Below are 67,703 nucleotides of genomic sequence, written 5' to 3'. Positions count from 1 at the left end.
TCTGTGAAACCTGAGATCTTCCTTCTCAACAGCAACTTTGGCTTGAGAATGGCCACCATTGGACTAATAAGCACACCTTTCTTAGAACTGCCATATGCTACAAGTGCCCAATCCTTTCCTGCATCATCTCCTTCAATGGCTTTTTCTGACCCCACCACCACCCATTTTTTGGCACACTGTTTTTTGGCAGGTTTCTTAGGGAACCCAAATACAATTAAAAACTGTAAAAGGGACTGAGTTTGACCAACTCCAAGTTTCTTGTTGATATTTTCAGTGGAATGTCAAGACAATGGTTAATAAAAGGACTAGCTAGCTGCTACTCCAACAAATTTCTACAGCCACCATACTACAAACTGATGCTTTGGTTCAAACTTGTATTTCAACAATTCAGAGATTTAAAATATCCTGCAGCCCTAGTTTAGTTTCCTTTTGTCTTATGCTCACATATCTCAATCCTCCACTTTACTACACTGAAACATGGAACCAAGGAAAGCTACACCATCGAGGCAATAACCACCACCCCCCAAAAACCTTCCTAAGGCATGTGTTGCTATTTTGATATTGTTAACTTACACCTTACCAGTCAAGCGTTATACACTGGAATGTTTTATCTAGTCACAGATCCAAAGGATATCTCATCCCTGCCGTGCTGCCAAATACCATCAAAATAATCTTCAGGTTCTCCCAACTACCATTAAGTCATAAGTTTCCCAACCAATCTATCTTGAACAACTACATACATCATAAGGTAATTTAGAAGGCCATCAAAAATAATTTTAAGTTTCTTTCATGGACTCTCAATCTAACGAGGAAGGCAGTTAGCTGTATGTAATAAATGCAGTACCAAAGGTGAAATAAACTGTTATGGGCAAGAGTTATAGGCCCATTTTATAGGCTTCCAGTGGAAGCCTGGAAAAGTGTCACAGTATATATTTGTACTGGCTAATATTTGTGTCTTCTGTCCTTCCTGGAATACCCTATGCTCCAGCACTTTACACCTTCAAGATACTCCTTCCCAATGCCTCTGATCAAAGCTTACTCTGCCCCCCTCCCTGACCATGTAAGGCCTTGTATGAAGATACTCATATCCTATCCTCATTAAAACCCTATTGTCTAAATCTCTGTAATTGCCATCACATAGAACTCCCTAGCTTCCTTGTACTCTGAAAATGCTGGATAACTGCCACCATTTAAATAGCAACCGAATTTAGGAAAAAGAAAATTTTAAGCTATTTAACAAAAATACAAGAGAACAAATCTACACCTTTATTTATTTACTTTTCAGTTAGTTTAAATCCTTGAGGGGTACAGCATCTAGGAAAAAAAAAGAAAACACGGTGTTCATTAGATGCATGTAATATAAAAATTTATAAAAGTTATGAGTACAATAATATGGATAAATCTCCCATTGTCCCATTACTCATCTCTAAAACAGATCCAATGACTTATATTCTAGTGGGAACAGAACTAAGTTTTTTTTTTTTTTTAAGAACTAAGTTTTTATAGTGATCTAGATGAACACTTTGTACTGGGAGCACTGAAAAGCCATTCAATTTTGCTTCTTAAGTTTATTTATTTTGAGAAAGTGCAAGTGGGGGAGGGGCAGAGAGAGAGAGAGGGAATGAAAATCCCAAGGAGGCTCTGTACTGTTAAATCTGATCCAATGCAGGGATCAATGTGGGGCTTGAACTCATGAACCACGAGATCATGACCAAAGCCAAAGTCGGACACTTAACAGACCAGCTGAGTCACCCGGGTGCCCCCAATTTTGCTGCTTCTAGTAAGATTAAAAAACTTCCTGAAGAGAAATCTCAAGGTTCAGCAGGGTTCAAAAGTAACTTTCTGACCCCAAGAATATTCCCATGTCTACTCAAAATGAACACTAAAGAAAAGAGGAACTACTTTAGAAAATCACAGCATCCAAGGGTGGCTGGATGGCTCAGTTGGTTAAGCGTCAAACTCTTAACCCCCATGTTGGGCTCTGCATGGATAGCATGGAGCCTGCTTGGGATTCTCTCTCCCCCACTCACATTCTCAAATAAAAAAAGGTCTCTCAAAATAAAAAAAGGGAGGGAGGGATGCCCAGGTGACTCAGTCATTAAGCATCTGACTCTTGATCTTGGCTCAGGTCATGATATCCCAGTTCATGAGTTTGAGCCTGTGGGGCTTTAACGGGGAGTCTGCTTGGGATTCTGTCCTTCCCTCTCTCTGCCTCTCCCCTGCTTGTGCTCTCTCAAAATAAATAACTTATAAGAATTTCCTTAATAACAGGAAAGGGGAGGGAGGGAGGGAGGGAGGGAGGGAGGAAGGAAGGAAGGACGGAAGGACGGAAGGACGGACCACAGCATCTGGACTCCAAGACTTGAACCGAAGGCCTGGGACCTAGAAACATAAGCATTGGTTTTCTTCTGTAAGTATTAACACCTATTTTATACAATTTTTTGTTTATTTTTGAGAGAGAGAGAGACAGAGCAAAAGCAGGAGAGGAGCAGAGAGAGAGGGAGACAGGGAATCCAAAGTAGGCCCCAGGCTCTGCTCTGAGCTGTCAGCACAGAGCCCGACAGAGGGCTCAAACAGCGAGGTCATGACCTGAGCTAAAGTCAGACGCTTAACTGAGCCACCCAGGCACCCCAGTAACACCTATTCTACCAAGACTGTCATATGAGCGTCTACTTTCTACTATAAAATAAGAATAGTAACACCTATTCTAACAAGACTGTCCTTATAAAGAGATGGGAATATTATGAATTATGCCAGGAAAAGGTAGTCTTCTAACAACTACTTGTATCCAATAAATCTTTGCTAGAAAATTGTTTATATAAATACTATCCCACCCCCTACAGCTTTGGCAAAAATCTGAAACCTAGATGTAATCCATTTGAACACTCTGCTTTCACTTTCCTTCTGATGCCAAGAAATCTGATGTTTCTTAATACATCCACACAGTAGCTACTGATTTTGCAGCACAATCCATTGGTAACACTTTAAAATCACATTAGTCTTTAGAGGTCAGAGCCCTACCCTAAGCTTAGCTGGACTCATGTGTCATATTGCTAATAATTGTACTTACCACACGGATTCTGTGGCCAATGGCTTTAGCAGGAAGGTTGCTTCGGAATTTGGCACGAACCATGCCACTGTTTCCATGAGCACGAGTTACTTTTCCCCAGATTACTCTAGTTTTATTCGGTTTGCCACCAGGAGTCACTGTGTTGCTAATTTTAAAAGGGGAGAAGAGACATGAGAAATGAGGCAACCAGTCAAATGTAATACAAATTCAAGATGACCTCTACACCAGTGGCTCACAAAAGCAGTTAACCACTAAGTCACCTGAGAAACTAAAAAAGCCTGGGGCATCATTCATGCAACAAGTAATTGAGTACTTACTATATGCCAGATGCTTTTATAAAATCCCTTTCAAATAATGAGGTAATAACATGTAAAATATGTCAGCCTGTTAATAATTGCAATATTTACAAAAAAAAAAAAAAAAAGCCAAAGGGGACTAGTGTGAATATATTTGTGTGTCTGAAGAGGGGGAAATTTCTTTGCTAATTTTAAACAGCCAGGAAAGGCCTTACTGAGAAAGTAACACTTGAACAAAAACTGTAAGAACAGCCTGTGTTAAAACCTGAGAAAGCTGTGTTCCCTGGTTTGTGGAAAAGCGAAGGAATGGAATGAATCCTAGCTAGGTTAAGAGTAGAACTAGGGAGTCCTGAATGCCTCCTTCATGACCTTTGCTTTTACTAAATGACACGGAAAGTTGGAATCTGAGCAATGTACAGATGATCTGAATTATAATTTTAAAGGATCAATCTCGTTGCAGGAAGAAAGGGAGGGCAAAGATGAAAGCCATGTCCCCAGACTTCAATTGGTGTGAAACAAGTTTAAGAACCAAAGCTCTAGACACATTATAAACATGTACATAACATAAATTCAAGAAATCAACAAAAGTAATTAAGGTACACGGAAAACTGTTCTCTAACACCTTAAAAAGAGCCTAATATAAGAGGCTGGTTCCTTCCTTGAAACAATTAACAGTTGTAATTTTTCTAAATGTAGAAGATACCTAAATCCAATACTACCTGGACAATAACATCCTTCTATAACCTCCAGCGAAGCTACTTAAAGATCCAAAGTAGAAAAAACAGTACCAACTACTTTACCAACATTTTTTTTATTACTCTTCTTCGAACAGGAAAACAAGACAAACCTTAACGAAAAACTTAAAAGGTATTAATACTATAAACTTACTTCTTTGCTTTGTACACATAAGCACATCTCTTGCCTAGATAGAATTCAGTTTCATCTCGAGCATAAACACCTTCAATTTTAAGAAGAGCTGTGTGCTCCCTCTGGTTCCGGAGACCCCGCTTATAGCCAGCAAAAATGGCTTTGGACCACAGCCTAAGACAAAATAGAGAGTAATAAGTGATTAAAAGGTCTCACATTTCACTTCACCTGTAAGATCTGACTTGTAAGGAGCCCTACTTAAAATCTATTAGCAAACATCTAGTTTTTTTCCCATTAGTTTTAAGCTCACGTTTATGTTCATGCCTAATAGACAAAACACTACAAATACAAAGCAATTAAATTTAAAACTTGTACCTTCCAGACATATTTGTCGTTTCAGGAGTCCTGTTCCCAGCAGGCCTTAAACAAACAAAAAAACAGTTTAAAACCTTGCAACGCACGTTTTCCACCCAGTCCCCTCTCCTTTCTTAAACCGGTCAAATTCCTTTTTGCACAGCTTATCACGTGAAGAGTATGGGGTAACGTAATGATACCATGAACTCTACTAGAAGCACAGTCGGGCAAGACTTACCAGCCTGAGAATGCCTGATAACGGAGCAAACTCCAAAATGAGGACTAAAACGAAAATGCCAAGACTGTACAGTGAAAGAAATAGATCCCGGAAACTCCAAAAGGAAGCCCTAAAAAAATTCATGCCACGATCAGTAGGAAAAAAAAATAATGAAGCTCGAGAAAGCAGAGAAGCACACAGGAAATAAGATTAAAGCCTCGCATGGGAAAGAAAAGCTGAGGAAGAAAGGGAGACTGTAGACAACACCAGGTTTGGAGTGGGAACACAGAAAAAGAACGCATACTAAAGGAGCCACTGCCTCAAACGGGGGACCGCATATGGACAAAATGCATCTATTACTCCGCTGAGGCCCAGGAAGCAACACAGATTACGGGAAAGCGCGTTCTCCGGGCGCCCGGGGACCAATACCATCAGCCCCGCATCTCCTCAATCCTGTCCTCTCTGTTGCTGGAATCCACAGAAATCACTAGCTGGCAGAGTCTCCGAGGGGCACCAGTGCCTTGCCGAGGCATACCGTTGAGCTCACCCCCGCTTATTTGCCCCCAAAGTTCGGCAGCAGAACTCGCTCACCTCCACAGGTTCCAAGATGGCGGAAAGAGAGAGGGGAGGTCCCACCGCGTGGCCTTATGGGATAAACACCTCTCCGCCCCGCCCTCAGTTAGGCATCTTCCGCGACCGCCAAAAAAAAAAAAAAAAAAAAAAAGGCTTCAGTTGCCTTCGGACTGAAACAAACCACATTCAGAAGCACTCTTACAGTTCCCTCCGTCTTTTCATCTTTGTAAGCTGCAACATTTATTATTTTGAAACAGAGTAAGGCAAGATGGTAGCCAGCTGGAGGAGGAGAAGAAAAGGTCCCCCAAAGTTGAGCGTTGCCAGGGAAACACTATAGCTTGGTTCCATAGGTGGAAAAAGTGAAGCCGGTCTGGAGAATATCTCCCCTCCTCTGGTACCCCAGATTGTTACGCCACCATGGGGTATCTTTCCCGCTTACCGTAGAGGAGTAGGGAAACAGCCTCTCGGATCCTAGCGTGGAAGAGAAAGGCAAGGAACACGAAGGCAGGAACTCTTCTCTTTATGTTTTTCCCCCTTACTCCTTTCCTCCTACTCCTTTATCTCTTTGAAGAAATGACCTAAGTTTTTAACCTGCATCCTTCGTTTTGACTACAGAGTGAGTAGGACTGCCCTGAAAAGGCCTTATTGCATTTTAGGGAGAACTCATTCAGCTGCCAAACTCGTGGGGCGCGCAGCACCGTGCCCACACGAATGGGGTCTTCAGTAAATACCTGCAGACGAGAATGAGATAGATTAGTGGATATCACAGATTTACACTGCCTAATTATTGCACATTTACTTGGATTTCCCTATGGATGCATTCGTTTATTCAGTAGTTTATTGAATGGCTACTTTTCACCAAGCTTTGTTCTTGCCTCGGAGGACACTGCAGTAAACAAAACTACACAAGTCTCTGCCCTCATAGACCTTACATCCTAGAAGAGAGAGCAAGACAATAAGCAAGTAAAATATATGGCACATTAGAAGGCAATGTGAGAAAAATTTTCTCTACGGAGAAAAAAATTAAACAGGGAGGCCATTGTAAAGAAGGCTTTTACTCTGAGAAGAGAAACCATTGAGGGCTCTATAATGAGTGACTCAATTTGACTTACATTTTTTTTTTATTTTTTTTTAACGTTTATTTATGTTTGAGACAGAGAGAGACGGAGCATGAACAGGGGAGGGGCAGAGAGAGAGGGAGACACAGAATCTGAAACGGGCTCCAGGCTCTGAGCTGTCAGCACAGAGCCCGACGCGGGGCTCCAACTCGCGGACAGTGAGATCATGACCTGAGCCGAAGTCGGTGCTTAACCGACTGAGCCACCCAGGCGCCCCTGACTTACATTTTAACAGGGTCACTCTGTTGAGACTGAAGGGAGCAAGGGCACCAGCAGGGAGAACAACTAGGATTGTAATGATTCTGATATATTATGGCATGTAGACAGGGGTCATAAGTACTGGAATTCTGAATATGTTTTAAATGTAACACTGACAGGATTTGCTGATGGGTAAGAAATGAGAGAGAACAGTAAAGGATGACTCCAAAGTTTTGTAAAATAGATATCTGTAAATCATGTTTAAAATCAGATTCTCTCTTGGGGCGCCTGGGTGGCTCAGTCGGTTGAGCGTCCGACTTCGGCTTAGGTCACAATGTCGCGGTCCGTGAGTTCGGGCCCCACGTCGGGCTCTGTGCTGACAGCTCAGAGCCTGGAGCCTGCTTCGGATTCTGTGTCTCCCTCTCTCTCTGCCCCTCCCCTGTTCATGCTCTGTCTCTCTCTGTCTCAAAAACAAATAAAACATTAAAAAATTTTAAAAAAAAAATAAAATCAGATTCTCTCTTAAATACATCAAGATAGGGTGTAGGTACCTTATAATTCACTTCCTCCATCCAGTTTTATCTGTCCCAGAAATCTACTAAAATCCCGCTATTAACGTACTAGAAATCTAAAGGAAAATAGTCCTAGGAGGAATAACACATTAAATGTGAGTTTCATTTCTTTGTTCATTCATTCACTCTGCAAATACTTATTAGGCTAATAGTGAGTGTCCTTGCCCTGGTTCCTGCTTTCAGGACACTTAACAGTCCAGTGGGGGGAAATGACAACATTACAAAATGTGAAGAGAGCTCTGCAGGAAAATAAGAGTGCAGTGAGCACTTAAACAAGGGAATCCTGATCCAGGCTGATGAGTCAGGGAAAGTGTCACGTGCAGAAGGCATTTTTCAAACTGCATGTGATGGCCGAGTAGTAGATTGTGATTATAATACTTTTTAGGCAGGGGTGCCTGGTTGGCTCAGTCAGTAAAACACGTGACTTTTAAAATGTTTATTTTGTTTTTGAGAGAGAGAGAGAGCTCACGCACACTTGCATGAGCGGGGGAGGAGCAGAGAGAGAGACACAGAATCCAAAACAGGCTCCAGGCTCTGAGCTGTCAGCACAGAGCTTGATGCAGGGCTTGAACTCATGAACTTGTGAGATCATGACCTGAGCCAAAGTCAGACGCTTAACTGACTGAACCACCCAGGCATCCCTAGACATTGTAACTCTTTTTTGTTTTATTTTATTTTTTATTTTTTTTTAATTTACATCCAAATTAGTTAGCATATAGTGCAACAGTGATTTCAGGAGTAGATTCCTTAGTGCCCTGTACCTATTTAGCCCATCCCCCCTCCCACACCTCCTCCTGTAACCCTCTGTTTGTTCTCTGTATTTATGAGTCTCTTCTGTTTTGTCCCCCTTCCTGTTTTTATATTATTTTTGTTTCCCTTCCCTTATGTTCATCTGTTTTGTATCTTAAAGTCCTCATATCAGTGAAGTCATATGACTTTTGTCTTTCTCTGACTAATTTCACTTAGCATAATACCCTCCAGTTCCATCCACGTAGTTGCAAATGGCAAGATTTCATTCTTTTTGATTGCCAAGTAATACTCCATTGTATATATATACCACATCTTCTTTATCCATTCATCCATCAATGGACATTTGGGCTCTTTCCATACTTTGGCTATTGTTGATAGTGCTGCTATAAACATGGGGGTGCATGTGTCCCTTCTAAACAGCACACCTGTATCCCGTAGATAAATGCCTAGTAGTGCAATTACTGGGTGGTAGGGTAGTTCTATTTTTAGTTTTTTGAGGAACCTCCATACTGTTTTCCAGAGTGGCTGCACCAGCTTGCATTCCCACCAACAATGCAAAAGAGATCCTCTTTTTCCATGTCCTTGCCAACATCTGTTGTTGCCTGAGTTGTTAATGTTAGCCATTCTGACAAGTGTGAGGTGGTATCTCATTGTGGTTTTGATTTGTGTTTCCCTGATAATGAGTGATGTTGAGCATTTTTTCATGTGTCAATTGGCCATCTGGATGTCTTCTTTGGAGAAGTGTCTCTTCATGTCTTTTGCCCATCTCAAGGTTGTGAGTTCAAGCCTCATCTTGGGTATATAGATTACTTAAAAATAAGTAAATAAATAAAATACTTTTTAGGCAAAATATGACAGAATCAAAAGTATCAGAATGTATAACACATGTTAATGGTTTGTTTTTATGAAATTGTTTTATGAAACTTGTTTCATATTTGCACACATATATATATTTTATATATTTGTGTGTGTGTATATGTAATATATTAAAAAATCTATGTACATAGGTCATAGCATCAGTCAGTATTGCCCTGGATGGAAACAGTGATAGAGTTCAGAATTTAATAAAAGGTCTGCTTGCAAAAATGTTGGCAGAAGTGAAACTATAAGGGATGATGCAGCCCCCAGGGACATAGGGCAGAAATATTTACCTAAGCCCCCAAGAGAGGGCAGGGAGATGATTGCCTGACAGGTGCCATGGTCTCTGATAGAGAAACAGCCAGCCAATGGTGATCCATCAGGGAGGGAGCTAGGAAGATAAAAACACTTGATCTCACCTAAAAATTGTGTACTGCAGATTCAGGCATGGATTCCGTGAAGGAACAACATCTAAACCCAAGAGGGCAGCTGTTGCAGCATCCAGTTCATCTCAAGAATTTCAGCGATTAGTCACAACATAAATGTTCTGGTTAGAAAAAAAAAGGGGGGGAGGGGTGGGCAGTGCCAAGTAAATATCTGAACAGGAACAGAGCAGGGCCAGATCATGCAGGCCTTATGGGCCAAGTTTAGCATTCTAGCTTTTATCCTAAGGCAATGGGAAACCGTGGAAGGGTTCTAAGGAGAAACATGATCAGATTTTCAATTTTAAAAAATTGACTTTGGGGCGCCTGGGTGGCGCAGTCGGTTAAGCGTCCGACTTCAGCCAGGTCACGATCTCGCGGTCCGTGAGTTCGAGCCCCGCGTCGGGCTCTGGGCTGATGGCTCAGAGCCTGGAGCCTGTTTCCGATTCTGTGTCTCCCTCTCTCTCTGCCCCTCGCCCGTTCATGCTCTGTCTCTCTCTGTCCCAAAAATAAATAAACGTTGAAAAAAAAATTAAAAAAAAAATTGACTTTAATTTTTTAGATTTTCAGTTTTTCATTTAAAAAATATTGCTTCCAGTTTGGGGGCTGTTGGAGTTGTTCAGGCAAGAAACAACAGCCATGTCCAGCATAGTGTTGGGGGATACAGAAAAAGAAGAAAGAATCCACAGGACTTTGTGATGGCTTGGATTGGGAAATGCTGGTGTCAAGATGAACGAGGAAGCAGGAATGACTCCTAGATTTCTAGCATTGAGGAATGAAAAGCCAGAACAGCATGAACACACTGACTACTGCATTAGCATAGTCCTATCTTACTTGCATGAAGCACATTTACCTATGGCCCAAACCTAAAAGAGGAAAAATAAAGAAACAACAACAACACAAAAGAAGAGCCAAATCTCCTTAACACCATGATACTTTCTCCTAAGAATGCCCTTGTACCAGAAAATTTGGCTAGTTTGGAGTATCCTGTTTTCAGTTTACATAAAGATTCTATTTTACGTTTTCATTTTTGCATATGAGACTTCTGTTGTGTGAGACATACTTGTATCATCCTTGTAAAAAATCATATTGGAAACTTACCATTCACTATTCATTCAGCATAGAGCAAAATTCTCCATGGGATGTTCTTATTGTAAAGCTCATTTAAGCGGAAAGGATTTTGGCTTATGGAATGGTAACATCTTGATAGTAATAGTAAACTACTTTTAGGATTTTCAGGATTAATGCAGCTTTTCTAAATACAATCTCAAGTATTCTAAGTCCAGGTGCAATAAATTTTGTTGTCTGACAGATCGGAAATTAAATGATCTAATTAAACATTTCAGTAAGCAGAATAACATAAATCTATTCTACAAATATTGCCAATTAAAATCAGAATATAATAAAATATGAAAACCATGTTGTATATTAATTTACCATAAGAACAAACTCAAAGATTTCATTTATCAGTAATTTCATTTGTCAATAATTAAACTGACTACTTAGTAGTCCTGCATCCCATGATGTCAGCGGTTTTTCCATTGCTAGGACTGCTCTGATAAGCAAAAAGAGGGGATATGTCACAGCTCTCATAATTCTTTAATTTTCTCTTAATGAAAGGATGGAAATAATTTAAATGTCATTCAACACTCCCTTAAACTAATCTCAATGTTTTCTTCCCATTTTAGGTGACTGCATTTCTTGTGAGATTGTAAATGTACCATGGAAGTTAAAAGTAGCTTTAGAAGAATGGAAAAGTACGTTCAAAATTCCAGTTTGTGTGTGTGTGTGTGTGTGTGAATTATGCCTTATGCTAAATTTATCTATTGCTGTGTAACAAATTACCCCAGAGCTTAGTAACTTAAAATATAAACTTTTATTATTTCACATAGTTTCTGTGGGTCAGGAAATTTGGGAGCAGCTTAGCTGAATGGTGCTGGCTTGGGTCTGTTTTAAGGTTGAAATTGCCCAGGGCTGTAGTCATCTGAAAATTTGACTGGGGCTGCAAGATCCACTCCCACACAGCTGGGGAGTTGATGCTGGCTGTTGGTAAGAGGCCTTAGTTCCTCACCCTCACAAACTTCTCCAAAGGGCTGCTCAAGTGTCCTCATGACAAGGCAGCTGGGTTCTCACAGAGTGAAAGATATGAGACAGTAAGGGAGAAGCTGCAATGTCTTTTATCACCTAACCTTGGAACCCACAACATCCTCCTGGTTACATAGCTTAGTTAGTCCTATTAATATGAGGGACAAAGGGCATGAATACGAGAAGGTAAGACTCATATGGACCCACTTTGGAGACTGGTTACTACATTTTGGTTTTGGTTTTGTTTTTAATGTTATTTTTTTAATGTATTTTTTTAAGTAAGCTGTGTACCAATCTGGGGCGCAAACTCACACCCCAAGATCAAGAGTCACATGCTCCACAGACTGAGCCGGACAGGTGCTCCTGCCACATTCCGTTTTTCATTAATCATGAGACACTTTTGGTTAGCATCTAAAGATATTGCTAGGAAAAAAAGTTAATTTGGGTTCAAATTCAAATTGGTTAAGCACAGTCAAATAGTATGGGTTACACAGAGTTGTTAAACAGTAAGTGGCGTGCCTTTGGTTGGTCAGAATGTCACAGAGAGATATTTATTTAGCAGACCCACGTGTAAACTCCTACTTTTGTTCTGTATTTTGGTTATATTATATGACAATATGGACTTCACAGGAGCCAATCTACATGCTGCCTATGCTTTTGAGTTTGTGCAATTTTTAAACATTTGGTGGCTGACTTATTTTTTTTCTTTATTTTTTTTCTTTAGAGGCCAATTAGAAGCCTCAAATCTTCCATCAGAAGTCTGGCATTCTGAGGTGACAGTGTCAGTGACAGGCGAGCCACCTGGTGCTGTAGAAGAAGAAGAAGAAACAGCTGAAGAAACAAACATAGAAATCATCCCGGAAATCATAGAACCACTCTCCATTCTAGATGTGCTGAGGATCTCCGCAGTTCTGGAGGATACCACAGATCAGCTGTCTATTCTAAACTATATCATGCCAGTTCAGTATGAAAGAAGACAAAGTGTCAACATGGTATATACACTCACCACTATTTAATTTTTGTTTTCTTTCCTTTTTATTTTTCTATCATGTACCGTACTTATGCCATTAAATTTAACACGGGAGATAGCACCTTTATCTGAGATAAAAAGGGTTATAATAATTACCTGAGATACATACCCTGAATTGATGGGGTGAAATAACAATAGTTCAACAGACATTGCCAGTCAGAATATCCTTTTCTTCCAATATGTTGGCATTATTCAAAAAAGCCTACAGTTAAATCAGTAGACAGTGTATGTACTGAGAGTAGCCAAATTACTGAATTGCCCCACCTGTCTTGTATTTCTTGGCTGCTGAAAGCTAACTGAACAGTAGTGGGAAGAAATTCAGTTGGACCTTCTTAATGTTTCTTTATTCTAAAATGACTTTGTTGTTTTGTTGAATCTGTTGCAACCTGCCTTTGTGGATATCCAGCTACATCATTATGTCACCCATTATATTTTCAGTGGTGATAAGGACTCCTCCTTAAAGGGCTATTGAATTGTCAAAAAACTCAACTTGGTAGTGAGAACATTTTCATAAATTCTTAAGCTCTTATAAATTTTAATAACTTAGGTTGTAGTATAAAATGGAAAGAATTTATAAATACACATTTATTAAGTTCAGCAAAATTACTTTATATAATTTGTACAGAATATACAATTCTGATTCTATTATAGATGAAAATTGCTACATAAACAACAGAGTAAATTGCTTTCCATGTCTAATGGAAGAGAAGTCCATATTTATTGTGACTAGATACTAATTTCACCTTAAAATTTTTAAATAATAATAATTATTATCATTATACGTATAGTCTGGGTTTATTAAACTTTTATTGAAGTTTGAAAGTTATACAAAATTTTAATAGAATACTGGATTTGGAGGGGCATCTAGGTCGCTCAGTTGGTTAAGTGTCTGACTCTTGGTTTTGGCTCAGATCATGGTCTCATGGTCCGTGAGTTCAAGCCCCACATCGGGCTTTGCACTGATGGTGTGGAGACTGCTTGGGATTCTCTCTCTCCCTCCCTCTCTGCCCCTCCCCTGCTCATTCTCTCTCTCTTTCTCTCTCTCAAAAAACTTGGTAAAAATTACTTTAAAGAATACTGGATTTGGAGTCAGGAGCTCTTTGCAGTTTAGTTGTGTACTATCAGTTCATTTCACTTTCTTGGTCTTCATATTCCCATTTGTAAAATGTGATGGAGTTTTTGTGTGTGTATTTTTTTTCAATTTTATTTTTAAGTAATCTCCACACCCAATGTGGGACTTGAACTCATAGCCACAAGATCAAGAGTTGCATGCTCTGCTGACTGAGTTAGCCAGGTGTCCCTAAAGTATAATAGAGTTTTAACTAAATGATCCACATAGTCCCTTCTAGTGCTAACATTCTATGAATTTCAGGGTGGTTTTAAAACAACACTAACAGGCTTAGCTATGGAGAACACTGAGGGTTGATGGAGGGAGGTGGGCGGGGATGGGCTAAATGGGTAATGGGTATTAAGGAGGGCACTTTTTGTGGTGAGCACTGTGTTATATGTAAGTGATGAATCACTGAATTATACACCTGAAACCAATTTTACCATATGTTAACTGACTAGAATTTAAGTAAAAACTTGGGGAAAAAATTACATTAATGGGTATATCAGGGAATTTTGTAACAAATTAATTTTTCTTATCAATTTATGAAAGGCAAAGAGACTGAAAACCCAAGAACTAAGCCTTTCAATGCGTTTAAAATAAGAGTCTAATTCATACATTAAGCTAGGTAATAAATAGTAAAGAGTCTGAGGTTTCCTTCCTATCTATTGTCTCCTTCAGTAAGAATCAAAAATAAAAAGATATTTAGTTAGTTAACAAGATAAAGTTTTATGAGACTTGTCAATGATACTGTCAGGCTAAAAAAAGGTAATTTGCCTTCATAGAAACTCAAGAGAGAATGAAAAACCCAAATTTCTAAACAATTCAGCAGCAGTCACTACTTCAGTAAATTAAAGAACAAAATTTTTGCACTATTTTATTCTGGTTTATGTAGGGATCTTCACCCACAAAATTTTCTGACTTAACAGAGACCCTGCTTGTAATTTTATAGTAGTAGTGTATATAATAAAGCCTTATACTCTTATCTTGATTAATAGAAGCTTAACAGCTCTTTTCTCAATATAAGTTAGTTCCACAACTTTACAAAACTATGAATCTTTTAAAATATTTTTTTTGCTTCATAATACTACTTCTAGCTCATTAATTTTACAATGTCATTGCCCTGTAAGGGCATAGGATTATATTTTAAATCCTTTGTCTTATTGTTTAGCCTTTAGAACAACTTTGGGATGAAAGGTTAATTAGCATTATCCCTCTTTTATAGCCATTTTTATAGCTAAGGACATCTCCAAATAGATTTTCATTTGTAAAATCATGGAGTGGCATGATGAAAAATATACTAATGTATCAGATTCTACCAGAAGTGGGAGTTAAGTGGACCAAAATTTGGGAAGAGCTTCCCTGCAGGGATACTGTTTCTCTTACCTTTTGTCTCAAGAGTCTAATACCCTCTCTTGTACATAGTGTGTGTGTGATATAAATATTTTTTAGTAAATGAACTAAAACATTTAGCTAGTCTACTTAAATTCTCTCTTTTAAAAATTCATATTTATTTGTAGTAATCAGTAAATCAGGCTGCTTGACACAGTTGCTTCCATTTCCAGATGCCCAAGCATAAAGGTAGAGGAAAAACAGGGAAATGGAAAAACAGAGCCTCCTAGGCCTTACACTTTCCCCTTCCCTACGTAGATAAAATCTAAAATAAAAACCACCCTTAAGGTTTTCCTTACATCTAGGTAAGTTTCAGTTCAGTTGTTGAAATGCTACACTTCTATTCTTGTTGTAGCCAAATTAATTTTAATTTAAAAGAAAAAAATTAAATTTAGTTCTTATTTAAGGCAGCATTTTGTTTTGTACTTGCCTATAGATGTTTTCTTTAGATCTGAATCTTTGCTTATTGTTGATGTAAAGAAAAATACAGTTGACCCTGTGTTTATTAACCATTCATGGATAGTTTTTAACATTTCTGGGCTAGTTGAAGTTTAGCTAAGGAAGACCTAGGCTTTGTGTATCAGTGTGCAGATAAATTTTTCTTCTGTGCATAAGACAGCACAAGAATTTAAGTAATCATAACAAGTGTAGAACTCACAAAGTTCTGTGTACTGTTCTAAATGCTTTATGTATATTAATTTATTTAATCCTTTTAATAACCCTATGAGGGGAGGTACTATTATCCCTATTTTACCAATGGGAAAATGGAGGCATAGAGATATTAAATAGTTTTCTTAAGGCAATATGGTTTACTGAGAAATACAGCCAGGATTCAAATAAGGAAGTTTGGTTTCAGAGTCTTTAGGTATAATGACTATGTTGTATGGCCTCTCAATAGCTAAAGCTTTTAGCCACAGATTAAATAGGAATCATCAGTTAAAAGACATATGCTGTTCCTATGGTTGATGCCTACCCCTTAGTGTTCAATTTGGGTCTGAAAAATAAATTATTTTGGCCTTTCCCCACATGACCTTCAAAATCTATACCACACTACTAATTATACCAATTTATGCTCTTCGATATGACTTTCCTTTCATTCTTTATATTTAAAATTCATGTGTTCAATGAGCATTTTGAGTCTCCTATACCCTAGGCATTGTTCTAGACAATGAAACTATAAAGATGGCCACATTTATTATCCAGTCTAATTCCCAAAAGAATTTATTTTATTTTATTTTTTAATTATTTACTTTAGAGACAGAGAGCGCGTGCATGAGTGGTGGAGGGGCAGCAAGAGAGGGAGAGAGATAATCTCAGATTGGCTCCTTGCTGTTAGTACAGAGCCCGACGTGGGGCTCAATCTCACAAACAGTGAGATCATGACCTGAATCAAAATCAACAGTCGGATGCTTAACGGACTGAGCCACTCAGGTTCCCCTGTTTCAAAAAGAATTTGCAGGGAACCAAGATCTCTAAGAACTGTCCCTTCCTTCATAGAATTTACAATCTGATGGAGACAATTATACAATTGTATACAATTTATACAAGAATTACAATATGGTAAATGTCTGCTAATAAAGGTGTTTCACAAATAACTTTTCCTTTGATCAAAATCTTAAAGTTTACCTGGTGGTACACTGAGGAAAGACAGAAAAGGAATGTTGTCTAGGGGCAGGAAGGAACAAAATAGCGGGACATGGTTTATGTGGCTGAAGAAAAGGGTAATTTTCTTGTGTGTCAAGTACAAGTGGCAGAAGATGAGGTTGAAAAATGTAGGCAGAGGCCCTTGTATAGCATTGTTTCTTTACTCTTAAAATCTGTATTACATAAAACATTATTTCTTGTTTTTAGAAGAAAAATAAAGAAATCAATTTTGAAGGAAAGACCTTAGAAAAACTTTCAGATGACCCAAAAACTTCAAAAATAACCAGTCCATTCTTACCTAAAGAAGAAACCAAGTTGCCAGAAATCAGACAAGGAAGCCAGTTGGCCAACGGATTTAACAAAACGCAAGATCTTGTCTTCAAAAAACCTATAAGACAGACCATAATGTCTACAGAGACACTGAAGAAAATTCAGGTAGATAGGTAAGGAAGGAGAGCATATTTGGAATGTAGTAGTATATTTATTATGGATGAAAAATGGGTGCAAGGGTGGTCGACTGCTGTCTTCTCTTATGGATTGGTCATTATATGGAAAGCTACTGCTGATAATAGGATCAGCTAAAGACTGCCTAGAGGAAGTGTGGTACAATTGGAAGTATGGTGGCTATATGATCATGGGCAAGTTGTTGAGCCTTTGTTTCCAGTTATTTATTCATTTATTCATTTATTTGTTATTTTTTATTTGTAGAGAAAGAGAGCGGGAGTGGGGGAGAGGGACAGAGGGAGAGAGAGAATCTTAAGCAGTCTCTCCACTCTGAGCGGAGCCCAACTCAGGGCTCAGTCTCATAACTGTGATATCATAACCTGAGCTGAAATCAAGAGTGGGACACTTAGCCAAGTGGGGCACTCAGGTGCCCTGAGAATTTCTGAAAGGCAGTCTCAGTTTCCATTGTCTCAGTATTCAGTTTTTTGTTGTCAGCTGGCTTGCTGACAAAGAAACCTGTTAAGTTTAATAGAGGATGTAATATGGGGTGCTTGGGTGGCTTAGTCTGTTGAGCGTCCGACTTTGGCTCAGGTCATGATCTCATGGTTCGTGAGTTCGAGCCTCGTGTTGGGCTCTGTGCTGACAGCTCAGAGCCTGGAGCCTGCTTTGGATTCTGGGTTTCCCTCTCTCTGCCCCTCCCCTGCTTGTGCTCTGTCTCTCTCTCTCTCAAAAATAAACATTTAAAAAATTTTAAAAATAAAATAAAAAATAAAAGAGGATGTAATATGATGGTAAGGACTGTTGGTAAATGAATGCTTAGAACAATTACCCAGGGCCACCAGCCAAATGCAGCCTGTGGTCTGTTTTTGAAAATAAATTTTATTGGAATACAGCATTGCTCATTTGGTTACATATTGTCTCTTGCTGCTTTCATGCTACAACAACAGAGTTGAGGAGTTGCAACAGAGAATTTATGGCCTGCAAAGCCAAAACATTTACCATTTGTCCCTTTATAGGAAAAATTTTCCAATCCCTGCATCAGAGGGGTAATGTTTCTTGTTAAAATCAATCTGGCTCAGATTTGCATGCATGACAGAAAGGTATCCAGCTTATAAACACCCAATCTAGCTAATGTCCTTTTCTGTCTCCATGTGATGGCTAATATCTTTTCAATTGTTTTTTTTTACTTTGGTATACTTAACTTTTCTCTTAATATAGGTTTTGAATCTTTTTCTTTGAACTGTTGTTAATAGATTATTATGTAAAATAGTGTAATTCTTGCCGACTCTATATCAAAACATTAAAAAGCAGTTTTTAAAATTCTCTACCCACCAGAATATTATAGAAACCAATGGACTAGGAGTCAGGAAGTATGAATTATATGGTTATACATCTTTCTCAAATTAGTTATGTGATTAGGCAGGTCGTTTAAACTTCCTGAGCCTGGGTTTACTCATCTCTAAAATGTGAGGGTTTTATTAGCTCTTTAAAAAAAAAATTTTTTTTAATGTTTTATTTATTTTTGAGAGAGAGCGAGAGAGACAGAGCATGAGTGGAGGAAGGGCAGAGAGAGAGGGAGACACAGAATCCGAAGCAGGCTCTAGGCTCTGAGATGTCAGCACAAAGCCCGAAGCAGGGCTTGAACCCACAAACTGTGAGATCATGACCTGAGCTTTTAACTGACTGAGCCACCCAGGCGCCCCTCTTTTTAAAAATTCTTAAAAGGTTTAACTTTTGCAAAATTATGAAATATTTTTTATTATTAAAAAAATTTTTTTAATGTTTATTTATTTTTGAGAGAGAGAGCACAAGCAGGGGAGAGGCAGAAAGAAAGGGGGACACAGAATCCGAAGCAGGCACCAAGCTCTGAGCTGTCAGCACAGAGCCCAATGCAGGGCTGGAACTCATAAACCATGAGATCATGACCTGAGCCAGAGTCAGACACTCAACCCACTGAGCCACGTAGGTGCCCCTCAAATATTTTTTAAATGCAGAAAAATATAATTTTTCAGGGGAGAGAGAGAGGGAAAGAGCAAGCAGGGAAGGGGCAGAGAGTCGGGGACAAAGGATCCAAAGTGAGCTCTGTGCTGACAGGCTGACAGCAGTGAGCTGGACTTAGAGCTGGAATTCACAAACTGTGAGATCATGACCTTAGCCAAAGTTGGATGTTCAACCCACTGAGCCACCCGAGCACCCCAAAATGCAGAAAAATATAAATAATGAAATAATGAATACTTAAATGTGTGTAAGCACCAAATCTTAACATTTTACCATAATTGCTTTAGAGGTTTTTTTTTTAATGAATTCATTTTATTTTATTTTACAGGTTTATTTTTGAGAGGGAGTGTGAGAGAGAGAGAGAGAGAGAGCAAGCATGCACAAGAGGGGTAGAGAGAGAGGGGGACAGAAGATTGAAAGCAGGCTCTGGGCAGACAGCAAGCCCAATGTGAGGGTTGAACTCACGTACTGCAGGATCTTGACCTTAGCTGAAGATGAGCGTTCAACGGACCAAGCCACCCAGGCACCCCTGTTTTGTTTTGTTTTTTTTATTTTTTTAGTACTGCAGGATCTTGACCTTAGCTGAAGATGAGCGTTCAACGGACCAAGCCACCCAGGCACCCCTGTTTTGTTTTGTTTTTTTTATTTTTTTTTTTTAATTTTTTTTTCAACGTTTATTTATTTTTGGGACAGAGAGAGACAGAGCATGAACGGGGGAGGGGCAGAGAGAGAGGGAGACACAGAATCGGAAACAGGCTCCAGGCTCTGAGCCATCAGCCCAGAGCCTGACGCAGGGCTCGAACTCACGGACCGCGAGATCGTGACCTGGCTGAAGTCGGTCGCTTAACCGACTGCGCCACCCAGGCGCCCCTGTTTTGTTTTGTTTTTAAATGAAATACTACAGATACAATTGAAGCCTCAGATGCTAGTCCCCCTCACTCTTCCCCCAAAGATGAACTCTATTCTGAATATGGTATTTATTATTCTCTTACATGTTGTGATACTTTTATTAGGTATGTATGTGTTTTATTTAAACAGTACATACAGTTTTACATGTTTTTTAAAAATTTTTTTGGGGGGGGGTGGGTAGGAGCAGGGAGAGGAGGACAGAGGATCCTAAGCGGGCTCCATGTTGTCAGCTCAGGCCCCACATGAACTTGTGAACAGAGATCATGACCCGAGCTGAAGTTGAATGCTTAACAGACTGAACCACCCAGGCGCCCCTAGTTTTACATGTTTTTAAATATTGTGTACATAATATTATACTGTACATTCAATGTTTGTTAGTACTTGGTATGTAAACTTTGTCAGGTTAAGGAAGATCTATTTTATTTCTAGTTTGCGAAGTTTTTGTTGTTTATTTTTAAACCAATGAGTATTGAGTTTTGCCAAATGCCTTTTCTGACATCTGTTGTGATGGTCTTATGGTTTTTCCTCCTTTTGCCTTTGTTAATGTGATGAATTCTATTAATAGACTTTCTTTTTTTTTTTAATTTATTTTTGAGAGAAAGCGTGGGTGGGTGAGGGGCAGAGGGAGAGGGAGAGAGAGAGAGTCCTAAGCAGGCTCCACATTGTTAGCCTGGAGCCCGACACAGAGCTCAACGTGGGGTTTGAACCCACGAACTATGAGATCATGACCTTAGCCGAAGTTGGATGCTTGACTGACTAAGCCACCCAGTCGCCCCTCTATTAATAGACTTCCTAATGTTAAATTATTCTTGCATTCCAGGAGTAATTCCAACTTAGTTCTGATTTTCATTCCAGGTCTTAACTTGTGTGACTTCTGTAGCCCTTTGTAAATGTAAGGAAATTTATTAACTCATCTTTCTTGTTTCTCCTTACAGGCAGTTTTTCAGTGACATAATTACAAAGACCATGCAGGAGCTGCAGGAGTCAGGCACTTTCACCAGTCTCTTGGAAGCTTTGGGCAAAGAGAGGGAAAACAGAAAGCATTTCTATGATATCATTGCCAGGTCCAAGTAATATTAAGTTTATTTGCTGTACTGTATTTTAAAGTGCTATAAAATTTTTACCAGAAGTCCTTGATTTTTAAAGCAAATCAAGTCTGTGCCTTCCAGGGAAGATAAATAGAACTCAGAAATTAAGGTTCTAATCTTGGGACAATAATTGAGATTTCTGGGTTTTGGTTATGTGTATCTACAATATGTCAAGAATATTCTTCCTATTACACAATCTTTTTTTATTTTAATTCAAGTTAGTTTCACCCATCCCCCCCACCTCCCCTCTGGTAACCATAAGTTTGTTCTCTATAGTTAAGAATCTGCCTCTTGGTTTGTCTCTTTCTCCCTCTTTTTTTTTTCCTTTGCTTGTTTGTTTTGTTTCTTAAATGCCATGAGTGAAATCATATAATATTTGTCTTTCTCTGACTTATTTTGTTTAGCATTATACTCTCTAGCTCCAATGGCAAGATTTTATTATTTTTATGGCCGAATAATATTCCCTTGTATATATGCCACATATTTATTCATTTATATATCAATGGACACATGGGCTACTTTCATATCTTGGCTATTGTAAATAATGCTGCTATAAACATAGGGGCGCATGTATCCCTTCTGAATTAGAGTTTTTGTGTTCTTTGGGTAAATATCCAGTAGTGCTATTACTGGATCATAATATAGTTCTATTTTTAACTTTTTGAGAAACCTCCATAGGGTTTTCCACAGTGGCTGCATCAGTTCACATTCCCACCAACAGTGCAAGAGGTTAATTTTCTCCACATCCTTGGCCAACACCTGTTGTTTCTTGTGTTGTTGATTTCAGCCATTCTTACAGGTATGAAGTGATATCTCATTGTATTTTTGATTTGCATTTCCCTGATGTTAAATGTTAATGAACATCTTTTCATGTGTCTATTGGCCATCTGGAAGTCTTCTTTGGAAAATGTTTGTTCGTGTCTTCTGCCCGTTTTTTCACTGGATTATTTGTTTTTTGGGTGATGAGTTTTATAAACTTTTTGTATGTTTTGGGTACCAACCCTTTATTGGATATGTCATTTGGAAATATCTTTTCCCATTCTGTAGGTTGCCTCTTGGTTTTGTTGACTGATTGATTTGCTTTTGTTTCCTTTGCCTTGGACCTATCTATAAAAAGTTGCTATAGGGGCACCTGGGTGGCGCAGTCGGTTGAGCGTCCGACTTCAGCCAGGTCACGATCTCGCGGTCCGTGAGTTCGAGCCCCGCGTCGGGCTCTGGGCTGATGGCTCAGAGCCTGGAGCCTGTTTCCGGTTCTGTGTCTCCCTCTCTCTCTGCCCCTCCCCCATTCGTGCTCTGTCTCTCTCTGTCCCAAAAATAAATAAATGTTGAAAAAAAAAAATTAAAAAAAAAAAAAGTTGCTATAGCCAATGTCAGAGAAGTTACTGCCTGTGCTTTCTGTGCTCTCTTCTAGGATTTTTCTCGTTTCCAGTCTCACGTTTTGGTGTTTAATCCATTTTGAATTTGTTTTTGTACATAGTGTAAAAAAGTGAGCCAGTTTCTTTCTCTTGCATGTTTTTGTCCAGTTTTCCCAAGGCCATTTGTTGAAGAGACTGTCTTTTTTCCATTGGGTATTCTTTTCCACTTTGTCAAAGATTGACTGACCATATAATTGTGGGTTTATTTCTGTTTTTATTCTGTATCTAGTTTTGTTCCATTACCATGCTGTTTTGATTACTACAGCTTTGTAATATAACTTCAAGTCCAGAATTGTGATGCCTGCAGCTTTTCTTTTCTTTTTCAAGATTGCTTTGGCTATTTGGAGTCTTTTGATTCCATAAAAATGTTAGGATTGCTTGTTCTGGTTCTGTGAAAAATGCTGTTGGAATTCTGACAAGGATTGCATTAAATATGTAGATTGCTTTGGGTAATATAGACATTTTCACAATATTTGTTCTTCCAATCCATGAGTATGGAATGTCTTCATTTCTTGGTGTTGTCTTCAATTTCTTTCATCAGTGTTTTATAGTTTTCAGAGTACAGATCTTTCACCTCTTTGGTTAGGTTTATTCCTAGGCATCTCATATTTTAGGTTCAATTGTAAATGGGATTGTTTTATTAATTTCTGTTCCTGTTGTTTCATTACTGGCATATAGAAATGCAACAGATTTCTGTACATTGAGTTTGTATCCTGCCACTTTACTAAATTCCTTTATCAGTTTTAGCAGTTTTTTGGTGTAGTCTTTTGGTTTTTCTGTATAGTATTATGTCATCTGCAAAGAGTGAAAGTTTTACTTCTTCCTTACTGATTTGGATGTCTTTACAGTAATTTTTCTTAAGACTGAATTCACTGCAAATTCCTGAACAATAGCAGGTAATCATGAAAAGCATGCCAAGGGAAGTTTTCTTTTTCAGGGCCTTTGAACTAATTCCAAAGAGTTTCATACCTTAAGAAATTGAACACAAACAGATGATTTGGGGACCAAGATAAAATTCTTATATGAAGGCTGAGTACTCAGAATGAGAGTGTTTATCTTGTTTGTATAGGTGGAATTGTTTTCCTTGAGTTATTTTCTCTTCCTTTGTACCTTAGTATTGGTAATAAATTCTGTACTAGGGATTTTTTTTGAGAGAGAGAGAGAGAGAGAGAGAGAGAGAGAATATACATGCAAGCAGGGGAGAGGGAGAGAGAGGGAGAGAGAATCCCAAGCAGGCTCCACAGGGCTTCATCTCATGATCTGAGCTGAAATCAAGAGTGGGACACTTAACCTACTGAGCCATCCAGACGTCCCTGTACTAGGGATATTTTGACAGTTAGATTAATTAACACGTACAGACTTAGGATAGTTCCTGGAACATAGTAAGTGCCTAATAATAATAACAGCTACTATTATGGACTTAACATTGTAAGTACATTGCTGGTGGGAGAATTAATTGGTATAATTTGTAAAAATGATTTATTTATGAAAAATACATATACCTAATTTCAATTTTATAATATTCACTATTATTTATGTACTATTCCATAATTTATTTAACCATTCCTTGAATTTAACATTTAGGTTGTTTCCAAATTTTTGTTTTAGCAAATGATGTGTTAGTGTGTTTCTTTGTCTGATCTATTATTATTCCATGAAGTTTAGTCACTAAACTTCAAAGATATAGAATTACAGAATCAAAGATATAGTCTATAGTTTAATGGATGATATTATAAATCTATTTAAAGTATTGTTTACAGAGTTATAACATGGGGGAAATGTTTATATCACAATTTTTTTTTTTTGAGAAAGAAAGAGAGAATGCAAGTGGGGGAGGAGCAGAGGGAGAGGGAGAGAGAATCCCAAACAGGCTCCACACCAGCGTGGAGCCCAGCACGGAGCTCAATCTCACGACCATGAGATTATGACCTGAGCTGAAATGAAGAGTTGGACACTTAACCGACTGAGCCACCCAGGTACCTCTATGTCACAATTTTAAATAGAAAACGAAAGACTGGAAATAATATAGTATTATCACATCTCTATAATAAAACTGGAAAAAAAATGCGTAGAAAATGATAACTGGAGGGGTACCTGGGTGGCTCAGTCTGTTAGGTGTTTGACTTTGGTTTGTGAGTTCGAGCCCGGCAATTGGGCTCTCTTCTGTCAGCACAAAGCCTGCTTTAGATCCTCTGCCCCTGTCTCACTCCCCGTCCCTGCCTATTCTCTCTCTCTCTCAAAATAAACTTAAAAAAAAAAAAGAAAGAAAATGAGAACTGGAGGCTCCTGGTTCAGTCAGTATATGTATATACATTCAAATTATTTGTTGTAGCATAATGGTAAAAATCTACAAATAGCGTAAGTGTTCTTTAGTAAAGGAGTTCTTGAATGATTGTTAATGTTAGGAAATAAGAAACATGCAGCTATTAAAAAGAATAAATTAGAGCTCTATGATTGATCTAGAGGAATGTTCTTCATATATAGATAAGTGAAAAAATTATAGTATTATGTGTGTCACATGACTCATTAAAAAAACTCATCCATATATGTAAGAGCACAAGGAAAGATGCGGAAGGATATATATCAAAAGACTTAACATTGATTACTTCATAAGAGTGAATCGGAGGGAGAAGGGAGATAGCAGATTATCCATCTTTTCCTGTAAGCGCCTATTCAGTTTTGAAATATTACAGTGTTGCACTTATTAATAATTTTTTAAAAAGCTAATCAAGTAAGAAAAATAAAGGGGCGCCTGGATGGCTCACTTGGTTAAGTGTCCGACTTCTGCTTGGGTCATGATCTCGTGGTTCTGAGTTGGAGCCCCGCATCAGGCTCTGTGCTGACAGCTCAGAGCCTGGAACCTGCTTTGGATTCTGTGTCTCCCTCTCTGTTTTTCCCCTGCTCCCACTCTGTCTCTCTCTGTCTCTCTCTCAAAGATTAAAAAAAATTTTTTTTAATTTAAAAAAAAGCAGTAAGAAACAAACACAAAAAACAAAACAAAACAAAAAACCAGTAAGAAAAATAAAAAAGAAATATGTACCACTATTTGGGAAGGAGTAAATTATCTCAATGTAGACAGTTTACCAGTGATTGATTTTACATATGTGATTATATATAATAATTTCTTCTTTTAATTTTTCTTCCAATTAGATAGGCATCATTTTGGATTTACTTAAATTGGAAAATTATATATAGATTTGGGCAAATCAGTTACATATTGTTTAGTATTTTAACTACTGTGTGATTGGCACTTTTATCATCACATTTAGTGATGGATATAAGACAGACAAGATTTTCTATTTAGTTCCTTGAATAAGAGCTTTATTGAGATAAAATTTATATGCTGTTAAAGAAATTATTCAGACACATGTCAAAATGGTAATGAAGACTTTATTCAGGATTATTGTAATAGGGAGAGAGATTAGGCTCAACTCTGAAGAGGGGGTCAGTGGATAAAAAATTACTAAGAGACATAAAGGGTAGAGGATTCTTGCTAAACTAATTTAACAGGATTCTTACTGAAAGCAGGCTAAAGGTTTAGATATCAAGGGTGGGGGATGAGGAATTTGATCAGAATCCAGGGAGATCAGATCAGGGTGGGGATTCTCTCTAAACTGATTTAGAAGTCTTGCTCAATTAGGCTATGCAGGCTGAAGTTAAGGACAGTGGCTAAGGACAAGCTCTGGTAGAGAAGGCTCAGAGGAACCTGCTTAGTTTGGTCAAGGAGAGAGTCTTTGTCAATACCAAACATTTATCTTTTCAACATGTACAATTTGGTGGTGGTTTTTGGTATATTCACAGTTGTGCAACCATCACCACTATCTAATTCCAGAACATTCTCATCATTCCAAAAAAGAAAGACTGTACTCATTAGTACTCACTCTCCATCCCTTTCTGCTCAGCTCCTCTGTTTAGTTTTAAGTGAAGCTTCTCTTGTTGGTAATTATCTTCACTATACAACAAAATATTATAAAATAATAAGAAAAATACCAGAATATAAGTGGAAAAATGGGTAAAAGATAAGTGTAATGAATGAGCCTTGGGGAAAGCCCCACATAGGGCCTGGCATGAAATAATTTTTCCTTCTTCTAGGAGCAGGTGTGAAAGACATGCTTAAAGTATGCATTCTACCTGTGAGATGTGTGCATATCTGCCCCTGAGTAAGAATGAATAATATGTAAAAATCCTCTGCTTAAGCTCCCTTTGGTTAGAAATCATTCTCACTTAAAAAAAATTTTTTTGTTATCTCTATACCCAACATGGGGCTCGAACTCACAACCTCAAGATCAGAGTTACATGCTTTTCTGACTGAGCCAGCCCAACACACCATTACGTATTTTTTAATATGTATCCTACTTCATTATTATTCAGGGGAGAGAGACCACTTTGTTTTTCAAAGCAAAAGAAAGGAGAGAATTTGCCAGGTTTTAGGGTCTTTTAAGATTTTGGTCAGAAGGTCCAAGATTTAAGAGTTACCAATTTCATCATGGTCACTCAGCCTCTATTCTAGAAAGGCAAACAAAAGGAGCCAGAGTAGCCCCTCTGCTTGCTGAAGTGGTAACCTGGGTGCTGTTTATTGGAACTCAGCTGTAGAATGGAGATCACTAATATTGTGCAAGCCACACCAGCACTATTCCCATTTGTGACAGAAAGGTATACATAACTTGGATCCTATGTGAGTATTGTTTGGGCATTGCTTTTTTTTTTTTTTTCAGTAGACTTCAGTTTTAAGTTCATAGAAAAACTAAGCAGAAAGTAGAGTTCCTAGGGTACCTGGCTGGCTCAGTAGGTGGGGCATGCAACTCTTGATCTTGGGGTTGTGGGTTTGAGCCCCATGTTGGGTATAGAGATTGCTTACAAATAAAATCTTAAAAAAAAAAAAAGAGTTCCTATATACCTCTTATTATTAACGTCTTATATTAATGCAGTACATTTGTTATCATCAATGAGCCAGTATTGATACATTATTATTAACTGAAGTCCATAGTTTACATTAGGGTTCACTCTTCAAAAAAAACCATTTTATTTTATTATTGTTTTTTCAGTTTTTTATTTATTTTGAGAGACATAGAACAATCAAGCAGGAGAGGGACTCTGCCCCTAGAGAGGGCCTGCCTCTAGAGAAGGAGAGAGAGAATCCCAAGCAGGCTCTGTGGGGCTCAAACTCACAAACCGTGAGATCATGACCTGAGCCAAAACCAAGCCTAACCGACTGAGCCATCCAGGCACCCCTAGGGTTCACTTTTTTGTTATATATTCTGTGGGTTTTGACAAATGTGTGCTGACATACATCCAGTGTTACAGTTTTATATAGAATAGTTTCACTGCTCCAAAAATCCTTTGTGTTCTACCTATTAATCCTTCTTACCCTCTCCCTGAGCCCCTGGCAACCACTGATTTTTCTACTGTCTTCATAGTTTTGCCTTCTTCAGAATGTCATGTAGTTGAAATCATACAGCACATAGCCTTTTCAGATTGGCTTCTTCCACTTAGTATTATGCATTTAGGATTCTTCCATGTCTTGTCATGCTTGACAGGTCATTTTCCTTTGTTAGCATGAAGTAATATATATATACTTTTAAATTTTATTATTTTTTTATTTTTTTAGCTTGAACAACTTTCTTTTTTAATTTTATTTATTTATTTTTAATATATGAAATTTATTGTCAAATTGGTTTCCATACAACACCCAGTGCTCATCCCAAAAGATGCCCTCTTCAGTACCCATCACCCACCCTCCCCTCCCTCCCACCCCCCATCAGTCCTCAGTTTATTCTCAGTTTTTAACAGTCTCTTATGCTTTGGCTGTCTCCCACTCTAACCTCTCCTTTTTTTTTTTCCTTCCCCTCCCCCCATGGGTTCCTGTTAAGTTTCTCAGGATCCACATAAGAGTGAAACCATATGGTATCTGTCTTTCTCTGTATGGCTTATTTCACTTAGCATCACACTCTCCAGTTCCATCCACGTTGCTACAAAGGGCCATATGTCATTCTTTCTCATTGCCACGTAGTACTCCATTCTGTATATAAACTACAATTTTTTTTATCCATCATCAGTTGATGGACATTTAGGCTCTTTCCATAATTTGGCTATTGTTGAGAGTGCTGCTATAAACATTGGGGTACAGGTGCCCCTATGCATCAGTACTCCTGTATCCCTTGGGTAAATTCCTAGCAGTGCTACTGCTGGGTCATAGGGTAGGCCTATTTTTAATTTTTTGAGGAACCTCCACACTGTTTCCCAGAGTGGCTGCACCAGTTTGCATTCCCACCAACAGTGCAAGAGGGTTCCCGTTTCTCCACATCCTCTCCAGCATCTAGAGTCTCCTGATTTGTTCATTTTGGCCACTCTGACTGGCGTGAGGTGATATCTGAGTGTGGTTTTCATTTGTATTTCCCTGAGGAGGAGCGACGTTGAGCATCTTTTCATGTGCCTGTTGGCCATCTGGATGTCTTCTTTAGAGAAGTGTCTATTCATGTTTTCTGCCCATTTCTTCACTGGATTATTTGTTTTTTGGGTGTGGAGTTTGATGAGCTCTTTATAGATTTTGGATACTAGCCCTTTGTCCGATATGTCATTTGCAAGTATCTTTTCCCATTCCATTGGTTGCCTTTTAGTTTTGTTGATTGTTTCCTGTGCTGTGCAGAAGCTTTTTATCTTCATGAGGTCCCAATAGTTCATTTTTGCTTTTAATTCCCTTGCCTTTGGGGATGTGTCAAGTAAGAAATTGCTGCGGCTGAGGTCAGAGAGGTCTTTTCCTGCTTTCTCCTCTAGGGTTTTGATGGTTTCCTGTCTCACATTCAGGTCCTATATCCATTTTGCGTTTGTTTTTGTGAATGGTGTAAGAAAGTGGTCTAGTTTCAACCTTCTGCATGTTGCTGTCCAGTTCTCCCAGCACCATTTGTTAAAGAGCCTGTCTTTTTTCCATTGGATATTCCTTCCTGCTTTGTCAAAGATGAGTTGGCCATACTTTCGTGGGTCTAGTTCTGGGGTTTCTATTCTATTCCACTGGTCTATGTGTCTGTTTTTGTGCCAATACCATGCTGTCTTGATGATTACAGCTTTGTACTAGAGGCTAAAGTCTGGGATTGTGATGTCTCCTGCTTTGGTCTTCTTCAAAATTACTTTGGCCATTCGGGGCCTTTTGTGGTTCCATATGAATTTTAGGATTGCTTGTTCTAGTTTCGAGAAGAATGCTGGTGCAATTTTGATTGGGATTGCATTGAATGTGTAGATAGCTTTGGGTAGTATTGACATTTTGACAATACTTATTCTTCCAACCCATGAGCACGGAATGTTTTTCCATTTCTTTATATCTTCTTCAATTTCCTTCATAAGCTTTCTATAGTTTTCAGCATACAGATCTTTTACATCTTTGGTTAGATTTATTCCTAGGTATTTTATGCTTCTTGGTGCAACTGTGAATGGGATCAGTTTCTTTATTTGTCTTTCTGTTGCTTCATTATTAGTGTATAAGAATGCAACTGATTTCTGTACATTGATTTTGTATCCTGCGACTTTGCTGAATTCATGTATCAGTTCTAGCAGACTTTTGGTGGAGTCTATCGGATTTTCCATGTATAATATCATGTCATCTGCAAAAAGTGAAAGCTTGACTTCATCTTTGACGATTTTGATGCCTTTGATTTCCTTTTGTTGTCTGATTGCTGATGCTAACACTTCCAACACTGTGTTAAACAACAGCGGTGAGAGTGGACATCCCTGTCATGTTCCTGATCTCAGGGGGAAAGCTCTCAGTTCTTCCCCACTGAGGATGATATTAGCTGTGGGCTTTTCATAAATGGCTTCTATGATGTTTAAGTATGTTCCTTCTATCCCAACTTTCTCGAGGGTTTTTATTAAGAAAGGATGCTGAATTTTGTCAAATGCTTTTTCTGCATCGATTGACAGCATCATATGGTTCTTATCTTTTCTTTTATTAATGTGATGTATCACGTTGATTGATTTGCGAATGTTGAACCAGCCCTGCATCCCAGGAATGAATCCCACTTGATCATGGTGAATAATTCTTTTTATAAGCTGTTGAAGTTGATTTGCTAGTATCTTATTGAGAATTTTTGCATCCATATTCATCAGGGATATTGGCCTGTAGTTCTCTTTTTTTACTGGGTCTCTGTCTGGTTTAGGAATCAAAGTAATACTGGCTTCATAGAATGAGTCTGGAAGTTTTCCTTCCCTTTCTATTTTTGGAATAGCTTGAGAAGGATAGGTATTATCTCTGCTTTAAACGTCTGGTAGAACTCCCCTGGGAAGCCATCTGGTCCTGGACTCTTATTTGTGGGAGATTTTTGATAACTGATTCAACTTCTTCGCTGGTTATGGGTCTGTTCAAGCTTTCTATTTCCTCCTGATTGAGTTTTGGAAGTGTGTGGGTGTTTAGGAATTTGTCCATTTCTTCCAGGTTGTCCAGTTTGTTGGCATATAGTTTTTCATAGTATTCCCTGATAATTGCTTGTATCTCTGAGGGATTGGTTGTAATCATTCCATTTTCATTCATGATTTTATCTATTTGGGTCATCTCCCTTTTCTTTTTGAGAAGCCTGGCTAGAGGTTTATCAATTTTCTTTATTTTTTCAAAAAACCAACTCTTGGTTTCATTGATCTGCTCTGCAGTTTTTTTAGATTCTATATTGTTTATTTCTGCTCTAATATTTATTATTTCTCTTCTTCTGCTGGGTTTAGGGTGTCTTTGCTGTTCTGCTTTTATTTCCTTTAGGTGTTCTGTTAGATTTTGTATTTGGGATTTTTCTTGTTTCTTGAGATAGGCCTGGATTGCAGTGTATTTTCCTCCCAGGACTGCCTTCGCTGCATCCCAAAGCGTTTGCATTGTTGTATTTTCATTTTCGTTTGTTTCCATATATTTTTTAATTTCTTTTCTAATTGCCTGGTTGACCCATTCATTCTTTAGTAGGATGTTCTTTAAAAACCTCCATGTTTTTGGAGGTTTTCCAGACTTTTTCCTGTGGTTGATTTCAAGCTTCATAGCATTGTGGTCCAAAAGTATGCATGGTATGATCTCAATTCTTGTATACTTATGAAGGGCTGTTTTGTGACCCAGTATGTGATCTATCTTGGAGAATGTTCCATGTGCACTCGAGAAGAAAGTATATTCTGTTGCTTTGGGATGCAGAGTTCTAAATATATCTGTCAAGTGCATCTGATCCAATGTATCATTCAGGGCCCTTGTTTCTTTATTGACCGTGTGTCTAGATGATCTATCCATTGTTGTAAGTGGGGTGTTAAAGTCCCCTGCAATTACCACATTCTTATCAATAAGGTTGCTTATGTTTGTGAGTAATTGTTTTATATATTTGGGGGCTCCCGTATTCGGCGCATAGACATTTATAATTGTTAGCTCTTCCTGATGGATAGACCCTGTAATTATTATATAATGCCCTTCTTCATCTCTTGTTACAGCCTTAATTTAAAGTCTAGTTTGTCTGATATAAGTATGGCTACTCCAGCTCTCTTTTGACTTCCAATAGCATGAAAGATAGTTCTCCATCCCCTCACTTTCAATCTGAAGGTGTCCTCAGGTCTAAAATGAATCTCTTGTAGACAGCAAATAGATGGGTCTTGTTTTTTTATCCATTCTGATACCCTATGTCTTTTGGTTGGCACATTTAGTCCATTTACATTTAGTGTGATGTCTGTATGTTTCATGCTTGTAGCGATGTCTCTGGTACTTTGTCTCACAGGGTTCCCCTTAGGATCTCTTGTAGGGCTGGTTTAGTGGTGATGAATTCCTTCAATTTTTGTTTGTTTCGGAAGACCTTTATCTCTCCTTCTATTCTAAATGACAGATTTGCTGGATAAAGGATTCTCGGCTGCATATTTTTTTCTGTTGATCACATTGAAGATTTCCTGCCATTCCTTTCTGGCCTGCCAAGTTTCAGTAGAGAGATCCGTCATGAGTCTTATCGGTTTCCCTTTATATGTTAGAGCACGTTTATCCCTAGCTGCTTTCAGAATTTTCTCTTTATCCTTGTATTTTGCCAGTTTCACTATGATATGTCGTGCAGAAGATCGATTCAAGTTACGTCTGAAGGGAGTTCTCTGTGCCTCTTGAATTTCAATGCCTTTTTCCTTCCCCAGATCAGGGAAGTTCTCAGCTATTGTTTCTTCAAGTACACCTCCAGCACCTTTCCCTCTCTCTTCCTCCTCTGGAATACCAATTATGCGTAGATTATTTCTCTTTAGTGTATCACTTAGTTCTCTAATTTTCCCCTCATACTCCTGGATTTTTTTTTCTCTCTCTTTTTCTCAGCTTCTTCTTTTTCCATAATTTTATCTTCTAGTTCACCTATTCTCTCCTCTGCCTCTTCAATCCAAGCTGTGGTCGTCTCCGTTTTATTTTGCAGCTCATTAATAGCATTTTTAGCTCCTCCCAGCTGTTCCTTAGTCCCTTGATCTCTGTAGCAATAGATTCTTTGCTGTCCTTTATACTGTTTTCAAGCCCAGCGATTAATTTTATGACTATTATTCTAAATTTACTGTTATATTGTTTAAATCGTTTTTGATCAGTTCATTAGCTGTCATTATTTCCTGGAGGTTTTTTTGAGGGGCATTCTTCCGTTTCATCATTTTGGATAGTCCCTGGAGGAGTGCGGAACTGCGGGGCACTTCCCCTGTGCTGTCTTGAATAACTTGAGTTGGTGGGCGGGGCCGCAGTCAGACCTGATGTCTGCTGCCAGCCCACCGCTGGGGCCACAGTCAGACTGGTGTGTACCTCTGTTCCCTTCTCCTAGGGGTAGGATTCACTGTGGAGTGGTGTGGCCCCTCTGGGCTACTTGCACACTGCCAGGCTTGTGGTGCTGGGGATCTGGCCTATTAGCTGGGGTGGATCAGCAAGGTGCACAGGGGCGGGAGGAGCAGGCTCAGCTTACTTTTCCTTCCGCTTTGGGAGGGGCCCTGTGGCACTGGGAGGGAGTCAGACCTGCCACCAGAGGGACGGATCCGCAGAAGCACAGCGTTGGGTGTTTGCCTGGTGCAAGCAAGTTCCCTGACAGGAACTGGTTCCCTTTGGGATTTTGGCTGGGGGATGGGTGAGGGAGATGGCGCTGGCGAGCGCCTTTGTTCCCCGCCAAGCTGCGCTCTGTTGTCCGGGGCTCAGCAACTCTCCCTCCCGTTGTCCTCCAGCCCTCCCACTCTCTGGGCAGAGCTGTTAGCTTATAATCTTCCAGATGTTAAGTCCCACTTGCTGTCTGAACACACTCCGTCTGGCCCCTCCACTTTTGCAAGCCAGACTCGGGGGCTCTGCTTTGCCAGCGGGCTGCCCCTCCACTCCAGCTCCCTCCCGCCAGTCTGCGTAGCTCGCACCACTTCTCTGCCCTTCCTACCCTCTTTTGTGGGCCTTTCATCTACGCTTGGCTCTGGAAAATCCGTGCTGCTAGTCTTCTGGTGGTTTCCTGGGCTATTTAGGCAGGTTTGGGTGGAATCTCAGTGACCAGCAGGATGCGGTGAGCCCAGCGTCCTCCTATGCCTCCATCTTCCCAGCCAGTGTATATATTTTTTAATTTTAGAGAGAGAGTGGGAGCCGGGGAGAGGGGCAAAGGGAGAGAGAGAGAATCCCAAGAAGCCTCCACACTCAGCACAGCGCCAGACGTGGGGCTTACTCCCACGACCCTGGGATCATGAGCTGAGCTGAAATCAATAGTCAGAAGCTCAGCAGATTGAGCCACGCAGGTGTCCCCAGAATAATATTTTATTGTCTGAATATACCACAGTTTATCTGTTCACATACTGAAGGACAACTTGTTTGCTTCCAAGTTTGGGCAATTATTGAATAAAACTGCTGTAAACATCTATGTACAGGTTTTTGTGTGGACGTAAATGTTTAACTCATTTGAGGAAATATCAAGGAGCATAACTGCTGGGTTGTTATGATAAGAGTATGGTTAGTTTTGTTAAGAAGCTGCCAAACTGACTGTTGCATGCTCACCAACAATGAATGAAGAGTTTGTATTGCTCCACATCCTTGGCATTAGTTGTTGTTGTAAATATTTTGGATTTCTGACATTCTATTCAGTGAGTGGTATCATTGCTGTTTTAATTGGGCATTGCTTTTGATAGAGAAAAGAAAGTGGGCTAACTGGTCTCTTAGTGTGCTGAAATTTCTTTTCATCATGATGATGAATCAAAGTGTAGTCTGATCCAGAGAGGTGAGACATCCTTTGCTATGGCATATCTAAAATGATAGGAAAAGACAGTTCACTGAAGGGGACACATAGCAGGCCAATAAACATATAAGAAATATTTACATTCAAATTAGTAGTATACCATTTTTTATTTCTCACACTGGCCCATTTTCTTGTTTATGGTAAACAACACTAGTGGAAATAGAATTTTTATTTTACTTTTTAAAGTGTATTTATTTTTAGAGAGAGAGCACACGTGCATGTGCACGTGAGCAGGGGAGGGTCAGAGAGAGAGAGGAAGGGAGAATCTCAAGCAGGCTCTGTTCAGCACAGAGCCCAGCATGAGGCTTGATGTCACAACTGCAAGACCTGAGCCGATATCAAGATATCAAGAGTTGGGGGCGCCTGGGTGGCGCAGTCGGTTAAGCCTCCAACTTCAGCCAGGTCACGATCTCGCGGTCCGTGAGTTCGAGCCCCGCGTCGGGCTCTGGGCTGATGGCTCAGAGCCTGGAGCATGTTTCTGATTCTGTGTCTCCCTCTCTCTCTGCCCCTCCCCCGTTCATGCTCTGTCTCTCTCTGTCCCAAAAAATAAATAAACGTTGAAAAAAAAAAACAAAACAAAACAAAAAAAAAAAAAGAAAACAAAAAAAAAAAGATATCAAGAGTTGGATGCCGGGAATATAATTTTAGATGTAATCTATTGAGTTTTTTCTATGCCCATAGAATAGTTAGAGCCCAATTTTTGGTTGAATTAATACTTAATGTTTTGATGATGATGATGATGATGATGATGATGATGTGTAAATAGTTCATAGGTGGGACACACAGTATATATAATGATTAAATTTTCTTTCTTAAATAGCTTTTTTTCTCCTGGAGTTAAATTTTGCCATTTTTTTGTTTGCCTGTTTTGACATTTCTGTTCCGAATCCAGCACCCAACTCTTCAACAGAAAGCTCTCTAAGTGTAGTCATACACATTAAGTCTTCCCTTTTTCCCCCCACTTTGAGACTTTCTTCTTTCTTTTTCTCTTATTTGTTGCCATTGCTCCCAGGGCCTGCAGCATCGCTATGGTACTGGGCCTTGCCTTCATATCCTGAGATTTCCTTTTGATCCTGTTTTCTAGACTCCCATTCTTCCTCTTTTTTTGTGTTAATCCCTCATTTTGTTGGAGCATGTCTTTTTTTTTTAATCTCTTATTTATTTTTGAGAGAGAGACAGAATGCAAGCAGGGGGGAACAAAGAGAGGGAGACACCGAATTTGAAGAGGCTCCAGGCTCTGAGCTGTCAGCACAGAGCCTGACGTGGGGCTTGAGCCCACAAACTGTGAGATCATGACCTGAGCCAAAGTCGAACACTTAACTGACTGAACCACCAGGCGCCCTTGAAGCATATGTTTCTGTAACTTCTTGAACAAAGGGTGCATGGAAGTTAAATATATTAAGATCTTAAATGTGTGAAATATGTTTTTTTACTCATACTTTGTTAGTAATTTGACTGGGTATATATTTTTAGACTGAAAATCATTTTCTCTCATAATTTTGAAGGCTCTGCTTCACTAATTTCTAGTTTCCATCATAAATGACATTTGTTTTTTTGTTTAACTGAATCTGCCCTTGGGGTTCTGAATTTATTAGTAGGGATAAACATTTTGTATCTTTCTTACCTGTTTCTCATAATCTATAAATGGGAAGTATATAATCTATAGTTTGTTTTGGCAAATGACAATCCCAGTCTCAAAATTCTAGTTAAGTACATGCTTTATAAACATTCCTGAGTAGGAATGCTTATCTAGATGCTATTTAGTGGTAAGGTTGTTTTAGTTGTGGCCACAGATTGAATGTTTGCGTACCGCACCCTTGCTTCTCAATGTAATGATATTAGGTCAGACTTTTGGGAGGTGATTAGGTACCATGATATTAATGTCTATATAAAAGAGACCCCAAAGAATCTCCTCTCCACTTCGATCATATAAAGATGCAAGTGAAAATGACCATCTGTGAATCAGGAAACAGGTTCTCACCAGATACCGAATATGATGGTGCCTTGATCTTGGACTTCACAGCCTCCAGAACTGTGAGAAATGAATTCTGTTATTTATAAGCCATCCGGTCTGATATTTTTGTATTGGCAGCCTGAGCTAAGACAGTTTTTGTTTTGTTTTGTTTATTCTTAATATTGTTTTATTCTTTTTAAAAATTAAAAAAAAATTTTGTTAGAGAGCATGCGAGTGGGGGAGAGGGGCCGAGGGAGAGAGAAAGAATCTTAAGCAGGCTCCACATTCAGCACAGAGCCCCATGAAGGGGCTCAATCCCACAACCCTGGGATTGACCTGAGCGGAAATCAAGAGTTAGATGCTCAACTGACTGAGCCACCCAGGTGCAACCTGTTTTGTTTATTCTTACATTGTTTTGTTATTTTGTTTTTCTCTAAACCTAAATAGTGGGAATACTGGAGATAAGCAGAATTCTGTTTCAGAGCACAAATAGTAACATAAAGTAGTTAAGTTCTCATTTGGATAGGTACTGAATTTGAATCCTCCTTTGCCATCTACCATGAATGTGACCTTGGCAAGTGTGTCAGTCATGTCTTCTTAGAGATGCCAAGATGATATTACTGATGTGAAAATTTTATCAGGGGAAACACCTGTGGGAGAGAAAATGTGGAGGGAATCTTTAGACTCAATGCTGAACTGACCCCAAGTGAAGGAGAGGGAAGGTTAGGTGGAAGAAAATGCCTTGCATTCTAAGGATGGTTTGGCAAGGTCATTGTGGGTCCTTGAAGTAAAGTCAACAACCATCAGAGAAGTCTCAGGTCTCCCAGGAAGGGCCTGACTTAGTATCCCTGCCAACTCAAACACTGGCAGGGAGCAGTCAGTGGGCAGTGTGGCCTTAGAGCACATGTAATGAAGGATTTCCGGGCCTAGAACTGGGACCCTTTTCACTTATACTCCATGTAGTTGGAGATCTATCTGTAAGGCACATTCTAATGTTCACCACAGCCAGTTACCTCAGCCCTGTAAGTCACACTTTCCTCCTCTGTAAAATAGGGAGAATGATAGAGACTACCTTCTAAGGTTATTGTGAGGCAAGAATATGTGAAGTGTTCAGAATAGAAAGGATTCTTCTTTTTCCTCTTCCTGTTCCTCCTCCACTTAGCTTTTTCTCAGCAGTAGCTATTTTAGATCCAACACATAAACCAGAAACATCCTCCTCTGGTTTACTAAAACAAATCACAGTCTTTTGTAAAGTGTTACTAAACGTGTGTTCCATGGACCGGTACCATTAGCAACATCTGAGAGCTTGTTAGAAATGCAAATCCCAGGACCCCATCCTGGACCTACTGAATCAGAATCTCTGGGGTAGAGCCCAGAAATCTGTTTTTTAAGATTAGTGTTGATCCTTGTGCACACTAGAGTTTGAGTAACACCTCTCTAAACAAATCATTCTTAATTCTTCTAGGGAGGAAAAAGGAAGAAAACAGATAAGATCTCTTCAAAAACAGCTACTTAACGTCAAAAGAGAACGGCAAGCTGAGGTACAGGTAAGAATTACCTGGCCAACACCAAAAGTTACTGAGCTGAAACAGCTATGTAAAAGCCATCTTCCTTCCTTCCTTCCTACCTTCCTTCCTTCCTTTTTCCTTCCTTCCTTCTCTTTTTTTCCTTTTTCTTTCTCCCTTTCTTTTCTTTTTTTCTCTTTTCCTTCCTTCCTTCCTTCCTTCCTTCCTTCCTTCCTTCCTTCCTTCCTTCCTTCCTTCCTAATAAGCCAAGATCTTTATTGATACAGCAGGTACTTTTCAATGAACCCAAGAGAGGCCGTCTTCTCTGGGAAGATGGGATGTCTGCACAAACCCTTCAAGTTTTACTACTTCAAAAAAAATAAGCTCTCCCTTTTACCACAGCCCTTAGATCTATACCTGCCCACATCGTCCCTCCCCCATTTTATTTTTTTTTTATATATATGAAATTTATTGACAAATTGGTTTCCATACAACACCCAGTGCTCATCCCAAAAGGTGCCCTCCTCAATACCCATCACCCACCCTCCCCTCCCTCCCACCCCCCATCAACCCTCAGTTTGTTCTCAGTTTTTAACAGTCGCTTATGCTTTGGCTCTCTCCCACTCTAACCTCTTTTTTTTTTTTTCCTTCCCCTCCCCCATGGGTTCCTGTTAAGTTTCTCAGGATCCACATAAGAGTGAAACCATATGGTATCTGTCTTTCTCTGTATGGCTTATTTCACTTAGCATCACGCTCTCCAGTTCCATCCACGTTGCTACAAAAGGCCATATTTCATTCTTTCTCATTGCCACGTAGTATTCCATTGTGTATATAAACCACAATTTCTTTATCCATTCATCAGTTGATGGACATTTAGGCTCTTTCCATAATTTGGCTATTGTTGAGAGTGCTGCTATGAACACTGGGGTCCAAGTGCCCCTATGCATCAGTACTCCTGTATCCCTTGGATAAATTCCTAGCAGTGCTATTGCTGGGTCATAGGGTAGGTCTATTTTTAATTTTCTGAGGAACCTCCACACTGCTTTCCAGAGCGGCTGCACCAATTTGCATTCCCACCAACAGTGCAAGAGGGTTCCCGTTTCTCCACATCCTCTCCAGCATCTATAGTCTCCTGATTTGTTCATTTTGGCCACTCTGACTGGTGTGAGGTGATACCTGAGTGTGGTTTTGATTTGTATTTCCCTGATAAGGAGCGACGCTGAACATCTTTTCATGTGCCTGTTGGCCATCTGGATGTCTTCTTTAGAGAAGTGTCTATTCATGTTTTCTGCCCATTTCTTCACTGGGTTATTTGTTTTTCGGGTGTGGAGTTTGGTGAGCTCTTTATAGATTTTGGATACTAGCCCTTTGTCTGATATGTCATTTGCAAATATCTTTTCCCATTCCGTTGGTTGCCTTTTAGTTTTGTTGGTTGTTTCCTTTGCTGTGCAGAAGCTTTTTATCTTCATAAGGTCCCAGTAATTCACTTTTGCTTTTAATTCCCTTGCCTTTGGGGATGTGTCGAGTAAGAGATTGCTACGGCTGAGGTCAGAGAGGTCTTTTCCTGCTTTCTCCTCTAAGGTTTTGATGGTTTCCTGTCTCACATTTAGGTCCTTTATCCATTTTGAGTTTATTTTTGTAAATGGTGTGAGAAAGTGGTCTAGTTTCAACCTTCTGCATGTTGCTGTCCAGTTCTCCCAGCACCATTTGTTAAAGAGCCTGTCTTTTTTCCATTGGATGTTCTTTCCTGCTTTGTCAAAGATGAGTTGGCCATACGTTTGTGGGTCTAGTTCTGGGGTTTCTATTCTATTCCATTGGTCTGTGTGTCTGTTTTTGTGCCAATACCATGCTGTCTTGATGATTACAGCTTTGTAGTAGAGGCTGAAGTATGGGATTGTGATGCCTCCTGCTTTGGTCTTCTTCAGAATTCCTTTGGCTATTCGGGGCCTTTTGTGGTTCCATATGAATTTTAGGATTGCTTGTTCTAGTTTCGAGAAGAATGCTGGTGCAATTTTGATTGGGATTGCATTGAATGTGTAGATAGCTTTGGGTAGTATTGACATTTTGACAATATTTATTTTTCCAATCCATGAGCAGGGAATGTCTTTCCATTTCTTTAAATCTTCTTCAATTACCTTCATAAGTTTTCTATAATTTTCAGCATACAGATCCTTTACATCTTTGGTTAGATTTATTCCTAGGTATTTTATGCTTCTTGGTGCAATTGTGAATGGGATCAGTTTCTTTATTTGTCTTTCTGTTGCTTCGTTGTTAGTGTATAAGAATGCAACTGATTTCTGTACATTGATTTTGTATCCTGCAACTTTGCTGAATTCATGTATCAGTTCTAGCAGACTTTTGGTGGAGTCTATCGGATTTTCCATGTATAATATCATGTCATCTGCAAAAAGCGAAAGCTTGACTTCATCTTTGCCAATTTTGATGCCTTTGATTTCCTTTTGTTGTCTGATTGCTGATGCTAGAACTTCCAGCACTATATTAAACAACAGCGGTGAGAGTGGACATCCCTGTCGTGTTCCTGATCTCAGGGAAAAAGCTCTCAGTTTTTCCCCGTTGAGGATGATGTTAGCTGTGGGCTTTTCATAAATGGCTTTTATGATCTTTAAGTATGTTCCTTCTATCCCGACTTTCTCAAGGGTTTTTATTAAGAAAGGGTGCTGGATTTTGTCAAAGGCCTTTTCTGCATCGATTGACAGGATCATATGGTTCTTATCTTTTTTTTTGTTAATGTGATGTATCACGTTGATTGATTTGCGAATGTTGAACCAGCCCTGCATCCCAGGAATGAATCCCACTTGATCATGGTGAATAATTCTTTTTATATGCTGTTGAATTCGATTTGCTAGTATCTTATTGAGAATTTTTGCATCCATATTCATCAGGGATATTGGCCTGTAGTTCTCTTTTTTTACTGGGTCTCTGTCTGGTTTAGGAATCAAAGTAATACTGGCTTCATAGAATGAGTCTGGAAGTTTTCCTTCCCTTTCTATTTTTGGAATAGCTTGAGAAGGATAGGTATTATCTCTGCTTTAAACGTCTGGTAGAACTCCCCTGGGAAGCCATCTGGTCCTGGACTCTTATTTGTTGGGAGATTTTTGATAACTGATTCAATTTCTTCGCTGGTTATGGGTCTGTTCAAGCTTTCTATTTCCTCCTGATTGAGTTTTGGAAGAGTGTGGGTGTTCAGGAATTTGTCCATTTCTTCCAGGTTGTCCAATTTGTTGGCATATAATTTTTTATAGTATTCCCTGATAATTGTTTGTATCTCTGAGGGATTGGTTGTAATCATTCCATTTTCATTCATGATTTTATCTATTTGGGTCATCTCCCTTTTCTTTTTGAGAAGCCTGGCTAGAGGTTTGTCAATTTTGTTTATTTTTTCAAAAAACCAACTCTTGGTTTCGTTGATCTGCTCTACAGTTTTTTTAGATTCTATATTGTTTATTTCTGCTCTGATCTTTATTATTTCTCTTCTTCTGCTGGGTTTAGGCTGCCTTTGCTGTTCTGCTTCTATTTCCTTTAGGTGTGCTGTTAGATTTTGTATTTGGGATTTTTCTTGTTTCTTGAGATAGGCCTGGATTGCAATGTATTTTCCTCTCAGGACTGCCTTCGCTGCGTCCCAAAGCGTTTGGATTGTTGTATTTTCATTTTCGTTTGTTTCCATATATTTTTTGATTTCTTCTCTAATTGCCTGGTTGACCCACTCATTCGTTAGTAGGGTCTTCTTTAACCTCCATGCTTTTGGAGGTTTTCCAGACTTTTTCCTGTGGTTGATTTCAAGCATCATAGCATTGTGGTCTGAAAGTATGCATGGTATAATTTCAATTCTTGTAAACTTATGAAGGGCTGTTTTGTGACCCAGTATATGATCTATCTTGGAGAATGTTCCATGTGCACTCGAGAAGAAAGTATATTCTGTTGCTTTGGGATGCAGAGTTCTAAATATATCTGTCAAGTCCATCTGATCCAATGTCTCATTCAGGGCCCTTGTTTCTTTATTGACCGTGTGTCTAGATGATCTATCCATTGTTGTAAGTGGGGTGTTAAAGTCCCCTGCAATTACCACATTCTTATCAATAAGGTTGCTTATGTTTATGAGTAATTGTTTTATATATTTGGGGGCTCGGTATTCGGCGCATAGACATTTATAATTGTTAGCTCTTCCTGATGGATAGACCCTGTAACTATTATATAATGTCCTTCTTCATCTCTTGTTACAGCCTTAATTTAAAGTCTAGTTTGTCTGATATAAGTATGGCTACTCCAGCTTTCTTTTGGCTTCCAGTAGCATGATAAATAGTTCTCCATCCCCTCACTCTGAATCTAAAGGTGTCCTCAGGTCTAAAATGAGTCTCTTGTAGACAGCAAATAGATGGGGCTTGTTTTTTTATCCATTCTGATACCCTATGTCTTTTGGTTGGCGCATTTAATCCATTTACATTCAGTGTTATTATAGAAAGATATGGGTTTAGAGTCATTGTGATGTCTGTATGTTTTATGCTTGTAGTGATGTCTCTGGTACTTTGTCTCACAGGGTTCCCCTTAGGATCTCTTGTAGGGCTGGTTTAGTGGTGACAAATTCCTTCAGTTTTTGTTTGTTTGGGAAGACCTTTATCTCTCCTTCTATTCTAAATGACAGACTTGCTGGGTAAAGGATTCTCGGCTGCATATTTTTTCTGTCTAGCACACTGAAAATCTCGTGCCAATTCTTTCTGGCCTGCCAAGTTTCAAAAGAGAGATCAGTCACGAGTCTTATAGGTCTCCCTTTATATGTGAGGGCATGTTTACCCCTTGCTGCTTTCAGAATTTTCTCTTTATCCTTGTATTTTGCCAGTTTCACTACGATATGTCATGCAGAAGATCGATTCAAGTTACGTCTGAAGGGAGTTCTCTGTGCCTCTTGGATTTCAATGCCTTTTTCCTTCCCCAGTTCAGGGAAGTTCTCAGCTATTATTTCTTCAAGTACCCCTTCAGCACCTTTCCCTCTCTCTTCCTCCTCTGGGATTCCAATTATGCGTATATTATTTCTTTTTAGTGTATCACTTAGTTCTCTAATTTTCCCCTCATACTCCTGGATTTTTTTATCTCTCTTTTTCTCAGCTTCCTCTTTTTACATAACTTTATCTTCTAGTTCACCTATTCTCTCCTCTGCCTCTTCCATCCGAGCCGTGGTGGTTTGCATTTTGTTTTGCATTTCATTTGAAGCGTTTTTCAGCTCCTCGTGACTGTTCCTTAGTCCCTTGATCTCTGTAGCAAGAGATTCTCTGCTGTCCTGTATACTGTTTTCAAGCCCAGCGATTAATTTTATATTATTCTAAATTCACTTTCTGTTATATTATTTAAATCCTTTTGATCAGCTCATTAGCTGTTGTTATTTCCTGGAGATTCTTCTGAGGGGAATTCTTCTGCTTGGTCATTTTGGATAGTCCCTGGTGTGGTGAGGACCTGCAGGGCACTTCCCCTGTGCTGTGGTGTATAACTGGAGTTGGTGGGCGGGGCCGCAGTCAGTCCTGATGTCTGCCCCCAGCCCACCGCTGGGGCCACAGTCAGACTGGTGTGTGCCTTCTCTTCCCCTCTCCTCGGGGCAGGATTCGCTGTGGGGTGGCATGGCCCATCTGGGCTACTTGCACACTGCCAGGCTTGTGATGCTGGGGATCTGGCGTATTAGCTGGGGTGGGTAGGCAAGGTGCACGGCGGCAGGGGGGGAAGGCTTAGCTTGCTTCTCCTTAGGTGATCCACTTCAGGAGGGGCCCTGTGGCATCCGGAGGGAGTCAGATCCGCTGCCGGAGGTTTGGCTCCGCAGAAGCACTGAGTTGGGTGTTTGCGCGGAGCGAGCAATTTCCCTGGCCGGAACTGGTTCCCTTTGGGATTTTGGCTGGGGGTGGGCGGGGGAGATGGCGCTGGCGAGCGCCTTTGTTCCCCACCAAACTGAGCTCTGTCGTCCAGGGGCTCCGCAGCTCTCCCTCCCTTTGTCCTCCAGCCTTCCCGCTTTCCGAGCAGAGCTGTTAACTTATGACCTCCCAGACGCTAAGTCGCGCTTGCTGTCGAACACAGTCCGTCAGGCCCCTCCGCTTTTGCAAGCTGGACTCGGGGGCTCTGCTTGGCCGGCGAGCCGCCCCTCCGCCCCGGCTCCCTCCCGCCAGTCCGTGGAGCGCGCACCGCTTCGCCGCCCTTCCTACCCTCTTCCGTGGGCCTCTTGTCTGCGCTTGGGTCTGGTGACTCCGTTCTGCTAATCCTCTGGCGGTTTTCTGGGTTATTTAGGCAGGTGTAGGTGGAATCTAGGTGATCAGCAGGACGCGCGGTGAGCCCAGCGTCCTCCTACGCCGCCATCTTCCCACACTTCTCCCCTCCCCCATTTTAAATAGGCAGAGCCCACAGGTACACGTGACCAATGCTAGCCAGCCACTCCAGTAGACAGTTACATCAGTTCTGTGTTACTTGTGGACAAAGGCATAACTATCAGATTTTGCAAAGGATTTAGGAAACAGACGATTTCTCCTTCCACCTTGAAAATAAAATACACTTCAGCCGATGCATGTCCTGAAATAGTTTAGCTGGGAGTCCCTAGGAAGGTGGTCCATTGTCAGTCCCTTCTTCATCAGCCTGTGCATCCAAAATTCTCCTCAAGGTCACATGAATCATTTTTTAGTTGTTTTTTTGTTTTTTGTTTTTTTAAACAGTCTTTCTTGCTGTAAGAACTCTTATAATGGAGCCTCATCCTCCTACTGCTAATACCTTTTCATGCCACTGGAATAACATTGTACTGCTGTTTTCTGTGGGCCTTTATAAATGTACTTCATTAGCAAGTCAGTGTCATTTCTGTCCCGTGAATGCACAGCCTGCTCGATTTCACTGCTCTTAAAATTTGTAAGCACTTTCAGCACCACGCCCTGGGCTCATTCCTTCATGGCTTATCTTTTCCTGGCTTATTTTGGATTACTTGGTTTTTTTTTTTAGATTTTGATTTTAATTTACCTAATGGCCTTTTACCTATACCTCTTTGTATTTTTTAGATATATAGTTGCTCTAGGGATTCCTTTTAATAATCTGTTTAGCATTAATACTGCACCACTTCACATAAAATGTAAAAACCTTGCACTCATATAGTTCCACTGTTCCCCTCTTCCCCACCACTCACCTTTATTCTGTCATACACGTTACACATATATACATTATATATATTACACAAGACACAAGACCACAAGACAAAAAAAATATGTTTTTTCCCTTAATTATTGTGCTTTTAAAAATTAAGAAGAAAACAATTGTCTTACTTACCCTGATATTTATCAGTAAGTTTCCATCTGGTATCATTTCCTTTCAGCTTAAAGAAATTTCTTTACTATTTCTTGCAATCCATGTTTGCTGTAGACGAGTCCTCTTTTTTTTTTTTTAATTTTTTAAAAAATTTATTTATTATTTGACAGTGAGAGAGAGAGCATGTGGGAGGGATCATGTGGGATCTCATGACTATGAGATCATGACCTGAGCCAAAACCAAGAGTTAGAAGCTTAAACCAACTGGGCCACCTATGTGCCCCAACAAGTCCTCTTACTTTTGTTTTTCCCAGGTCTAAGGCCATACCACTCTGAAAGCACCTGATCTTGTCTTTTACCTAGAAATGTGTCTATTTTGCTTTTGTTCTTGAAAGACACTTTCAGTGGGTATAGAATTTTGGGTTGACAGATTTTTCTTTCAGTACTTTAAGGATATTCACTATATTTTGACCTCCATTCTTTGTTTTGAGAAGATAGCAGTCATTCAAATCATTGTTTTCTTGTATATAATGGGTTCCCTTTTGGATTTCCATTTTTATCTTTGATTTTCAGCAATTTGATTATACTGTGTTTAGATGTGATTTTCTTCCTATTTATTCTGTTTGGATTTCGCTGTAGATGTGATTTCTTCATATTTATTCTGTTTGGGTTTTGCTGAGATGTCTGAAAATGTAAATTTGTCTTTCACAAAATTTATGAGATTTTCAGCCCTTATCTTCCCCCCCCCAAAGTTCTATACCCATTGAATATATCTTTCAAGAACAAAGACAAAATAGAGCCCTAACAATCATGACCATGCAATATTGTAAAAATCATTTGAAGTGCTTCCTCTTTGTTTTGATTACTGCAATTTGTGGTACCAAAGAGTATTTATAAAACAGGGGAAAAATACTTGCTGTCCTCTGTTGTAGTTATACATTTATAATATCATGTATAGTTAGGCATTACATTTGAAGGGTTTTACTCAAAAGAGATCTGTCAAGACAATGAGGTGTATGGAAACCTCATTACAAAAGAAAAGAAAAGAGGAAATTGATACAATTGCAATGGGAATAGTTCAAATGGAAATGAAAGTAATGGGTGGAATTGGAGCCTGAAACTTTTGAAGTTTGGACCTGATTATATTTCATCTGTATCTTAGAATGGGTGACTCTGTGTAGCTCAGAGCTTAGAGTTATTCAGAGACTGTTACAGAATCAGCCACTGTTCTTGGTCACAGACAGACAAACAAATATATATGTTAACTTAATACAGAATTGTATTTTTTCCAGTGGCTTCTGCCACTTTAATAGACCACATTGCAATTTTCCATCCAACCAAAGCAGCAGCCCAAGGGGTAACACAAGTTCCAACTTCTCCAGACAGTAGCTTCCAAAAATTCCAGGAACCATACTCTCATCTCTGCTTTGTGTTCAATTATGAAAACGGACACTACCATTAAAATTCTTTGGCTTACAATATTGTGGCAGCCATCAGAGCCTTATTAACTATAATTGGTTGACTGCTTCTTTCCATTTCTAAATCATGTTCCTCTGAATTCAGATTAAAAGTACAGATCTGAAGGCAGTTTTGGGATTTCTGACTAAAGTTTGGTCTGCTACAAAAACCCACAAATATGGTGCATCAGTCCACAGACCTTGATCATGGGGAAGGCTGCAGATGCCATGGACAACCAGAGTTATGCTGGTGGGTTGTGGTGAGGGCAGATCTTTTCTTAGTGAGAATCTTAAAAGGCATTCATATAACTCATGACAATTGGCCTGTAACCCACTGCTTCTAGGCTGCCTCCTTTTTGCATACCAAGAAGATGCAGAAATGGAATTGTATTTCAGTTCATTTGTTAGTGTGCCTTGATCATGATTTTACCATGACTAGACTGTCAAGATTTTATATCTTCCTCTTTCACAATAGGAGGCCACAAGTTGTGCAGAACAGTAATACAGGAGGGAATAATCAGAGGCCCACAGCAACAGCATTAAAACCAGATGCCTTTTACTTGGCACGGTATAATTGTAGACCAATGTTGTATGACCTTATCAAGTTACATAATGTAATACCTTTTGCTTGCCATAGGCAGAAACTCCTAGAATTTTAACTCTGCATTTCTGATCTTCGTATTATTACTCTAAAAGACTTAATATTCAATTTGATAAAGAAAACTGACGAGAACATTTTCTTGAGTTTTTGAAAGGATACTTTTGTACGGATGCTATTTAATGAATACTTAAGTGTTCAACACTGTTAGATTCTGTGAGAAACAAACGCACAATTATTTATGTGGCTGAGGTTTTCTGGAAGAGGTTTTATGGATTTAAGTGGTGTATAAGCAGGGTCTCAAAGAAAGTCTAAGTGGTTAAATAGGTATAAAGATAACAGCCGATGAAGAAGTGACACCATCACATTTCACTTTAACTCAAGTCTTCCTAGAAATCCAAACTTTATTGTTGACTTCCATACAGTTTGAACTAGAAGGGAAGAAAAAAGTGAAATGGGAAAGAGGAGAAGGGAGGAGAGTGTAGGTAGAAGGGAAGGGGGAAAAGTGAGCCAAAAAAGAACTCTCTTAAAATTAATTTAATGAACATTTATTGAGTAGCTAAGTTGCATGAGGCACTGGCAGGGTTTTACAGTTGAGGAAAGTCTTATGTTAATTGCCCACAACTTTTAAGAGACTAAAAAGCACTGAGATGTGTTATCAGCTAGGCCTTGTAGCATATTCTCTGCCAGAGATACTCATCTCTTTGGAGTGACTTTGATACAGGTGGAATAACTGCTCTATAATTGGAATGATTCCATAGAGTTACACGAAGAAGTCAGACAAAATGACCTGAAGAATTCCTTTCTGACTAATTTTAGGGGCCTACGAGCCTTTATTTTACTTTTAAAAAATGGGTTTTTTTAAATTACAGCTTATTTTCTTTTTTTCTAGTGTTGATTTTTGAGAGAGAGAGAGAGAAGTGTGAGCAGGGGAGGGGCAGAGAGAGAGAGACACAGAATCTGAAGCAGACTCCAGGCTCTGAGCTGTCAGCACAGAGCCCAATGTGGGGCTCAACCCCATAGACCTGCCGAGGCACCCGGAGGGGCCTATGATCCTTTAAACTATATTTGTTTTTTATTGTGGATGATCTTGACCGATTTCTGCTTTGTTTCTTTTAATACTTAGAATTTACTCTGCCCAGCTTACGTGGTAAGACTAAAATTGGTTGGTATTTAGAGAAACCGAGATCTCTGATAAAGCACTGCATTTTTATTACTAGTTGTGTTTGCTTGCTGTGCTGTCAGCTAACTGATCATCTCTCTGTGAAATGACTCATGATGTGTCTGATTCTTTTCAAACAATGAAATGTTTCGCCCTGACTAAAACCTTCCCAAAACTTCCCATGGCACTTGGAATACAATTCAAATTTAATAGCGCCTGAGGTCCCGCATGCTTCCTTCTTACCTACCTCTCCAACCTCATCCTGTCCCACTCTCAACTGTTCCAGGGATAGTCTCTAGAGTTTTCTTTCAGTCCCTGGAATGTATCCAGGTTTTTCGTGCCTCAGGACTTGGGCATTTATTTTTCCTTTTTCTGAGAATCTTCCTTGACCCCACTTTTCATGTGACATACATACTTACCCTTCAGGTGTCAGATTTAACATTCTTTTCTCAAAGAATTCTTCTTATTTATTTTTTATATACATGTATTAAAGTGTACATATTTTACATTTTAATGTAAATTAAAATGCACATTTTAATGGGGCAGAGAGAGACAGGGAGAGAGAGAATACCAAGCAGGCTCCACCCTGTCAGTGCAGAGCCCAGTGTGAGACTAGAACTCATGAACCATGAGATTATGACCTGAGCTGAAATCAAGAGTCAAGTGGTTAACTGACTGAGCCACCCAGGTGCCCCAGAGAATCCTATTTAGACCATCCAATCTAATGTAGGTCTCCTTTATTATTTTCTCTCATGAGAAAATGTTGCTCTATTCTTTAATAGTGTTTTGCACCTTAAGAAAAGTTTACATACCTTGCACCTTTAAAAATGTTTTTGCTTTTGTTTTTAAAATATTTTATCTTTAAGTAATTCTGTACCCAGTGTGGGGCTCAAGCTCACAACCCCAAGATCAAGAGTCACATGCTCCACCAACTGAGCCTGCCACACGCCTCAAAAAGTTTTTTTAAAAAAATATTTATTTATTTTCAAGAGAGAAAGGGAGAAAACACAAGCTGAGAGGGGCAGAGAGTGAGGGGGACAGAGGATCCAAAGCAGGCTCAGCACTGTCAGTGCAGAGCCTGATGCAGGGCTCAAACTCATGAACCATGAGATCATGACCTGAGCCAAAGTCAGATGCTTAACTGACTGAGCCACCCAGGCACACCCAAAAAGTTTGTTTTTAATCACATCTCTATCACTAGATGGTAAAGTCTATGAGGGCAAGGACCATGTCTATTAGATCTCCACTGTTTAACTTAGTATGATACTGAATGAATTTTTAAAAAAAATTTATTTTAAAGAGAGAGCACATGAGTCAGGGAGAGGGGCAGAGGGAGAGAGAATCTTAAGCAGGCTCCATGCTGAGTGCAGAGCCTGACACAGGGCTTGATCCTACAATTCTGAGATCATGATTTGAGCTGTAATCAAGAGTTGGACCCTTGGGGCACCCAGGTGGCTCAGTTGGTTAAGTGTCCAACTTTGGTTCAGGTCATGATCTCACGGTTTGTAGGTTTGAGCCCTGTGTTAGGCTCTGTGCTGACAGCTCAGAGCCTGGAGCCTGCTCCAGAATCTGTGTCTCCCTCTTTCTCTGCCCCTCCCCTGCTTGTGTGTGTCACTCGCTCTCTCTCAAAAAGAAACACGAAAAGAATTTTAAAAAAGAGTTGGACTCTCAACTGACTGAGCCACCCAGGTGCCCCTGAATATTTTTTTAATGAATATTGAAACCTTAAAATTGCCAAGCACTTTGTGACCTGCAAAGAATTTTCATATATCCTCCATTCAATTTCTTATAATCACTTGCTAAGATAAACCAGGCAAGGCAGATGTTAATGCTTTTATGTGACAGAAGGTAAGACTTAGAGAGTTTAACTGACTTGGCCAGGTTACCATAGCTGTTGAGGGCTTGCATGAGAAGACAGTTCTTTTGATCATTTAGACCAGTGCTCTTTCTCCCACAATGAGATAGTAATGGGAAATCTTTGTAGATACAAAGATACATACCCAAAGATATATACCCAAATAGTGTACTTAGGAAAGAATCTCACAGTCCTGGTGCTAACTTACCTTTCATTTTCATTTATACTATCCCTGATTATTGGCTAACTTTCCTGTAGTGAGATGGCAGAAAAATGGATCCAGTTCCTTGTTGATTTATAAATACAGAAGGTAGGCTTTAGCCACTGGCTGAACTGAATGGAAGTAGAATGTATTTTAATTTAGAAGCCTGGTCTTACCTCTACAGAGTCGGAATGAATATATTGCTCACCTCAAGGACCAGTTGCAAGAGATGAAGGCAAAAACCAACCTGGAGAATCGCTATATGAAGAGAAACACTGAGCTGCAGATCTCCCAGACCCAGAAGAAATGTAACAGAACAGAGGAGCTCTTGCTGGAAGAGATAGAGGTAATCACTGCTACATTAAGAATGAACACGGTAGGTGGCATTTGGGCTGTCACTCCTCATACTGCTTCACCTAACAGAGGAGGAAGGGCTCCTCTGTTGATCTTTGCTCTATCTTTCCTGCAGCTCTCACATTTGAGATTAAAAATAAAAACAGAATGAAGCGCCCCCAAACAAGATACTTATTGTGAGTTTTTGCTGCTGCCTTCTTTACCCAACAAGTACCTTTTATCCCCCATTAAGAAATATAAAATCGGGACTCCTGAATGGCTCAATTGGTTAAGTGTCTGACTTCCTCTCAGGTCAAGATCTCAGTTTGTGAGTTCAAGCCCAACATGGGGCTCTATGCTGTCAACTTCAGATCCTCTGTTTCCCTCTCTCTCTCTGACCCTCCCCTGCTCCCACACACTCTCGCTCTCTCTCAAAAATAAATAAACATTAAAACGTATATATAAAATCAAGGGGTGGCTCAGTTGGTTAAGCTTTCATGACCTTTGATTTCGGCTCTTGTGAGATTAAGCCTGACACAGAGGATGGAGCCTGCTTGGGATTCTGTCTCTGCCCCTCCCTGACTTCTGCACACACATGCATGCTCTCTCTCTCAAAATAAATAAATAAACTTAAAAAAAAGGAGAAAGAAATATAAAATCAAGCGTGCTGAGATTCATTCAAACCTAAATTTTAGAGATGGGAAATCCCACTGGAAAAATACCAGGAGAAACAAACAAGGGGTAGACCCTCATTAGAAAAGGAAGACCAAATGACTAAAAGAACAATAGGTAGGTGAGAAGGAGCAAACATTAGCAGTGTCATCCATGTTCAGGAGGACTGCTTTCTCTGGTCCCTCACTTACTTGAAAACTTCCTCGATGGGTGTGGTATATGACTCTGACTGCAAACTTCTTGCACTCTGGAATTTCCTTTTTTAGGCCTAAGAACACTGTGCCCTTGAAACATTTTTCTCTCCTTAAATGACATCACTTTCCAGGCAACTGGATTATGGTTCTTATGTCCTGGACACTGGCATGTGTTCAGCATAATGCCCAACACATGGCTCAGCACCATCCATGAACACAAATTGGGTTAAAGGGAACTGATTTGTTGTCCCAGAGTGATGTGGTAGGATTCTTGGGACTCCAGTTGGTAAAGAAAACCTGAAATACTGTCACAGCTACAACTCTAATCTTGAGAACTTCTCATTCCAAACCCTACTGGCAAGAATTCCTGATATTGGTTTATTTTCACAGAAACTAAGGTTGAAAACCGAAGAAGAGAATCGGATTCATATGGAAATTGAAACGTTCCTTAGAAAGGAGCAGCAGGTAGGTCACCAAAAGTTTTCTGTCCTCTGATTTATTTGTGTTCCACTTACAAAAAAATCAAGGGTGGCAAAAAAAATCTTTTTAAGGAAAGAAAAAATTTTTAAATGTTTATTTATTTTTGAGAAAGAGAGACAGAGAGAGACAGAGTGTGAGAAGGGGAAGGGCAGAGAGACAGGGAGACACAGAATCTGAAGCAGGCTCCAGGCTCTGAACTGTCAGCACAGAGCCTGATGCGGGGCTTGAACTCATGAACCGCGAGACCATGACCTGAGCCTGAGGCTTACTTAACCGACTGAGCCACCCAGGCACCCCGGAAAGAAATTTTTTAAGGAGTAAAAAATCAACCATAATTCTACCAGCCTAGTGAATGAATTGTAGCCCATGTCTTGTCTCACAGTTATCCATATGAATGAATATTTTATAAAGCTGTAATTTGAGTACAGGTTAAATATTTTATCTTCTGCCTTTATCATTTAGCATTATAAAATTTGCTCCTAGATTCCTCATAGTCATAATTTTAAAATAAAATTTACTGATTTTTAAAATTATAAAAATAACATACTCTTAGTTGAGGGAAGATTTTTTCTTTAATATGAAATTTATTGTCAAATTGGTTTCCATACAACACCCAGTGCTCATCCCAGCACTTTCAACAATTGCCAAATCATGGAAGGAGCCTAAATGTCCATCAACTGATGAATGGATAAAGAAACTGTGGTTTATATACACAATGGAATACTACGTGGCAATGGGAAGATTGTTTTTTAATCGTCAATCGCTTTTTCACTCATTTTTTCATGTTATTACATTATCTTCATAAAATAATTTAAAATAGTTTTATAATGTTCTACTGAATGGTCATGCCATAGTTTACTTATTACCCTTTATTTGGGATATTTATATTATTTCCAAGGTTTCATTATTATATATAATGCAGTAATGAAAGCTTTGCCCAAATAACTGTTTTCTTTCATTGCAATTATTTACTAAAGGTGAATCTCAAGTATGAGAGTATTATGTCAGAGAGACTAGTATTTTGTTTTGTTTTTTTTTGTTTTTTGCCTCTTGTTTTATTTTATTCTTTTAAAGTTTTTATTTAAATTCTAGTTAGTTAACATGTGGTGTAATATTGGTTTCAGGAATAGAATTTAGTAATTCTTCACTTGTATACAACACCTAGTGCTCACCACAACAAGTGCCCTCCTTAATGCCCATCACCCATTTAGCCTATCCCCTGCCCACCTCTCCTCCAGCAACCCTAAGTCTGGGTCTTTTATGTTTTCTTCCCTCTCTCTTTTTTCCCCTTCCCCTATGTTCATATGTTTTGTTTCTTAAATTCCATAGAAGTGAAATCATATGGTATTTGCCTTTCTCTGAATGACTTATTTCGCTTAGCATAACACACTCTAGCTCCATCCACATCATTCCAAATGGCAAGATTTCATTCTTTTTGATATCTGAATATTATTCCAATGTATACATACCACATCTTCTTTATCCATTCATCACTTTCCGTAATTTGGCTGTTGTTGATAATGCTACTAAAAACATTGGGGGTGCATGTGCCCCTTCAAATAAGTATTTTTGTATCCTTTGGGTAAATACCTAGTAGTGCAATTGCTGGGTCATAGGGTAGTTCTATTTTTAACATTTTGAGAAACATCCATACTGTTTTCCAGAGTAGAAAACACCAGTTTGCCTTTCCACCAATTGTATAAGAGGGTTCCCCTTTCTCCACATCCTCTCCAACAAATGTTGTTTCCTGTGTTGTTAATTTTAACCATTCTGACAGGTGTGAGGTAGTATCTCATTGTGGTTTTGATTTGTATTTCCCTGATGTTGAGTGATATGGAGCATCTTTTAATGTGTTAGCCATCTGGATATCTTCTTTGGGAAAATGTCTATTCATATCTTCTGCCCATTTCTTAACTAGATTATTTGTTCTTTGGGTGTTAAGTTTGATAAGTTCTTTATAGATTTTGGATAGTACTCCTTTATCAGATATGTCATTTGCAAGTATCTTCTCCCATTGTTGCCTTTTAGTTTTGCTGATTGTTTCCTTCTCTGTGCAGAACCTTTTTATCTTGATGAGGTCCCAGTAGTTCATTTTTGCTTTCGTGCTTTTGTTTTCCTAGCTTCCAGAGATGTGTCTAATAAGAATATGCTACAGGTGAGGTCAAAGAGATTGCTGCCTGTGTTCTCCTCTAGGATTTTGATGGCTTCCTGTCTCACATTTAGGTCTTTCATCCATTTTGAACTTATTTTTGTATATGGTGTAAGAAAAGTCCAGTTTTCCCAACACCAATTGTTGAAGAGACTGTCTTTTTGCCATTTGGTATTCTTTCCTGCTTTGTTGGAGATTAGTTGACCATATAGCTATGGGACCAATTCTGGGTTTTCTCTTATGTTCCACTGATCTATGTGCAGAGACTGATATTTTGTGACTCTTGATAAATATTGCTAATACGTTCTAATCTACACTACCATCACTAATGTGAATTGCTGACACTAATTTCAAGGTATCCTCAACCACACTAGACATTTTACATATTTTTAAAGTGCTAATTTAATGAGTTGTCTTATTTTGCTTCCTTTTGCTAATAGAATTGACCATTTTTTCATATATTTACTTATTCATCTTATTTCTTCTTGTGTGAATTATATGTGACTGAAATGGTTTTAATTAATAATTATAATACTAATAATCAACTAAGATGTGTGGAGTTTTTCAAAATATCTTTGTTGGATGAATAAGGAAAAAAGATTCAGTCTGCCTTTGAGAAAGCTAATGGATTTTCAGTAAACAGTTCCAAATTTGTGGTGAAAGAATAGAATTTATAGATTCTATCTCATAGGACTTTACTGAAAAAAAAAATTGGTAGGCTCTTAGGAACAGGGTTTTATACCCCAGCAATTTAAGATTATGTACCATGGTGGCACTTGGGTGGCTCAGTCAGTTGAGTGTCTGATTCTTGATTTCGGCTCAGGCCATGGTCTCCCAGTTTGTGGGTTCGAGCCCCACTTTGGGCTGTGTGCTGACAGTGTGGAGCCTGCTTTGGATCTTCTCTCTTTTCCCCTTTCTCTCTCTCTCTCTCTCTCAAAAAAAAAAAAAAAAAAAAAAGAATATGGATCTCTCTCTCTCCCCCCTCTTTCTCTTTCTCTCTCAAAAAACAAAACAAAACAAAAAAGATTATGTGTCATGTTACCTGTTCAACTCTTAGATGCATAGCTAGCACGTGTTTAATAATCAGATGAGTTGGTGGATAGATGGATAATGGATGGATGAAGTCAGTGTTTCCTAGATATTCAGCCCAATAACACAAGTAATATATAAATACTTTTCAATTAAAATTTGAAACAGCACAGGGTCACCTGGGTGGCTCAGTTGGTTGTGTCCAACTCTTGATTTCGGTTCAGGTCATGATGCTACAGGTCGTGGGTTCAAGCCCTGTGTCAGGCTCTGAGCTGATAGCACAGAGACTGCTTGGGATCCTCACTGCCCCTCCCCTGCTCACACTCTCTAAATAAATAAATATTTAAAAAAGTAAATAAAATTTGAAACATAGATTTTAAAAAGTGAAAGCTCTCTTAATCACTCCTCATTCCAAGATTTCTTCCACATCTTTTTCTTTCATATACATACTTGTGTATGTACCTAAATACTTACATGTTTTTAGTATTTATCCTTCTATTTATTTATATTTGTGACATAAATGATATCATAGTATATATATTATTCCAGATTCTGGTTTTTTTTTTTAATTTACTTTGTCTTAATGTTTCCTATAGAAGTACAACTGTTATATAATATCCCATAGAGGGGACATATCAAAATTTAGTTAACCATTCTTCTGACCGTGGACTTCCAGGTTGTTTCCAAGTTTTGCTATTATAACAATGGTAAACATTCTTATATGTTTCTAAATGCATGGTGTATGGAAGGGCTATTCATTTTTGCATATTGCTATAGATTCGTTATGTCCTCTCATATTAGTTTTAATGGTTTTTCAGTTGATTTGTTCAGATTTTCTAGGTAGAAATCTTTTTGACTGCAGTCAAATATATGTCTGTTTCCATTTTGTGGCTTATTGTATAGCTAGAGTGTCAAGTGTAATGTTGATTAGTAGTAGTGATAATGGGCACTGTTTTTCTATTCTTGGTTTTAATGGTATTTCAGTCAGTATTGCACATGAGTTCATGGGCATGCCACATTTCTCATGTGCAAGTTAGGGCATTCGTTGGGAAATAATGGGGCCCCAAAACTTGGAATGGGACTATCTGGATGAATTCAGATGTAATTGATAATCTTGTACCCCCAAGTAACTCAGCCTGCCTTACCAGTGGAAGTAGTCTGCCCTCCAGGGTCTGAGGAGATTAGTTTTACTTTCCCTGAAAATGCTGTGGTAATAACTTCATCTGAGGCAGATGCTCACTCTCAAGACCCAGCACAAATCACTCCTATTGTCCCAGGATCCATAACTAGAGTGAAATCTCAGCAAGTTCCAGGGATACAGGTAACTCGGATAACTATAATTCAGAAGGAAATGGCTTATACACCTGACAAATTACGAGACTTTTCTAATATATATTGGCAGAAACCTGGGAGACATGTTTGGGAATGGATTCTAAGGGTGTTAGACCAAGGAGGGTAGAATATAATGCTAGATTGAGTCATGTTCCTTGATATGGATATACTTACTAGAGATTGTGGATTCAGTGTGATAGCTTGTGAAGCTGGAGGTGACTTTTAACAGTTGCTTTAAACTTGGATTCAACAATGGCCCACATTTAATGAGGTGGAGATGCCGGAGCTTCCCTGCTATGATTTGGAGGAGAAATAGGAATATCAGAGTGAATTTGTGTGATCTACAAATCTGTCGCTGAACACCTATCTATACCTGTAACGAGTTTCTGTGAGACATTTCTTCCTAGAAGACACTCCTATACGAAGGCATTGAGAAATACATTAGTGAGGGGAGCACCTATGTCCTCAGAAAGGTCTTTGGTTGCTTTCCTGTGTAGGCCAGGTAAGATCACGGGTGATGTCTCACTGAAATGGCTTCTCTGGTTTCAGTGGGGTGATGGGGCCCTGGAGTGCCAGAGGACATGTGACAGCACTTCCCTGCTAAAGACATGTGAACACATTTACCATGAAGGGTAGCAAGGATATACTGGAAATCAGAATGCCTTTGCCCATAGGGATATTTAGCAATGGCTAATTAATCGTGGTATCCCTAAGAGCAAAATTGGTGAGTAGCCTGATAAAGAATTACTTGATGTATATAACAGAAGAAAATCCAAGTCTAGTAGCCAAAACCCTGATTTGAACCACCACAATGAAGAGTCATGGTTTTTCCTCTGATTTCCAGATATAAGTCAATTCAAAGACCAAAGCCCCTTAATTGAAGGGGACAGGTCCCCCTGAGGATGAACTCTGCAGCATTACCGCAGGCATAGACTGCGAATCTTCCTCTAAGCCTACTTACTCAAAGGGAACTGTGGCTATTTGTTAGAGTTACTATGCACTGGAAAAAAGAAAATATCCAGATTTTTTCAGATTACTGAGCATTGGCTTTGAACTGATATTAACTCCTGGGAACCCAAAACAGCACTCAAATGGTCCCTACTCAAAATGAGGGATTATAGTGCTCAGGTGATAGATGGAGTCTTAAGTCTGATGGACTCTGGGCCCACTTCTGTGGATCCACCCTGTGGTTATTTCCCCAGTTACTGAACGTATAATTGGAGTAGACATACTTGGCAACAGACAGAATTTCCACATTGGCTCTCTGACCTATGGAGTAAGGGCCATTATGGTAGTAAGGGCCAAGTAGAAGTCTCTGGAACTTCCCCTCTCTGCCAACACAGTAAATCATAAGCAAATGCTGTGCCCCTGCCGCAACTGCAGAAATTAGTGCCAACAAAAAAAAGACTTGAAAGAAGCAGAGGTAGTGATGCTTATGACATTCCTATTTAACTCAGCTGTGTAGCCTGTAGAGCTGCATGATCTTGGATAATGACTGTGAACTGCTTTAAGTGTAATCAGGTGATGATTCCAATTGCAGCTACACTTGCAGATGTAGTATCTTGACTGAAGAACTTCTTCGAAGGCCACTGGCATTTGGTAGGCACCTATTAACCTTAACTTGAACAAAGCCTTTGCCTCTAAACCAGTGTGAAAAAACCTCCGGAAGTAATTTGCTTTTACCTGGCAGGGCCAACAGTACACCCTCACAGGCTCACATCAGGGCCATGTCAGTTCTCCTGTTCTCTGCTATAATGTGGTCTGCAGAGATACTGCTTGCTTTGACTTTCTATAAAGCACTGTAGTTGTCCACTGTGTTATGTTGATTGTATCTGATGAATAGGAATTGGCAAGGACTTTGGATGCCTTAGTAAGATATATGAATGAGAAGGTGGGAGAGAAACTATTTTTGGTACCAATTTTGTAACATGGTTCAGTTAGGTGACAGAAACCACAGCAGTAATTTCAGCAGGGAACACTTAACAAAAGAATCATTAACTGATAATAAGGGACTGGCTACAAAGAAAGGATAAAAGAGAACTCTAAAGAACATCTTAGGGCTGAAGGACAGAATCCAAGGAAGAAATAAACAGAGATGTTTGCTTTGTTGCCTGGGGTCAGAGCAGGATCATAGCTAGTGGGATAAACCTGGCAAGCAGGAACTGTGGACTGATTGGTAAGCAAGAATCCTCCTGTTGTACCAACAAAACTTGTTGGTGAACAAGTGGCATAAATGTCCCACACACATGCTACTGCCAGCCCTGCCCCAGGAACAAACGATGAAGCACAGTGGAATCAAGGAGCAGCTCCCTCCCTCATGTCCTTCCAGCGACCTCTACTGACAAAATTTAGCATTATGCCAGCTGGCAAAAGAGAACTGTTTACAGCAAGCATCCAGGTTGACAAAACTGGCTGGTGAAGGATGCATTTTAGAGTTGAGAGGCAATAAATTGATAACTGGCATGAATGGGGATTGTATGAAGTGTACCCTGTAGGCTTATGGTAGATAAACGTTTATCAAGTTAAGGAAGTTTCCTTTTGGTCTTGCTGAGTTTGTTTTTTAATCTAGAATGAGTATTCAAGTTTTATGAGATGGATTTTTTTCATCCATTGAGATGATACGGGCTTTTAATTTTTTAATAAAGTAAAATATATTAATAGATTTATTGATGTTGAGTCATTTTTAAATTCTTGGGATAGGGGCACCTGGGTGGCTCAGTTAGTTAAACATCCAACTTTTGCTCAGGTCATGATCTTGCAGTTCATGAGTTTGAGCCCCGTTGGGCTCTGTGCTGACAGCTTGGAGCCTGGAGCCTGCTTCAGATTGTGTCTCCCTCTCTCTCTGCCTCTTCCTCCGTTCACACACAGACACACACACACACACACACACACTCTCTCTCTCTCTCTCAAAAATAACATAAAAAATTTCTTTTAAAAAATAAATAAGTTCTTGAGTTAAACCCTACTTGTTCTTAATATATTATTCTTTTACCAGACTGCTAGATTGATTTGTAGATTTTTATTTTGTATTTATATATTCCATAAACAAGGTTGACCTTTGGATTTATTTTTTGGTGTTCTTTATGTTGCTATCAGTTATGCTAGTTTAGCAGCTTGAGTTGGGAAGCTTTCTATCTTTTTATGCTCTGAAACCTAAAAATATAAATAAAGCAAATAGATTATTATCTGTTCCTTCAAACTTTGGTAAACTTTAGTCGTAGACAGTCTTGTCTGGGTATCATCTTCAAGGGGAGAAGTTTGGCTACTTTTAAAATTTTTTAAATGTTTATTGATGTTTTCACGTAAAGAGTCTCTTTTTGAGTCATTTTTGGTAACTTATGCCTTCCTAGAAATGATTTGTTTTATCTAAACATTCATTTCAAATTTATTAGTATAAAAATATGCTCCAAAGTCTCTTACAATTTAAAATTTTCCTTTATTTCTATAATTATCATTTTCATCTTTATTTTTATTTTTTTTTGTTTTTTTGTTTGTTTTTTTTTTCCACGTTTTTTATTTATTTTTGGGACAGAGAGAGACAGAGCATGAACGGGGTAGGGGCACAGAGAGAGGGAGACACAGAATCGGAAACAGGCTCCAGGCTCTGAGCCATCAGCCCAGAGCCTGATGTGGGGCTCGAACTCACGGACCGCGAGATCGTGACCTGGCTGAAGTCGGACGCTTAACCGACTGCGCCACCCAGGCGCCCCTTCATCTTTATTTTTAAAAAATTGTATCTTTTCTCCCTTTTTCTTGCTGAGATTTGTCAAACTTTTGACCATTTTATTGGTCTTCACAAAAACTATCTTTTGGCTTTATCGAGCAAATCTTTTCCCTTTCACAGTGGTTTTTGCTTTAATTTTCAGTAATTATTTTCTTATACTTCTTTCGAGCTTATGTTGCTAATCTTTGTCTAGTTTCTTAAAAGCTCAATTCACCTATTTTCAAATTTTATTATTTTCTACTATACGCATGTAACCCAACATATTTTCTGACTACTGTTTGGCTGCAGTATACAGGTTTTGATACATAATGCTTACGTTGTCATTTTTTTCCAAATATTTTTTTTAAGTGTTTATTTATTTTGAGAGAGAAATAGAACGTGCATGAGCACGAGTGGGGCAGGAGCAGGGATAAAGGTATAGAGAGAGTCCCAAGTAGGCTCCGTGCTGTCAGCACAAAGGCCGATGCAGGGCTCGATCTCACAGACCCCAAGAGATCATGACCTGAGCCGAAATCAAGAGTTGGATACTCACCTAATTGAGCCACCCAGGTGCCCCTTCCCTTCTAAATAATTTCTAATTTATTTATTTCTCCCCAACATTTTATTATTAGTATTTCCGAACATACACAGAGTTAAAAGAATTCTACAGTGACCACTCCAATAGTGGTAGATTCTACCATTAACATTTTTTTCTTGCTTCATCACAGATCTATACATCCTTCCTCCATTAATCCACCTTACCTTTTTCACGCCTTTAAATAAATTATAGGCATTATAATTTGTTATTTCCTTAACCCATGAGTTATTTAAAAGTGTATTTCTTTTTTTTTTTTTTTTTTGAAGTTCACTTTGAGAGAGAGCATGCATGAGTGGCAGAGGGGCTGGGCAGGGGGAGAATCCCAAGCAGGCAGAACATAGCAGTTTGATGCAGTCATGTCTTTAACATCTTTCTAACCCTTGTTAACACATTTTTTAAAGTTTATTTTGAGAGAGAGAGCGTGGGGGAGGGGCAGAGAAAGGGCACGTGAGAGAATCCTAAGCAGGCTCTGCACTGTCAGCGCAGAGCCCTATGGGGGGCTTGATCTCATGACCCTGAGATCATGACCTGAGCCAAAAGCAAGAGTAGAAATCAAGTTGGTTGCTTAACTGACTGAGCCACCCAGGTGCCCCTAGGCTGTCTTTCTATTGCTTACGGCAACACTTTGAGGTCTACACTCCTACTGTCTTCCGTTGTGGTCTCAGAATGTAAAACGTAAGATTCGTGCCTGCTGGAATCTGTTGAGCCCTTATTTAGGCTTAATATATGCTCAAGTTACATGAATATTCCATGGGTATTTGAAAAGAATGTGTATTCTCTGTTAGGTACAAGTTTTGTATAAATGTCTAACAGTCTGTCAAATTCTTCATATTATTACTTATTTTGATTTACTTGGGCTATTAATTTCAGAGAAGTGTGACAGTCTCCCAAGATCATTGTGGACCTGTCAATTTCTTATATTTCTAATAATGTTTGCTTTATATATTCCAAAATGGCATGAGTATAAAACTTCATAACAGTAATAATAGAGCATGTTTTTCTCAGTATAAAATGTTTTTCTCTTATTTAATATTTTTGGCTTGAGTTCTGTTTTGCCAGATATTAACTGCCAAACCTGCATTCTTTTTGCTTTGATTATACAGTTTTAGCTGTGGTTTTTATAAATACTTCATAGATTGATTTTTAAAAATCTATTTTTATAGGGAAATTTACCTCAATTTGTTTTTATTGTAATTTTTCATTTGTTTCTACTTACTGTTTCCATCCTCTGTTCCCTGCTTTTCAAGCTTTGTTGTTTCTTTCCTTTTGTTGGAATCATGGCATTTTTATTGTTCAATTTCTTGCTCTCTAGTGCAAACTTGTTATTTGCACACCATTTTCACAGTTTTATAATATCTGCATACCACCTGCATTGTACTGTTTTGTACATAATTACTCACCTAAACAACTATATCAATTTATTTTCAATTAAGATTTTTGTATTATTACTATGAAAGAAAAACCAGTACCATTTGTCGCAAGTAGAAATCAAAATAAATAGAAGTACAATAAATACCAAATGATGTGATTACATTTTAACCAGTTTTTCTTGCCTGCCTGGAGACTCTTCTCTTTTTGTTAAAAAAAGAAAAAGGGGGGGGCGCCTGGGTGGCGCAGTCGGTTAAGCGTCCGACTTCAGCCAGGTCATGATCTCGCGGTCCGTGAGTTCGAGCCCCGCATCGGGCTCTGGGCTGATGGCTCAGAGCCTGGAGCCTGCTTCCGATTCTGTGTCTCCCTCTCTCTCTGCCCCTCCCCCGTTCATGCTCTGTCTCTCTCTGTCCCAAAAATAAATAAACGTTGAAAAAAAAAAAATTAAAAAAAAAAAAAAAAAAAAAAAGAAAAAGGGGCACCTGGGCAGCTCAGTCAGTTAAGCGTCAAACTCTTGGTATCAGCACAGGTCATGATCTCACGGTTCATAAGATCAAGCCCTGGGTCAGGCTCTGGCTGGCAGCGTTGAGCCTGCTTGGGATTTCCTTTCTGCCCTCCACGCTCACTCTCTCTCAAAAAACAAAACAAAACAAAACAAAAAACTTAGAAAAAAACTGGGGCACCTGGGTGGCTCAGTCAGTTAGGCTCCAACTCTTAATTTTGGCTCAGGTCACAATCTCATGGTTCGAGTTAGAGCCCCAGTCAGGCTCTGTGCTGACAGTGCGGAGCCTGCTTGGGATTCTCTCTCTCCCTCTCTCTGCCCCTCCCTGTCTCTCTCCCTCTCTCTCTCTCTCAAAATAAACTTTAAAAAATGTGTTAACAAGAGTTTGAAAGATGTTAAAGACATGACTGCATCAAACTGGTATGTTCTCTTTAACTTAATCAGAATGATTAGTTGAATCATATTTTTTAAAAATCCCATGTAAGTGTACCACCTAAAGTCTCCTTCTTGAGGTACTCCAAGTATGTGACCTAGGGGTTTGGAAGTTATACATTCTGTGCTTGGAGTGGTAACCCTTAGCATTTGAACATACATATTTACACTTTACTCTTCTTCTTAAGTCTAGTTAATATCTGTATCTTCTTGTCTTTATTAAAGCAAAGCTTTCACTTACCTCTTCTTTTCCTCTTCTATGTCCCATGGTGAAATCATTCCTTATATGTTTCCTTTCTACAAATGAGAGAAGTGAAGCTTTAGAGAATTTAACTTATTTGAGTGCCAGAGTTGGGAGCTGAACCTAGGCAGTCTGCCTTCAGAACCTGTCTGTGCTCCTTCCATGAGACTACACTGCCTAATTTGGGATTTTAGTTACAGATTATGATTTAATTTTAAAAAGTATATTATGTAGCTTAAGTATACATTTTATTGTTTCTCCCACATACTATCTCTTTCATTTTACTTGGCTAAAATATACTCTTGAGCAACTCTTTTAGAAAGACCAGTTATGTTCTTTCTTTCTGTCACATTTGAATGCAAGGTTGGCTAGGTTATAGAATCTTAGATTCACATTGATTAGTTTTTAGGAATCTGAAGACATTGTACCCTTCCCAACTGGTATTTACTGTTATTAATCAAAGAGATGTCTGATGCCATCCCTTATCCTTCAGAATTTTCTACCTATCTTTTATTCCTTTCCAATTTCCCTCATCCAGACACCTGGAAGGGCCTCTTCCCCGTTTTTAAATTGAGTAATCATATTAAATATACAAATATTAAGCATATAGTTTGATGAACATTTACATATATAAACTCCTGGAACCACCACCACCCAGATAGCACATTTACAACATTCCAGAAATTTCCCTCGTGCCCCCTTCCCAATCAAATAAAGCAAGCCACCCCTAGAAGGAGCCACGATTCTGACTTTTATCACGAGAGAAAAGTTTTGCCTGTTCTTGAACCTTATATAAATGATTTCATACAGTATATAAGGTTTTGTGCCTGGTGGGAGCCATGTTTTAATGTTCTTTCCAAACAGAAACTTGAGGAGAAGCTAGAGTTCTGGATGGAGAAATTTGATAAGGACACAGAAATGAAACAGAATGAACTAAATGCTCTCAAATCTGCTAAGGCCAGTGACTTAGCACACCTTCAAGACCTTGCAAAAATGGTAAGGAAACAGTCTCGATGGTGTAAGACTGAGCACCAGGGAGTGGGTGGTAGCCGAGCTATAGTAGGTGGGTACTGCTGTTTCTGGTGACAAAGTGGAGGTGTGCCTGTAAATCACTGAGAGGCTATCCTGTGATGATGATGGTAACAACATCGATGATGGGGACAGTGATGGCAGCAGCTAACACTTACATGGTGCTTGCTCTGTCCCAGGCACTTTACTAGTATTTCACATTTATAAACTATTTAATGCTCACAACAACCTCTTGAGATAGATACTAATTTATCATTTCTATTTTATGGTCTCTGAAGATAATCTGTAAATTATGATTTTTATTTTTTTTTTTTTAAATTTTTTTTTCAACGTTTATTTATTTTTGGGACAGAGAGAGACAGAGCATGAACGGTGGAGGGGCAGAGAGAGAGGGAGACACAGAATCGGAAACAGGCTCCAGGCTCTGAGCCATCAGCCCAGAGCCCGACGCGGGGCTCGAACTCACGGACCGTGAGATCGTGACCTGGCTGAAGTCGGACGCTTAACCGACTGCGCCACCCAGGCGCCCCAGTAAATTATGATTTTTAAAAAGCTCTGATTATGGTTTCATCATTGAATAAATGTAAAATTTCCCAAATTTCTCTTTTAAAAGGTGGCTGCTGCTATTTGTATGCATACATTCTAGGAGCTAAAAAAATTACATTATTTTGAGGTCACTAATCACACATCAAGTTAGTATTTCATTTTTATGCAAGACTATGCAAATTTGAATTATTCAAACTGAAAAAACGGGGGGGTACAATTATAAAGTTAATATACATTGAGTATTTACCATTTAGGAATCCAGTAAACTTTTTTTTTCTTTGGTTTATCTTTAGATTTGGCAAGCTTTATGTTCAAATTTTATATTAAAAGTGCAGGGCTGGCTGGGCCACACCTTGCCAAGACAGTCTTATAACCTACGATTAATGTCTACTTTTATAGATAAGGGAGTTTGAACAGGTCATCATTGAAGATCGGATAGAAAAGGAGAAGACCAGGAAGAAGATAGAACAGGATCACTTGGAACTCAAGAGCGTCTTACAGGTGGAAAGCCAGAACTGACATCTTAGGGCACCTTCAATCCCATAGCTGGCCTAACACTGAGGAACACAAAGTATCTCTCCTTTGTTATGAAGCATGGATGGGAGATCTGTAAGGAAGCATGGCTTTTTGTTATTATTGGAATTTGACTATAGTCCTCGGTGCAGGGAGAGAGCTAACATAGCAAAGGACACATCCCCACCTCTTAATCAGGGAGGAAAGTGGTGGTTAGCAGGGGAAGCTGGAGCTAGAACTTGTGCCCAGAGGTCAAATTTAAGAATACTATTAATAATCGAAACAGCTCTTGGAGGAGCCTCTTGTTCTTCTTTTTTAAATTTATTTTTTCAGGTAGACTCTGCCCGCAGTGTGGGGCTTGAACTCAAGACCTGAAGATCAAGAGTCACATGCTCTACTGATTGAGCCAGCCAGGTGCCCCTAGAGGAGCTTCTTAAAATTCTATTTATAGAAGTTAGCCCAGCCTATCTTCTAGGTTCTGATGAGCTATTTTCAAAAAAGGTATAGGGAATAAAGAGCAGTTTAGAAAAAAAAGATTAACATTAGTTTTATATGGACTTGTGAATATTAGTGATGTTGAAACTGATAGGTCAGATTCTGGGGAATATTTTCAAGCAAAAATAACATCAGCTGGAACCAAACTGTTGTTGAGAGGATTGCCCTGCTCTCTGAAAGAAGTGTGTCTGCTGAGAGAGATCCTACAGTGTGTAAACAGTAGTTTGTGATGTATATTATGGGGTAGATTAAGAAAGTAAGCTTTAAAGTACATTCAGAACCAGGCATCCAAACCCAAATATGAGCTTTCCATTAGGAGAGTGTCAGATGTACAGTTAGCAAGGATTTATTGAGCTTCTATGGTGTTTCCTATTTGGCAGGATTCCTTGATTTACAGCAAAAATGTAAAGACTAGCTGAAGACCACCTTTGTTTTCACTAATGGATTTGCTTCCAGTTTTTAGGGCTTAGTCTGATTTTGAAGTAGCGCAGACTGTATTCAGAACAGTTGTGTCTATGACTAAAATATTCAAGAGAGCTATCGAGATCCTTTTTGGAAGAGGATCCCTCAATCAATCCTTTAATCAATCACTGAAGCCAAGAAATGCACCAGGGAGCCTATTGAAGCCATCTAAATTATCTGTACGTTTTTGACTGAATGCTTACTTTTGCCTGTGTCCCAGCTAACATCCCTGTTGGATCAAATGGTTTAGATGTGGGGAACTTGGCCGTTCATAAAGAGAAACAGTACAAGGGAGTCAGGTTTTTAAGTGTAAAGGAGAAGACTGGCCTTATCAGATTCCTTTTATTTTCAGTCCTTGAGAACTTTAGATTCTGTGGCTTAAGCTCTGGGTCCTGCACCGCAGGGCAGCATTGCTGTAGCTACAGCAGGCATGGCCGCTTCCATGTTTCAGACAGACACCGTTCTTCAGACAGAAGTAACTGTAGGAAAAAACAACTCCCTTCTGCAGAAAGGATGCAGCTTATCAGGCAAGCTATAAATTGTACTCACTCCCCCTTTCTCTTCTAGCTCCAGGCCTGGTGGCGAGGCACTATGGTACGGAGGGAACTTGGTGGTTTCAAAATGCCTAAGAAGGACAAAGATGATATCAAGGATTCCAAAGGTAAAGGCAAAGACAAGAACAAGCGGAGAGGCAGGAAAAAGTGACATTCTCTTGCCTTTTCCTCTGGTATTCTGGAGCTGGGAAGGTGGACTTGAAAACATTTTACCAGCGCAGAGAACTCATCTACAGGTTGTTTCTTATTTGGACATTTCCAGGTGCTGCCTGGTGTTTTCACTTTGCCTGTTGTATTAGTTTGCAAACCCTGAATTAGGACTATACTGTTGACTTAGGGCTTCTTTTGAGAAACTTTTGGTGGGAAGTATTTCTAGGAGGCTTATGAAGATTCTTCTTGCTCTTTCTTACTAGAAAAAAGTCAAGGGCTTATTGTGATGCATTAAAACTTCAG

General features: G+C 39.2%; 2 protein-coding genes across 2 annotated transcripts; one reads left to right on the top strand and one right to left on the bottom strand.

The window, feature by feature from the left end:
- Positions 1–1,243: 1,243 nt before the first annotated feature.
- RPL35A (ribosomal protein L35a) lies at positions 1,244–5,440 on the bottom strand. Its single transcript, XM_047099920.1, has 5 exons — positions 5,396–5,440; positions 4,609–4,653; positions 4,255–4,407; positions 3,071–3,215; positions 1,244–1,314 (listed from the first exon to the last, which is right to left on the bottom strand). The coding sequence occupies exons 2-5, from the start codon at positions 4,617–4,619 to the stop codon at positions 1,291–1,293; spliced, it is 333 nt and encodes a 110-aa protein (XP_046955876.1). The 5' UTR covers positions 4,620–4,653; positions 5,396–5,440; the 3' UTR covers positions 1,244–1,290.
- Positions 5,441–11,017: 5,577 nt separating this feature from the next.
- IQCG (IQ motif containing G) lies at positions 11,018–67,401 on the top strand. Its single transcript, XM_047100110.1, has 10 exons — positions 11,018–11,052; positions 12,105–12,372; positions 16,762–16,997; positions 20,841–20,969; positions 38,028–38,109; positions 50,803–50,964; positions 52,208–52,282; positions 64,516–64,647; positions 65,626–65,727; positions 67,264–67,401. The coding sequence occupies exons 1-10, from the start codon at positions 11,018–11,020 to the stop codon at positions 67,399–67,401; spliced, it is 1,359 nt and encodes a 452-aa protein (XP_046956066.1).
- The last annotated feature ends 302 nt before the right edge of the window (positions 67,402–67,703 follow it).

The sequence above is a fragment of the Lynx rufus genome, unplaced genomic scaffold (assembly GCF_022079265.1).
Source record: "Lynx rufus isolate CCGP_SWC_20201006 ecotype Redwood Valley unplaced genomic scaffold, mLynRuf1.p SCAF_5, whole genome shotgun sequence".
NCBI classification, from domain to species: domain Eukaryota; kingdom Metazoa; phylum Chordata; class Mammalia; order Carnivora; family Felidae; genus Lynx; species Lynx rufus.
The sequence above is the reverse complement of the archived record's forward strand: the minus strand, read 5'-3'. Positions and strand labels throughout refer to the sequence as shown.

Bases quoted from the DNA above. Each gene is read 5' to 3' on its own strand.
- RPL35A (XM_047099920.1), bottom strand. The intron at 3,216-4,254 runs GTAAGTTTATAG...TTTTAAAATTAG, and splicing joins TATGTGTACAAAGCAAAGAA to CAACACAGTGACTCCTGGTG. The intron at 1,315-3,070 runs GTAAGTACAATT...TTTTTTTCCTAG, and splicing joins TTGGCCACAGAATCCGTGTG to ATGCTGTACCCCTCAAGGAT.
- IQCG (XM_047100110.1), top strand. From the start codon at position 11,018: ATGGAAGTTAAAAGTAGCTTTAGAAGAATGGAAAA. The intron at 12,373-16,761 runs GTATATACACTC...TCTTGTTTTTAG, and splicing joins GAAGACAAAGTGTCAACATG to AAGAAAAATAAAGAAATCAA. The intron at 64,648-65,625 runs GTAAGGAAACAG...CTACTTTTATAG, and splicing joins TTCAAGACCTTGCAAAAATG to ATAAGGGAGTTTGAACAGGT.